Genomic DNA, 64,492 nt, shown 5'->3' with positions numbered 1-64,492 from the left:
GCTCTGCACACAAAAGCCCTTTCTAGATCTCTGGAGCTTCAGGCCAGTTCCTTCATCACAAAACCCCCTTCATTTTCCATCAAATCACTTGCACTTACTCTCCAAGGTGTATGACTGTCTGTGAGAAGAAAAAAGAACAGGAAAAATATCAAAAGAAATCTAAAAACTATAATTGCTTTATGGAAAAAATCTCACAGAATACAAAAATGAAGGCCAAATTTTATAGAAAGAGTCCCACAGAAATTATAATGCGAAGTCTAAAGAATTTTATCAAGAATTATTACTTGTTCTTTTCATCTACACCTGTACTCCTGCTGGAGATTTCTGCAGCAAGCCTGAAAAGTCCACTTATAAAGCAATACATTATAATTTGGACCTTACATAAAGATTTCCAGAGGAATCATTCCTTCTGCAAATCAGCAATTTAATATTTGAATGAGGGTTCACCTTGAGCATTCATTATTATTGTTCTAACTGAACAGTTTTATGAAAAATTTTTTTGCTACCTTGCAAATGCACTTCAGTGAATTACTGTAAGATAGGAAAAATAATTACCTTTGTATCTTTATATGGCTACCCATTAAAGTCACCTGCAATGGGAATGAACATTGTCATCTAAGTTCCCACAAATGTATTGATGCCTCATAGCAGGAAATTCAGAGTAGACTCGTATCTTTATTTGTATATTCATAGAATGCCAGCTGTGATGAAAATATTAGGGACATTAGTAATCAATTGCCACTCCCAATATACCAGTGGATGTAACAGCCTGCTATTCCTAGGTGGGAATTTAGTGGCCTGTTTTAGGTTGGCATAAACACATACAGCATCTAGCTGCTGAAAATAAGGACTTTGGTACCTCAGTGGTTCACAAGAGACTTGTCTCCCAGAGAAGGCAGACACACAAAATGTATCAGAGCCCAAGTTTAAAATATGATATAATTTTGTAAATTGTATTATCCAGACTTATCATGCATGTATCAGCTTTGAATTTAATCTCGGCATTAGCTGACTATTCCCCAGAGATGTACTTTGCCAAGAAGATGTACTTTCATTACTTTCCTATTTGATTTTTATAATACTAATCCTGAGGCAAGCTTGAAAATGCAGAACAGTGTTTAAATCCCCATCTGGTTTTGCAGAAAGTTTGTGGAGGTTGGAAAAGGGCTTAGGAAAGGATAATTTACAACAGATACATAGCTTTCAGATCAGATTTAGCAACATGACAAGCCTTAGGGAAACAGGACAGGCCTTGCTACTAAAATCCTTGAAGTTTTATTGCTGTCACCTTACAATGACCTTACAATTTGCATGAGATGCTGCCTCTTGCCATCAGCTGTTCAAGAGGGTGATGCCCTGCCCTCAGCAGTAACCTGGCACCAGAGGGGTGAGCAGGCTCCTACGATGTGCTGTGGCTCATGGGGAATATAAACCATTTCCATTTGCCTTTTTTTTTTTTTTTTTTCTTTTTCCCCCTAGCACCTGATAGATGAGTTGGCTTTTGTAATCTTCCGAATCCCGTGATCACTCATTTTACTGAACAGGTAACAACACAGGACTTGGGAATGCATGGGGGAAGAAAAGAGTGCTTCACCTTGTCTGCCATTTCCCTTTCAATCTGTCTGTTCACGCTCCGAAGTCTGACTACAGCAGAAAGAAGTGTGTGAGCCCTGGGGAGCAGGCTCAGCCAAATACCTTTGCTCGTGGAGGCTCAGAGGCAGTAGCTATCACAGACAAGACCTAATGCAAACCTAAATTCATAAAGTCAGAAAGTTTAGGTAAAAACAACATAAACTCTGGTTTCTTTTGCTCACTCCCCATCTCTTTGCAAGATGCTGTGCTCACCTTTAAGAGAAGTGTCTGCAGTGAGACATGACAGTGAGAGTATTGGAAAGGTGGTCTTTCTTCAGAATATTTTTTCAGAATAGACTGAAATGGCGTTTTTGCTTGCCTGGAGCATGCCTGTGATTGCCAAGTCACTGTAACACACTACTCCCAGAGCCTTGTTACTGAGAGGACAGGCTGATAGCCTTGGCACAAGAAATTGTGCCTTCAGCTGCAAATCCAGTCCAGCTCACAAAGAGACTTTGGCTCCATCCTGGAGAAGCAATGTTGCGTCCCTCCCCTGTGTGCTGTTACCAGAAGACCTGAAAGAGCACAAACAAGGGGAAATTTTCTACTTCTCAAAATCAGCAATTTCACCCCTGAAGAAGAGAGAGCTCACCTTTTACAAAGCTAAATTAAATAAAGTTAAATTAAATTATCGTTCCATTTGAACAGTTTTGTGAAACTGTGCGACTGGGACTGAAGGCACAGCTCTTTGCCAGGAGAAAGCTCCTGCTGATGAATCAGACCACTGGTGGGGCCAGAGCCCACAAACCCAGCTTTAGAGAGTGAGTGCCAGACACCAGGTTACTCTAAGTAGCCTGATGTCCACAATGCATAAATCCCAGCATTAAGTGAAAACTCTTCTGTGCTTCAAGAATGCATTATTATATTTAAAAGGTAGAGATAATTAGGTGGTGAATTGGAATTAGATAAAGAATACATTAACAGTGGTTAAAAAAATATAATGCAAGACTGGGTATGGTTCTGCAGAGGGAATACTTTCAGGTTTTTTTTTTTTTTACATCTCTAAGTCTCAACACTCTTTTGGGCAAACACTCCATCACACTAAAGTGAGGATTTATGTGGAGATAAAGCCTTAGGGGCAGATTCCTGCCTAGTGTGAACTTGCAGCTTTAGGACGGAGGATGGCTCTGTTTGCTTGAAGAGATGTCTTTCTGCTAATACTCTGAATTATAGCTCTTGGTGCTGACAATATACATGACTCCAGCAAGCTCTCCACATGAACTCCATGCCAACCTATCAACATCATTTCTTGTCTTGGACCAAGTCAAAGTTCTTCAACAAGTTTAGAGAACAACTGGCAAGCACTTCATCTCCTACAGAAACAGAGGGAAAAACAGCAACAGATCAAGTGATTAGTGGACAAACACCCAACTATTTCAGAATAAATAGAAAAAACAGCTAGACTGGAAAAGCAGTCTTTTTTGTTGTTTTAGAAGTCTTTCCAAAATGTGATTTTGATGAAGTTAAAGATGATCAGTTATACAAACCCATGCTGAAACACCAATACAAACATGTACCTGCAGAAACTGCAAAGGTTAAACACTCAGGATAATGATTTACTTTATTCATTCAGCCTCATCATTCCAAACTAAACATTCAAAAGTGGTCAACAGTTTTGCAAGAGGCTGTTTGTAAGGAAGGCACTGCCTGCAGATCAGTGCCAGCTCTGTAGCCCTGCAGCAGCCACATCCTCAGGACAGCTGCACACCAGTGACACAGAGTCCTGGAAGGGAATGGAATGGTCAAACTCACCTCAGGCACAATTTCATCCACACCAGGGGAGTTAGACTGGAATGTGAGTAGGCACAGTTAAACCCAAACACAGAATTGGAGCAGCTAATTTATGATGCTATTAATTCTCAACTAAATAGGATGCATGTAAAAATGTTTAAATGTATGCTGCATAAATACCCATGGGAAACAGACACAAAAGTACTCATGCTGTTTTTCTTTTTTCTTCATTGTATATTCAGAACCACAGTGCTCCTGCAGCTGATTATGGTCTCTCCCACAGATTGGAGAGTTCTAGGCCCATTTCAATCTATTTTCCTTGTCTTGACAAAAATAATTTCACTAAAAATGAGAGGTTCCTTGAAAAACACACGTAATAAATGGTGCAATCGTACTTCAAGGCAGAGGGGAAAACCTACAGGAGTGCTATTTACCTAAAAACAAACACCTCCTCAATTAAAACTGAAAGTACTTGTGTTTCAAAGGCTTATAAGAAGTAATTTAATAATAAGGCAATTTAGGAATATACAGAAGGGATAACAGCTTTATGTGGTTTTGGTGTGCTCTGTGCTTTATATAAACATTCACAAAGCATCCAAGCTTGATAAATGGGAGAAATATTAGAAAATAAAGATTGAAATACGCCTTTTCATTGTGCAGATTGCAATTCTATGCAAAAAGTTATGATTTCCATAAATAAGGAAAGAATGATGAAGTTGTTTGGGGAACATATTTTGTAAACCAATAAGTATATAAATAGTTGTATTAAAGTCTTTGCCAATCAAGTTGTCAAACTGAAATTTCTACAGTCAGAACTGGAGTTCTGTAATGACAGTATTTTTACAAGTTGGCAGGTATGGGATTCATCCAGAGCCTTCTGAAATCAGTGAACATTTTCATGGGCTTGAATAAGCACTTTAACAGGATATGCTCCATAATGCAAATGACACTGCATTCTCAACACCTGTCTCTGCAAAACTGCTCAAAGCTTTATAATAAAAATGGATTATTTTCAGCTTAGAATTTTTCAGCATATTAAAAATTTAAAGTCTCATTGAGGCTTCAAATGCATATTTTTCAATATAGTATTTTTCAAAGCTTTCTTTATTTCATTTACCCATATGAAAAAACCCCCAGCTAATAAGTAGAACAGAGTCATGAAATCCAGGTTGGGCTCAAATCTAAACATGATTTTGTGCAAAATAGTCTATTCTTCAGTGATGGAAAGTTTCAAAGTGCCATGGGCATGCGCTCCTCCAACACTTAAAATGCAAAGATTTTTCCACTAACAAAATCTGCATAAAACCCCTAAACTACTTCTGTTTTCAATTACCTGGAACTGTAGAGAGTTTTGCACAAGAAATGACCTGGAAAGCATTTATAATTTTTCACTGGCTGGTATGGCTCTTGCAAATACCCACTAAAAATATATATATATATACAAATCTCTCCATATGTTATAGAAGTGGACATTTTAGGATGTCTTAAATCTTGCTTGTTGACACAGAATTACTGTCCAGTGTGGGATGTGGGCTTGAGTATAAAAAGTAAGCAACAATTGGTGAGAAGGCCTCTTTCTCTCACACAAGAAAACAAACTGGCATGAGGAAATAAATCCCACACCTGATGTGAAGGGCAAATGAGTGTGGGATGCAGAGATTCCCCGCCTGATCCACTCAGTGGCTATTCAGCTCAAAGCCTGACCCAACAGCAGAGCTCCCCAGAGAGAAGGGAGTTACTCCAGAGAAAATAATTCTTTCACTGCTTCAGAGTCCAGGCTTTTTCAGAGGTTTATGAAGGCTCAAAGGCTAAATGTAGCCTGAAGATGTAGTGCTGATACAAGGATAAAACATGTAATTTTCAGAGTTCAATAATAAAAAAAAGAAGTTAGCAATAAGCTATGTAATAACTGGACAATTTTCCAGGATGGTTTTCACAGTATTCTCTGTATTTTCAGCCAACAAGGTATTGCTGGCTTGTTATTTTTGCACATTGCTCAGGAAAATTGCACACTGAGGCATGAAGAAGAATGGTAATTTAGTTATTAGACTTACCACATTTCCCAGAATATTTTCCCATTCTCAGCCCCTTTTGTCCATGGTTCACACCTGCCTTGTGAATAGGAGGGAGGGTTTCAGGCATGACTCCTGAGCACGATTAATATTTTTGTTTAGCTAACAAATTGTAAGATTTACAGGAAACAAAGATGGTTTTCAAATCACACAATTATAGAATGGTTTAGGTTGAAAAGGACTTTAAAAATCATCTAGTTCCAAACCCCTTGACAGGGGCAGGGACACCTTCCACTAGACCAGGTTACTCATCGCCCCATTTAGCCCAGGCTTGGACATCTCCAGGGATGGGGAGCCCACAACTTCTCTGGGCATCCTGTTCCAGTGTCTCATCATCTTCACAGTAAAGAATTTTTCCCCAATATCTAATCTAACTTTCTCTCCTTCAACTTAAGACCATTTCCTCTTGTCCTATCACCTCATACCTTAGTCAAAGGTCCCTCTTCAGCTCCCTTGAAGCCCCTTAGGTACTGTAAGGTGCTGTAAGGTCTTCCTGGCACCTTCTCTTCTCCAGACTGAACAGCCTCAACTCTCTCAGCCTGTCTTCACAGGAGAGGTGCTCCAGACTTGAGATCAGCTTAGTGGCCCTTCTCTGGACTTGCTCCAACAGGTCAACATCCTTCTTGTGTTTGGGCCCTACACCTGGACAAAGTACTCCAGATGAGATCCCAAGATAAATCAAAATAAAAGTGCAGTGGGGGCTATTTTTTTTTCCTGTGCTGAGGAAGTAGAAGGCCATGGTTCCCACTGAAGCAGAAATGAAGCTTTTATTCCACTTGAAGATGTTCAACAAGAGCAACCACAGAAGTTAAAAGCTCATGCAGCACTCATGGTGGTGGGAGAACCCTGTTCTCTGTGAGTGATTTAGTGTGCTCACCTGAAGGAGGAGAGGACCAGCCCCCCTCTGTTTGATTCAAGCCACAGATTTAGGAACTCAAGGGTTACAGACAACAAAAATTCATGTCCTGCCTTCAGAATGCCAATTCTCTCCCCCTTGTTGGTAAATGCTCTGACCACCTGAGTGTTGAATGGGACAGACAGAAAAGCATGACACCTTCCTCACTTTGTAAATCAAGTATTTCTCCCCACAAAGCTCATCAGTTGAAATTAGCCATTAAATGTTATCAGCAATTGTGGATCAAATGAAAACCTCCAGTAAGGTCTGAATGCACAAGAGATAATTACTGTAGGTTTGAATGACTGCAAGTAGGAAAAAGCCTGCAGCTGTATTTTATGGATGCCCTATTTATAAAATGTAATTTCTGATGTATATTGTATATATATCTGTATTTATCTTACTGCAAAAGTCAGGCACCTTTGCTACAAAAGTAAGTCAATGACTAAATAAGTGCTTACACTACTGGCTAGATGTAATGCTGAAGGTCAGCAGCAGTTACAAAGTAGAACACTGCCCTGGGGTTACCTCGGTGTTTGATTTCCTTCAGCCATAACCAGCCTCTTACGAGCACTCTGGGAACGCCACCAATAAATCCACTGAAACAAAATACAGAAAACCTGCCCTTGCATACATAAAAAGGAAAAAATCTTTTCTCTTTATATACAAGTTACCAACCTGTGGTTTGATATTTTCTGTGGTTCTGTCTTCACATTCTGCCTATGCTAAAATAGTGAGGGAGATGGGAAAGGCTGTTACCCAGTTTTACAAGTTATAATGGACATATAATTCCCAGCATGTTGAGATAACATGAGACTACTTTATTTAACTCCTTTGGACTGGTAATTTTCAATAATTGTGATGAAGCTCTGATCTTAACAATAAATTTCTACATTTTTTTATATCACTGCTTTCAGGTTTGATAAAAATGTGAAAAATTCTTTGCTATTACCAAAAAAAAGCTCTAAGATAGTGTTTGATGCAGATGTTTTGTCTTTTAATCCGCAATAATTGAGAAAAATGAAGTAATGATATCAATGCTGTACATTTCCAAAACTGTCCTGATTTAAAAAGAAAAGTCACCAACCAGCTGGTTGACAACTTGGTAGTTGTACCTGATCCATCCAAACCACAAGCATCTCCTGCTTCCTGTTTTTTTCCTTTGACTCTCAACCTGAAAAGAAACTGGGATTCAAACTGAGTGAAGTAACCACAGAGATACCTAGATGCACTAATTCTAATTAGAGAAGAATGCTAATGGCAGAAATTTAGCACTCCAGGGTTTTGCATTTAGGGTATTTGACAGGACAACTCAGTGGTCACATACTACAAACCATGAGCAAGTAAAACCTAAAAGTGGCAGATAGATTGTGGGGTTTTTAATAATTATTTTCTTCGAAATAAATTACTAGTATTTGACCTACTAATCCTATCAATCTGGTAACAAGCCTGCATTTCAAATTTATTTGCTCACCTCCACTTATCAATTTCTAGCAAAACCTGTTTGAAAAAGATTGAGAAATCGTGAATGGAATACAGAGCCAAGATACCCAGCGAGCTTCAGCTGTGTTTTAGCCTTCATTGACTGAGGGACACAAACAAGTGGCAATGACTTTAAAGTGAAAAACTGGGAAGCATTCAGAGCTGAAGGGAAGGACTGCAGCTGGCTTGCTGCCCTGCCAAACCCTGCTGCAGCCTCTCTGCTGGCTCAGCAACCAAGGTCTCCCACCACCATTGGTCAGGCTGGCTTAAAAATGGGTCCCTTTAGACAGACTTGAGATAGATACTGTTAAACTCTTCAGCTTTCTCCATATTGTTGAAAAGGCTGGGATTTCATATGGTCCAAGACAAGCCTTGGCTTCTTTCTCACCTCCTAAGTGGGGCTCACTTGCTCAATTCTGACATTCAAAGCAGGAGAAACCCATGACTAATAGAAGCTAAGTAAGCATGGGCTATGACAAAATCAGTAGGGAAAAAAGCAAACATTCCCAAGGTAATTCAAATAATAAGCTAGAGGCAACAAAAAGGAAGAGCAGATTGAGTTAGAATGACTGATCTGAAGCTTGTAGTATAATCCCTTAGGGATTTTTATCTCAGGATATCTTTAATATGTAGCATCTGTCTAGCTCCTTGAAAATGAGAGAACAGCACAGCAATTTTCTCCACTTCCCCCTGCCACCACCTTGAACCCATAGTTTTTAATCTCTCTTTCTTTTTATCATAAGACATGGAGACACAATTACAAGTTGCACCCTAGAGACAGAAGTCATTATCCTTTTGCAGCAGCTTTGTCTATGTATTCTTCCTTAATATTAGAATCACTTTGATTTATGAAAATGTGCTGCAAGTAGAGAATTGACATTGCATGTAGCTAGGATAAGGACAGACAAGCCAACTCAGTTCTAAAATGCCTGTTAAATTCCCTTAAGTTACCCCGTGTTTTAAAAAAATACAAAAGAAATCTAATACCTAGTGAAGAAAAAACCAAAAACCTAGAAAAAATGGTCACAAATAGCCAGCTGGATGATTTTCTAATCTAGGAAAATTCAAAGTGAAAGCTTCTATTTCCTTATCATTCTACAATTACCTATCTACTGAATTATGAATGACAGTAGATCTGGAACATGGTGAAAGGCAGCAGAACTATACAAAGAATGCAGATTGTTGGTATAAGTAATGACAGGAGAAATTAATCAAGGATTGGGTGTGCTTCATGCAAGTAGCAATTTCATCTTCCTAGTACACCTACAAGTATAAAAATGCTAACTGAATGTATGATTAAGCATAGCAGCTGTGCTTATGTTGTACAGAATTGATACGCCCTACTAATAAAGGCAGTAACAAATAAATGGAGAAGAAATTCAAGGGCAAAGGATAAACTGACAATACCTTTGCACCATGAAATATAAAAGCCTTGATGAGCCAAGGTGCCCTGAAGAGGGAAGAGAAGCATAGAAAGGTAATTTTTTCTTTTGAACAATGATGTGAAAAATGATGCAAGCAATTCCACCTTCAGATCCCCAGCTGCAGTGTACCCACTGCCAACAGTTACAAATGAACACCACACACAGCTACAGCTACCACATGGGGATGTAAGCAAAGAGATAAAAAAATTTCCAACACTATCACTTACACGTAAAAACTTACTCCTAATGCATCTCCTATGTTTTTGTTACATGCCTACAACAGTTTACACAAAAACAACCAGGGAGTGAGAAACAGAAGACACAGCTGTTGATATTGCCTCAAATTATAGGATGGTGTTTAATGTTTAAGATCCAGAATAGGAAAACAAAACAATTTCTAAACTCATTTCATTGAGATTTTAGTTCTGTACCCAAGAGTTCTTGGACAACATTTTATAGACTGTTGAAGAAATTGACTTCCCTTTTTGAAATAAGGAATTAATGGGTATTAAATTTGTCAGTGTAAGAAATACATTAAAACATCCCCTGCAAGGATGAGAAACCCATCACAAGTAGAAAATGGGCCAGCATGGGCTAGGAGATGATCAATAGGAAGAAAGCAAACATCCCCCTGGTAAATCAAACACAGCTTGGCTGTAATATCCCAGGAGATTTCAGTCCCTATCTGGCAACTAACAAAGCAATATAAACAATTATTAATTAGAATCATTTTCACATATTTGCAGTAACTTCCAGTACTGCAAGTACACAAGCTACTGGAAAGAGAGTATTCATCTTCCAGAATGATGTAACAGCTTAATGCATTTTGACCAATGTGCAGAAATATGCTATTGAATAGATTCTGGATCCTAAAGCAAAACCACCCAAACAAAATGCAATGAGCTTGTTTATATGCAACAGGAACAAATGTCTGTTATTACTTTAAAACTTTCAGTTTGAATGAATACTGACTGCTTTCAATGTTTGGGAAAGCTTTTCTTTCATGGGCAAAATTGCCAGAAAAGTTGGCATTTCAAAAGAAAAATTATGAAGAACACTTTATTGATATCAGTACAATTAGACAATGCAATAAGCACTACACAGAGGTGCATGTAGGAAAATATTATAGTTTACTCAAATTTTAGCTTTATCTAACACAGTTATTGAATTAAAGAAAATAATTTCAGTTCTTAAACTCTCTTAAGATATTCTACCCTAGAAAAATTACACCTCATCAGCTAAGGAAATAAAATTAGATTTTTCCAATTAAAAAGTACTTCCATCAAAATGTTAAGGAAGTAAATTTCTTCTGTTCGTCTACTGTGCTCACCTCTATTTTACACAGACCACATTTATCTGCTATGGGTGAATAATTTTTCTATTAATAAACGTTAAAGAATTAATATGCATTTAAAATCACAAAACATGTCTTGTCGGGATGTTCAAGTATCTGAGCAGGATACTTCTCCATCTTGGAATCCTGAAAGATTTGGTAAAAGCAGATGAGCAAGATGACAAAATTAAGTGCCTTCTTTGCTCAGTGTGGCACATTACCACTAATCAAGGCCAACTGTTAAAAGCCCCAAGCAGTACATGTGCTGCCACCACAGTCTTTGGAAACCAGGAATGTGGGGTTATATAAATTCACCAGAAGACAACCAAAACCAAGACCCACATGATTGAGTTTAAACCACATAGCTCTCAAAAGTGACTATGCTTTAGCTACTTTATATCCAGCTGGATTGGTTTTTCCAGAGGATAGAACACAGTTCTTGACTTGCACAGTACTGCTACTGATACAAAACAAATGGCAAAAGAAATTAATGTTCTAGCTGTCTGCTAGAGCAGAGATTAAATGTACACCGAGTAAATTTACCCATTGATGTTTGAATTACACAACATAGCTACAAATAGTTCTATTCTGGTAATGCCAGTGGAGGCTGGATTGTTGTTATCCACAGTATGGTAGCAGCCAGAGATCCTGATGTGAAGATAACTAACAGCTCTGTGAGAACAGATTCATCTCTCCTGGTTAATAAGAAATCATGTTACAGAGTGAAAGCAGCAAATAAACAAGAAGCCCTTAAATTAAACCTGAACATCATATATCTACAGACTCTAGGACGACTCTCATGGGAAGAAAAATACTGTAAAAGTCACTCACTACAAGTACCAAATCATTAAATTGATGCCAAAAAGAAAAATGGTAAATGAAGCCCTGCTGTAGTAGAACACAAAATACACAAGACATTCATTGATATATCCTTTTATTACGCATATAGGTATTACTTAACTCTAGTACTGCAGAAGAGTCCAGAACTGAACTTAGTTTGCCCAACTGATGTGAACTTCTCCCACCCTCCTAGAGTCTAATGAGCAACTGCTTCACCAGACCATCAGAAAAAAAAACCAACAAAATACAAATCTCTCCATCTTCCTTGACCTGTTGTGTTTTACATAAAGCCACTGGGGTTCAAAGAATTCAGTAAGAATTTAATTAACAATTTGAAAGGTGCAGATCACTGGGGGCCATTTTTGCTCATTAATTTAACAACAAACCCTACTTCACTAGTAAATAGAACATTTCTAACACAAGTGAAACAGCTGTGGCAGTCCAGGCCATCTCATTATTATTTTCTTATACACATGAATATTTAAAAGTGCAAGGAACTTCAACAACACATAGACCAGTACAGACCCTGAAAAAAAAGAAATAGACTGAAAAATTACTTGACCCAAACAAATTTATTGGAAGAAAACTAGGGGCTCTAGAAGAAAAAACACATTATTGTCTAACAGTCAGGACATGAAAGCAGAGGGTTTAAGGGGCCTTTCAGATATTTGCATTTTTTAAGAAGGAGCTCTGAAATAATATTAAAAACCACAGCTATGAAGATTAACAATGGGTATAACATTTGCTTCTGCAGCAGGTCATCCAGTACCAACACCAACTACCACTACAGAGAAGGAATCTCACCACTTTTGGCCAAAAAATCAAAAGGAAATACTGCATTTCAATTTCAAGCCCCAGTGTCAGCCGTCTGATCCTCAGCTGAATGAAACAGGACGAAGCAAACCAGGCTTTCTAACCTCTTTCTAAATAGCAGTCTTGAGGCTATTTCCTGGTCAGAGATCAGGTATAACCAGTCTGCTCTCTGAGGTTTTGGCAGTCTTTCATTGCTCCTAAAAACACATTCGGAACTTAATGGAAAGAGAGGACACTTTCAAAACCCAGCACTAGATCCAAGAAGCTGCTTCTCCTTTCTCCATATTTGTTAGCTAAAAGTCAATTTTAATTTGATGACTTTGCAAATCTGCAATTATTTGTGATATAAATTTTAAGACAGGACTTTTTTCTTCATCATGTGCATTCATAATATCTACTGTTACCTAAGAGGAAAGTCTAACCTCTAATTAAGTTGTTTCAATCTTCATCTTTGCTGCCATCTGTAGGTAACTTGAGCGGTACAAAGGTAACAGTTCTACCATCAGGACCTGTCCGTGAGAAAGCATGATGTTCTTGTTACCTGTCCCTCCCGATTTAATGTTAAAATTAGGCAGAAAACCATTAAAAGTAAAACATACAACAGCTTGAGGCTTTGTCTCTTCTTGCACCTCCAAATAATCTTGTAACTGAGGTAGTAAAAAAAAAAAAAAAAAGGAAATTAAGTTAGAATCACAGAATCAAAGGATGGTTTGGGTTGGAAGAGGCCTTTTAAAGATCACATAGTTCCATAGTTCCATAGATCCCCCAGCCATGGGCAGGGACGCCATTCACTAGGTCACATTCCTCAGGGCTCCATTCAGCCTGGCCTTGAATACTTCCAGGGATGGGGCATCCACAGCTTCTCTGGACAACCTGTTCTAGGGCCTCACCATCCTCTGAACAAAGAGCTTCTTTCTAACATCTCATCTAAACCCGTTCTCTTTCAGTTTCAAAACATTTCTCCTTGGCCTGCAGCTATCTGCCCATATAAAAAGTCCCTCTCCCTCCTTTCCATGAGCCCCCCTAAGGTACTGGCAGGGTGCAATTACACATCCCCAAAGGCTTCTCTTCCCTGCATGGCACAACCCCAGTTGTTGGATCCATGAAGAGGAGCTAAGCTATTTTACAGCATTATTACACCATGGGATGCACCAGAACACCTGTAATTTTGACAATAAATATGAAATGTAAGTCTTGGTGTTTGTTTGGCTGTTGAAAGTTAGTTTCTTTTCAGTGAGCCATGCAATGTTTTTAGCAGAACTATTATGGTAAAGAAAACTTCTCAAAAGAAAAAAAAAAAACCCAAAGAAGAGAGGTTGATCATAATTTTAAACCCATTATGACCAATTTTGGAAATCTAAAATTATGCAAGTGAGGTCAGCATTTGAAATATTTGATTTAATGACTGGACAATTTTGATACATAAAAATAGATACTTAGTAGTGAACAAGTTTATACAAACCAGATTCCTTTTGTACAGTACAAAACAATGATGGAGATAAAAAAAGATTTGCTGGGTTACAACAGGGCAAGACACAAGAACAACAAAACACCATTGAATAAATTTTTTTAAATTATCAGAGGCTTATTTCATAAATACAGTGTAATGCTTTCATTTAACAAATACAAAATTTACTATTTAATTTATCAACATCAGGAAATATATAAAATGTCTTTGAATGACAATCTGATTTAAAAACTGATGCAAATACAATAGCATTTTTAGAATTCTGAGGTAATATTACACATTATCTCAAAAAAAGCTTCAATAAATAAAACTAAACAGAAGGCAAAGTGCAATTCAGTGAAAAGGAGAAAAGATAAAGCTTTTATTTTAACAATAGTAGATAAATAGTTATTAAAAGCGGGTTTAAGCCTTAAAAAAATATTTTGGCTAATTTGCCATGTTTTCAGATAAACTGTATAGATATTTATTCATAAGCCATCCTTTCATGAATCCAATTCTACAAAGAGAGGAAAGGCAGTAGGTCTTTGTTTCTTACTTACATCCATATTCAGGTGTTAGAAATATAACATTGCTTGCAGCTATCTAGTTCATTCAGTGCAACAGTGACAGCTTAATTTATTTCTCAACATCTGAAATCCTGCAAGTTAAAATTTATTTTAAAATCTCCATTTGGGAGATACTATGTAAAAATACAAAATTTTTTAGTGCTGCTTTTAGCAGTCTTCGTGCTAACCTTGTATAGTTCCAGGCTAAAGCCAATGGAAATTTTATTACTGGTTTCAATGACAACACTATGAATACAGTGTAAAATATTCTAAAATATCCTAATATTTATCTCTGCCTTAATAGAACAGTAAAATCACCAGTAAATTTTTTAGGAGAAAAAAAAAAAAAAATAAATAAAATGTACACATCCCTACTGAAGAATATCCAGAACAGCTTTGAAAGTATGAATTATACAGGTTAAGTTGTTCATCATTTGTAAATCTGTTGATTGTATGTAAATAACACAGAGAAAGAAGACTAATATAGTATTTGAGTACAGACACTACAAGATAGTTATGCATCCAAGCCCCAGCAGAAGTCAATGGGGAAAGCTGACAAATTAGATGCCAAAGTGTCTCAAATGATCTGGGCCTTATTCAGCTGAAAGAAAAATCTACAGAACACACAGCAGTTGTTCATATTTAAAAATACTATACTGCATGCTGATAAATTCTTTCCATTTAATGAATAAAACCCAGACTTGCAATTATTCCAGTATTTTAGAACTATTTCTTCCCCACCTAATTTACTAACTCAGAGAAGACATACCAAGAATTCTTTTCATGGAGTTTGTGCAGTGAAAAACACAAAACATTTTTAAATGCTGGTTTCCAAGTTAATTAAAGTTGTAACATTCTTCAGAAATGTTATTATATTTACTTTTTTCACAGCTGATTTAAGACTTTCAATAAAGTTGCTGCAAAAAAAGGTAACACGATACACTATATCAGTTTTCCACCCGTAGTGGATATAGTTCTCTTCTAAAGCATTTCACCAGATGTGGAATTTAGTTTAAATATCTACTTTCGTTTTCTATAATGCTACAGTACATCTGGCTAGTTTGCTGTTAAGAATGAACATACAAATTCCTTAATACCTGTAGCTTGAACTTGAATCCCCTCAAGCTGAAAAAATACCTTTTAACACTCTTGTACAGTCAAGTGTAAAAGCTGAATATACAACATCTAAAACCTCTTATTTGTAAAAAATAACTTTTTAGCAGTAAATGGCACTATCAAAACCCTATTTCTTCACAGGCAGTTATTTACATACTTCTTAGACAGCTGGTTTCACCAAGAAGGAAAACCAAAATAATAAAACTACATACATTTTATAAAGACTAAAACTCCAATTTGCCTTTGTGGAAAAAACAATGGCTACATGCTGATGTTATATTTTTTCTATTATTAATGTTAATTGAAAACAATCTGCCACTGGGATTAACTAAAAGAGAAATATTCTGTATATTATCTCCCAGTGAGATATCTTGATGTAAAGGAATTATGATTAATGATAAAGTGCTATTAAGAAAGACCTAAAACTTGGGAATTGTCTTAGTTGGGTTTCATTTATCAAACAGACGAGCTCTTTGTACAAAGAAAGCTACTTTCTGTGACAAAGCAAGCAGCAAATGTATTGCCATCCAGGAAAAAAAAATACACTTCATATTTAATTAAAAAATGTATCTAAATGCGATAAAACTGGTGAAGTATCAAGAGACATAACAATGAAAAGCTTAAAGGCACAATCAGAAGAGAGTGAATGCTACATCAAAATGCTGTTCTTGGAGTATTTAATCTTATTCCAGACCAAACCCCTCTGCATTTGAAATTCCAATGATTAACTTCTGCTTCAGTTCCTTCTTGTTCTTGTAAGGAGGGAGACAAAGCTGGTTGAAGCAGGTATGGGCCACAGGTAACCTAAAATAATTTTAAAAATACCCAGCAAAACACACTTAAGAATAATGCAATAGAACCAGAACACTGCCAATTGCCTATACATTTTCAGTTAAACATTTCTTAAATAAGAAATCCTTTAAAAGGAATATTTATCCAATATTGGTTCAAGTTCTGTTGAATGCAAGTAACATCACTTCTGGTCATAAGTACCTCAGATGAATTTGTTTGCCTGCAACTCCCTCCTCCTTTTTTTTTTTTTTTTTTTTTTGTCAACTTGGAAACATCCCCTTCCAGATTTTGGAAACTCCAGGTACCACATGACTTCTCTAAACACAAAATCTGGGTATAGTCAGAATCGACAACATAGAAAATGAAGGTGGGTCCTGCAGTAGGTACAGACACATCTAGAAGAACCTCAGTTATGTGTCTGTGAGGATACAGAACTCAGGCTTCAGCCTGGTAAATGCTGGAAAAACGACATTTCACAAATTCTGGTCTGAGCTATACCAACACTTCCAAGTTTCTGTGGAGAGAGGGCTTGAATATATGTACTGCAGATATGGCTAAGGAATGCCTGACTGAAACACTGGAGACTTTGTTTCTCACTAGAACCGATTAACTTGATGAGCCACAGGTAATAAAAAGCTACAGGAACTTCCTGCCATTTAAATTCTCAAAAGTGACATGGAGGACACACTTGAGGATATAGACTTGTCCTCTAAGCTGATAGGAGGACAAGATGGGGGGGAGACAGAAGAAAGACAATGAGCTGAAGCTCAACCTGCCATTTGGAAAACACACTGAAAAATGTACTACATTTGGACACACATACTTTAAAAAAGCCCTCTAGGTCTCTTTTAATTTCATCCCTCAGCCTTTTGAATGGCACCAACTTGGCCATTGATCATTGGCCAACATGCTCAAAAGGGTCAGCAAAGATCTGTTAATTGGACTGGAGTCATGGCTTCAGAACCTGGAAAATTGAGAAGCTTTTATTAACTTGCCAATTCTTATTGCTATTACATTCCTTGATCCTATTGCGTCAGCAAAATGATGATGGTGTCTACATCTATCCCTGTGCAGGCAGTCTGACAGCAACAATTATCTTGCAAAACATGAACCTACCGCAGTTTAAATGCACACTATTTCAAAACACATTTTCTACATTTTTAAGAAAAAGAACAATTTACAGAAGAAATATAAAGACTGATTCAGTGTTGACTGATTTTTCTTAATTTCTCATCTGATCTTCATGTTCCTTTAATGTTACTGGAACCAATTATTTCCTCATTGAGAAAAGCAGTAGAAATGTCACAGTAATGAGATAAATTAAAACAACCTCAAAATTTATTATGGCTTTGCCTTTAGATTAGCTCTTCAGAGAAAACACAGCAAAATTCAGACTTTGAAAAACATAGTTCCATTTAAGTATTTTGATTACTCTAAATGTTTGAGAAATCCAGGCAAAGCCAGTAATTACTGCTTCACGGTGAGCTTCAGAGCAGCAAGTTTTTCTATACAGCTTTCAAATTCTTTAAACTGTCTTTCTCCAGTCTTAAGAATTAAAAAAAAATACTAACTGGGTTGCTATAAATAATGCTATCAATGTTAAAAAATTCAGAAAAATTCATGGTAGTTCAAGGTATATTTTCATTAGGTCAGCTGTCGTGTTAGGAATGATTAAATAAATAATTTATTTGAATTGAAAACATGTAAATAATCCCTATAAATAATTACCAGCCTAAAATGCAAACACTGAATGGAAAAACAATTTCCTTGGTTTTTAAATTTATGCAATCAATAAGTGAGTATAACATTTTCAAGGCAAACTAAAGGAGTCCATGCAGTTCCTTCACTGTACATTCATTTGCTCTTCTGTAAAAAGACATTCAAGAGCAACAAGGGCTCTCAGGAAAAAGAAAATAATGAAAAAAACCCTCAAAAATCGAAAACATTACTTACCAATTAGTGGATGTTTCACTCTTTGAAATCTTGAAATTCAGATCAGCCATTCCTCCCACAGGTACTCTATCACTTCCTGTAGCAAAATGTAGCAGCTTCTTTTGAAGGTCCAGGGAAAATCCAAGTACCACATCCCAGAAGTATCTATGCTCAGGGCAGATGGAGAAGAAAATGTTGCAAGATAAAACATTAAAAAAAAAATAGTAAGAAGATGATAACAAAACCACAAGTACTACATGATGAATATCACTTGCTGAGAGTTTAATTAATATATAGGATATCAGCAGGACCCCAGTATACAAGGTTAAATTCCCAAGGAATTGACAAGTACAATATTTTATTAATTTTGGAATGATGTCTTGCCAAATGATGCACCAACCCACTTATCTATACAAATGTAAATGCCTTCCACTCACTAATATAAATGTCCTTAGTGTCAAAGAGAACTGAGTAAAAAAATGTACTGATATTTCATATGCAGGATTTAGAGCTTTCCTTTTCAAACTTCAGTGTGGCCATAATCTTTTAAGGATGTTCAGTAAACACATACCATTAAGGATCTAATTCTTCCTGCTTATGACAATTTAGTAGTGTCTTTGTCTTATTTAGAAATAGATTTCTAGAACTTCAGTCATTCTCAGATTATCCTTGAAGACATTACTGCTAGAAGTGTAACATTCCGTAATGTTTTAAACTCAGAATAAAAACCCAGGCCTACCGTATAGTCAGATCAGTTTTTTGGTAGCCCTCATATTGGGTACTTCTTTGTAAAGCAGACATGTCCAGTTCAGGACTACCACAGACGAGAATTTCAACCTCCTCTGGACGAAGTAGCTGCCATAAATCAAGGACAAATTATTTAGTTTTTTAAAAAAAGATGAGAAATTATGCTACTAGATTAAGGTTAATTTTTAATTTTTTCATTACAGAAAAGTTAACAGCATATCATTCAATGTAATTCTCTAACTTGGATACATACTGATTATAGAAAAATTAATCCCTCAGCACTTTGAAGAATCTCTTACTGACATATATAGTAGAAAGTTAATTGCAGGATAACACAATATTTCAGCATATTTTGTTCTTCACTTCATCATTCTTACATTTATTACACTGACTTGCCTATCATGGGACCAGACCACAAAGAGGTCAGGAAGAAAATTAAGTTTGTACATATGGAAATCTGAGGGAGGGTCTTGATGACAATTTTGATTTCAGCTTCCATCTCATTTGCACTGACAAGTCCTGTGTAGGCAGCTGAGCAGCAGAGGCTGACAGAACTTGACTCTAAGTTGTACATACTGCTGTGCAAAGCAAATACTTATAACAATAAGTCATATTTAATACCCACTAAAATTACAGCTGCAGAACCCACTTATCCATTTATTACAACATCAAGTTGCATGGAAGTATGCCATTTCAATGGAGTCTCATTGTCCTTCCAGAACCTTCCCTGCAGTTGGGCACACCTCACTTTGCTACAAGGTGTCACAGTTCACCAATTTCACTGGAATTTAGAAAATCCCAAGTAAATTGAAACTTTCTCTTCTTTCTCAGGGATACTGTAAGATAAAAAAGTCATTCCAACAGCCAAACAGGACTGAAAATAGAAGGATGTTTAATCTCAACCTCACTGAGTGTTCTTCCTGCAAGAAGCAATAGATGTTTTCAGAGGAATCACTCAGGAGCACTCAGACACAGTTGTTCTGCAGTTCCTAAATGCAAGGAATACATAGAAACCTTGTAAACATTCACAGGAGAGCCTGTGAATACATAGTGATAAACCTGTTCTCTGGAGCTTTATTTGTCTCTTTTCAATGAAACACTACAGAGAACAGTCGATTACCTGATTAATTTCTTCTGCTTATGTTGGATTAATTAAATCTATTGATCAGTCAAGATTCTTTCCAAATCGTAAAATCATCCAGTGCAACTTAATTTAGACAAGTCATTGTCAAATACTTGAAAGAGAAGTGAAGAGTTATGTTTCACTTTATTCTTACCAATAATGCATATGAAGCACAGACACTATGAAATCCATAATAGAAAGCAGCAAATTGTTTGTAGATTGATTTATTGAGAAGAAAATCAACATAGAGCTGCACATATTCTAAAAATAAAAAATAAAAAATGTTACATTATAATAACTTTAATCACTTGTTCTGCCTTCTAAAATTGTAGTGAATATGAAAAATGAATGCATTTAATTTAGATACTATTAAATTGGTAGGCATACCAGAAAGAACTACAGCCATTTCATTTTCACACTTCGTTAATGAAAGCATAGGCTTATAGAAAGGAGAAAAAGGAGAGACTTTAATCTGCAAAGTATGTGTAGTTAATATACACTGAAGTACCTTTCCTGTTCCGATTTGTGACTGGAATTTTATCTCCATTTGGCTTTAAGTTGTAAGATTTTATAACACCAAATTCTTCCTGAAAAACCTACAGAAAAAGAGGAATCAAGGTCAGCACAGGAAAATAAATTAATATATTTAAAAATGACAAAGCTTATATTATGTCATGTACTGCCTCTCTCTCTTCAACACATGCTATAATTCTGAGGGTTGGGAAGTTTTTACAAGTTAAATATTACAATTTTCAACAAATTGCTCAGAAAATTAGCATTCAAAGAGCAAAAATCGACCCTGTCACATAGTGGCATGTCAAACTGACCTTCAGGCTCTGCAGCCATAGAGCTTTTCATACAAAATAACAGCATAGGAGCAGCAAATACAATTAAGAAGTTATTTGCTCTGCTGTGGTTCACCTAGGAACTAAGAAGTATCTTCAATATGAAATTTCATTAGCTAGTATGTGTGTTCTGAAACAGTAAGTAATTGAAAAAGACTTTCCTGACTGAAATAGCAGTTACAGCACACAGGTCAGGCAAAACTCTAAATTGTACAGGCTACTGCGGAAGTGAAATTTCCTGGACAAAATGCATAAAAGAACCAAGTAAGCTTTGACTATCTTCTGGGTTAGACAGAAAAGGGATTGTCTTGCAGCCAGATGAATTTCACAAGCCAGGTCACTGATTGCAAGGTGGCGGTGTCAAGGAAAGCAAAGAGCTGGAAATGCACCCACAGCTGGCCAAGTGACCCCGGCGGTGAGCACTGGGATGCGCCTACATTGTCAGGGAACAACAGCTCGGAGTCTGACCACGGAGCCAACCGCTGAACACCCAGCGGCTCCTGGAGCCAGCTCTGATCCCCGCGCAGTTATACTCCAAACAATCAGCAATCACACAGCAATGAGCCACTCCACAGCCACTCTAACATCGGGAAAAATCACTGAACGAGGTCGAGAACCACTTAGAGTTGTGCATTTAATGACCTGAAAGGTTGAGTAAAAATCCTCTTCAACATTGCCTTCATAGGATAGAAGTTCACTTAGTCCGTGTGCCAATTCCTACAATATGAGTAAATGCTCTTTAGTAAATATACAAAACTAAGTGATGCACTTTGCAAGGATATGATAGAAGCATTGTTTTATACAGAAAGTATCTTGGAAAAAGCTGTATTTTTAAAATGCATGCTGTGCTAGAAAACAGATTTTCTGTTTTCATCAGAAGGAGACTTTGTCAGCCTGTGCTGAAAAAAAAGCTGTTTTCAAACAGTTCATAACTCAAGCATTAAATATAAATAAATCAGGTTTTATATCAGTAATTTTGCCTCTTAGAAAATGTCATACTTACAGGCATAATCTGAAACAGGTCATCTAATGTGACGCCACAGATGCCTACAAGTGTGTTATGATCACAGGGAACAATGGGAGGACTCAATAATTTCTTGTAACAGCAAGGTGGGAAACGAATATCCAAGGTGATGCTGTTATATACAGCAAGTCCCATAAGCTACATTATGTCAAAAGTTAAGGGAAAATCTGAGACATACTTGTTATTATTGTTGTACTTTGGAAAAAATATTTTAAGATTCATGATCAAAACCCAGAAGGAATGTAAATTATTTCTTTGCTTCTAGACTGAATTTTAAATGCAGTTTTTCATTACAATTAAGCAGTGGTTGACATGGTCAAATGATGAACATTGACAGAATGCTTGAGAATCTTCATAATATTCTATACAAGCATTTCTACAAAAATGCTCTTAAGTATTGTTATGAAAAAGAGAAAGATAAGTAAGTATCTTCTAGTGAAAGATCAATAAAGCAATGTTTCTTTTAAACAAATCTAAAAGCATGAAGACAAACCTGCACTGGTACTACATCCCATCCATTTAAGTGCACCCCATGAAACAAATTTGAAACTATCCCAATTCAGCTTCTCACAAGAATAGAACAGATCTGTTAGAAAATACTTAGAACCATCATCTGATCTAATTACAATCAGTAAATGGACACTATTACCTCATCTCAGTGGAGTTATAAGCATGTACTATCATAAATCGTTTGTCTGAGATCTTCATTTATGAGCACAACAGAAAACCTACAAAATAAACTTGTGCTCAAAATAGCATGTGACTTCCATTTTGTAATAAAAAAGGCAAAAAGCCACATATTGCTCAATGGGGACTTAAATGAAGTATTAATGGACACAGGCACATTGATGTTTACTGAAAGAAACTCAGAGGCTTAGCTACATAAAAAAATTACAACTTATGCACAAAAAAGTTGCATGTTTAATATTGGCTTAGCCTTTTCTGGATGCAAAATATACCACGTACCCACGCACCACCATTTTCTTCCTATTTTTAGTTCACTTGCTTAAATAATATTCAAAAAAAATACATTTAAAATGTAACACAGGTGTACACACAACCTCTGAAGGAGCTTGAGGCAGTGCCTCATTTCATCCCCACACCAGCTCGTTCAGAACATTCTAGCGGACATAAAAGGATACGGCTCCAACCAGTCGGAATTCCGAGTAGTTGTCGCATTTAAAGCTGCTGAACCAATGGCACTGCGAGTCCTTGTGGTAGGTGAACATGCCTGCAGAACGGCAATGTGGCCCTTAAAAAACCTGAGCTGCAGAAGAATTTGTACAAAGCCTCATCTTTCTTACCCATGCACCCTTGGGGGTGCTCCTGGGGGTGCCCACATCCCCGTGCTTGTTCTCAGGACCCCGTTCCCACCCACGGCAGGAGCCTGCAGACAGGTGCTTGGGAAGGAGCACCAAGGGCACTGCCAAGCCTGAAGCAGGCTCAAGCCCACCAGCCCTGCTTGCTGTTAGTGCAACACGCTCTTCAGGGCCCCCAGTTGTGGATATTTTGCACAGTCCTTATGCAATCTTTTTCTTCACTGCACTCCAGCATCAGTACTGCCATAAACATTAACTGTCCAACCAAAACTTTTCCTATTGCATTGTAAACTCTATTTCCTCCTTTCTTTCTAGGTCAACAGCAGATGACAAACCCTAAAAATGCTGGCATGAATCCCATGCTACAAATAACATAAGCTTTACCTTCTTAGAATAAAAAACTGTAAATGGTTTATGTTATACACACACACTACCAGGAAATGGGTATATTTCATTTTTCTGTCAAAAAATTATACCAGAAAACTTAAAAAAGCCCCAAACCACATGTACCCTAAAAAAGTCACTCATGGGTCTAAATGATAAGCTAGATCCTACTGAAATCATGAGTATAGATGAGTTTGACTGCTATTTGTGTCAGATACAGATTCTGTTCTTTAAAACAGAACATTCTGTTTTAAAGAGTGACAGAAAGTAAAAACCTACATAATGAAAGCAGATAACAGCTCTAAAATGCCTGGGAAGTATTGCTCAGAGAGGCAAGACACACTCCACATAAGCACGCTTTAATGCAAAAGTAAACTGCATGAAATGTAATGGCCTTTTTGAACTTCTTGGGATTGAATAGGCCAAGTTCATTATTGTTGCCATGGTCTGTACAAACCAAAGCACTGATTAGTGCTAAGCACATCTTATATAAAATAGCTCACTATATCTCTGCTTGAAGATAAAGTTAGTGAAAAATAATATTTAAATGAGGAAAAAAAAATCAAAAAATCAAAGTCCTTTTGAAAAAAAAAAAAGAAAAAAAAAAAAAAAATGAATATCCAACTTGTCTCAGGGACATCCAGTTCTTATGATAAATTACAGGAAAAAGCTGCCTTCACGTTTTACCCCCACTCTCCTGAACAATTTATCTTTTGAACTCCAGCTCAAAAAGGTGCTCATCACAAAAGTTTTAGACATTGCCAGAAGCAACAGAACAGCTGCATGTAAGGCAGAGTAAGGATCACAAGTGAAAAGATCATAAGGATGTTGGAACAAAATAAGTTTTGAATGCCATTTGTTAATTGTCCACACCACGATAAAGAAAGCATTGCAAAACACACAGGCAGGCAGACAGTTAATTAAGAGTTTTTAAATACCAGGAGTTAAACCTGAAGAATCAGTAAACCTGGAAAGGATAATAACAGTGATATTCTCCCTTCCAAGCTTCTGACATGTTATTTGCATCTTAAACATTAAAGACAGCAGAGGATACAGTCCCTTTCCAGGGGACAAGAATATTTCTGAACTCCTCCCACACTTGGCTGATAGTCGTAACAATGAAATAATTTGCACTTTAAAGTAAGGAAGCCTGCCAGAGATAGTGAAAAAATAAATTACTCTGAATGTTTCCAAACTCATCAGTTACCAAGCTCTGCTGACAGCATTTTTACTAACAGAACTGTCAAACTTACAGAATGCTTTCTGCAAGATAAATTGTTTCCTATTATGGTTGCTATCACCAATGTCATGTCTTCACACAGACCCCTTTCTACTAGAAAAAGGGCTGCAGGCAAATAACAATCTCAGCAGATATGATGACATGCTTACAACTCAAAATTCTGTACCTTTAGAAGTAGTCCTATAAACAAGAAATGACCACGATTTTAAGGGACATGAACACTTTCAGGCAAAGACAGGCAAGCTCAATGACTGTCAGGTGTTATGCTCAAGTCCCTGGAATTCAATTTAAAAGTCATCCTGGCAATGCTTTAATGCACTAAGTCATCAGTAATGTATCCATGCCCAGAGGAAAGCTCATTGTGGTGAGCTCAGAGTGGTGAATAAAACTTACCCAGACCCATCTACATCACTATAAAACAAGTGGATGGAATCGCTTGCTTATGACTGCTCATTCATGTCTTACAATCTCCTATTTAATCAAAAAGTCTTTCTTTTCCTCTTGGCCAAGAAATGTCCTTACAGGCTCACTGGTCCTGGTAGCAGCAGAGGCAGCTTTTTCATTCAGGCTCACCCCAGCCTATGCTGTCTCTGCTCCTGACTGGACCTTTCTTTTCTGAGATCACCCCAGACCCCTTTAAGAATACCACACAGATACCACAAACAGAACATATGATGACAAAGATTCAAGTAAAAACTAACCTCTACCTATCCTAGTCACAGAAATAGTACTAGAATGTGCAAGCACACTCAGTGCAACCAATTATCAATCCCAAAGAAAAATCCCATTGATACATGGGAGACCAGTTCTGGCAGTTTGCCAGGACTGAGCCCAGTAACAGCATCCAACTACAGCTACTGCCAAAACACAGAAAAACTCCCTTCCTTAACTAGCAATATGAAGACAGCTGTAGGCAGAAGAGAAGATGCAGCATGTGGAGAAATAGGGCAGGATGGTAAATGATAAACCAATACATTTGGCCTTATCTCCACTTGAATATTTGTTAAATCATTGTGCTGTTTTAGGCTGAGATAATTTCCTTCACAGCTAATAGCTAAGCTATTAGCAAGGCTATGTTTTGGATTTGTGCTGAAAACAGTGCTTATAATGCAAAGACTTTTCCATTATTGGTGAGCAGTGCTTACAGAGTCTGAACAAATTCTCATATTTCACTGAAGAATTATAAGGACTCACCATAATCTGGGTGAAAAATCTGTCGAATCAGAAGAAGAAACCATTCTTTTGTCAGGCCACCCATATCAAGACCAGCTTCCCCTACAAATGTGACTTTTAACTTCTTTTTCAGATCTGCCTTCTTCCTTGCTAGCTATTGTGAAATAGGTAAGGCAGAAGAAAAAGGAGATTTAACATATTACCACTACCACTATCCACAGAGAACACACTTCAGCCTCTACTCTACTGTTCTTGCATTGCTTAAACCATTATTTTGCATAATTTTCGACTAATAGGTCAAAACTATATTAAAACAATGACTGAATTACATAAGCAAGGTAATCATGACTACTTGAAACCATCACCTGCTTTGCACATGGTGTCACTCTGGGCTTGAAAAGCAGTTAGGTGGTGCACAAATAGACTTAATAAGCAATTAGATACAATGAATTGAGTTTGTCTGGAATATTTCAGACCCATATAATTTTTTACCTTCTACAGAAGATAGGCTACCAGGAGGAAATGACAAATTAAAAAAGTACTCAGACATAATTTGGAAATATTTGGAAGTAAGGAAGTAAGCTAACACTTTCAATATTTGACACCATTTGATTTTGTGTAGGATGCCTGCCAGCAAGTATCACCTGCTTTTTACAACTGTTTTTTAGACAATGGTAAAAAGCTCTTTTCATTGCTTTGTCCTAAGAGACAGCGTTTCATGCAGGTACACAAAAATCTTGCAAAGAATTAGATTACAGCCTATTACAATTAACAGTCTTTCGGACTGAGTCTCTATACAAGCTTTCTTTAAGCCATTAATTACTGCCCAGCTCCAGAGAAAGTGTTCAAACCAATCAAGAATATGCATGTGCTAAAATAACCTCCATGTTGTTAGTTGCTCAAGTAAGTTCCTATTACATAGATTTTATAACTACAGGTATTTGTCTTATTTGAAACAATCTATTTATTAGCTGAAGTGCTTTTCCTTTGCAAATTATTTAAATTTGAAATACAGGTAAGACGTCTTCCCTCTCCACCTGCTGTTCCCCATAAGTTTGAGAATATGAATATATAATACATTCTTACTCATCTCTGAGATGGGTAGAAGAAAACACTGGAAATAAATAGGAGAATATTTTGACTATAAAAACTTTTGAATTTTCTCTTGGTCATTTTATTGTGGTAAAAAAACTACAATGCCTGAGAGAAAGTAATATTACCAATAATATTTCTTTTGTCTTAGGAGAAAAGGCCAAAAATAGACACATTTTAATATAGGAAAATAAAGTTTAAACTTACATTTTATCACATGAGTAATCAGAATTTGTTTGATGGTTTTTTCACTACCTGGACTTATTTTTCAGTATCATCAGGCTGTTCTCAATGTTGAGAAAGAGAGGGAACTAAATTTCATTAAATAATGTTAATTAGCAAGGTTCAGTGGATATTGAAGAATTGCCTACTTTAATGGACACATCTGTTTCATTTCTAAAAAAGGAAAAATTACATTGAAGAATGTGAGGAATTAGTTATAAGAATTTAAGAAAGCCCAAAATTATTCTTACAGGATAGAGAAGGAGAAGAACAATTTTCCAAGAATTAGAACAGAACAACCTCATTAGTGATTAGTCACATAATATTCATGCTGTTATCATGGACTCAAGTCCTACAGAAACTGATAATTGTGCATTGTGTTTTTAACACAAAAATTACTAATACAAATACAGACCATGTGCAAGCATGTATGTTTGTTATGGGCTTAGCTATGGAGCAGTATGAGCACAGAAAATGAATTTCAGAATGTCAAATCCAATCTGTTCTGCAGCATTGCAATTTTGACAGTAAATAAATTATCTTTATTTAGTATTATGTAGTTATATTTCCAATCTCTTACTGCAGAAGTTTTTAATATGACCTATCAAATTGAAATCTAACAATAGCTACTCTACAGCAACACACAATTTCATTATATTTTTTTGTTACCTCATCAAGTGAATCACTAACAAGGTGTGTCCTCCTCACTTTCACATTTAGGAATAACATATTCATGTCAGGCTTCTGTCTGCGAGAGACTTTATCCACAAGGCTTTGCTATTTGAATGAAAAAGAAACATCATACATGCAGTATCTTCATTTTAAAAAAGGTATCACACTTGTTAACTGTAAAAATTCCTCAGTATCATGTATTAAAGACATTTCCCTAACACCGTAACTGCTTCAGTGTCTTCTAGGAGATGGAGAGAAATTTCTTTCCTACTGCAGATACCACTCACACTACATTTGAAATAACTCCTTGGGAGGTTTAACAAGAAGGTGGCACTTCCCAAATTGTTCAAAACATACCAGTAAGATTCTGGAAACTGGCTTATGCTTTAATTAGCTATTCACAAGGTATATCCAGCAAGACAGGAACAGATGGGATAGGTGGTGATGGTGCTGCCGCACAGAGGAAAAAATTATCAAATGTAGAAAACTACCACTGAGGGAAGCAGACAATGCCTCTTTCCAAACACAAGAGGCTGCCCAGAAGCAGCACCTCTTCCATCACCTGAAAGGATACTGTTGAATCTTAGTCTTTCACAACAACACACCTCCACAGAATAAAACACAAAACAGTCCAAAATTCTCATGGAATTTTTCTTCCTTAATGATCATGTTAATTTAACATGCTAACCAGCAATGTTATGCAGGTTTCTCAAAAAGTTAGTCAAGTACCATAACTTTCTCTAAAACACTGCCATCTATAAGGATCCTGAAACTAAGTACACAAAAAGAAAAAAAAACAGAAACTGAGAGAACCCAGTATGGACGTTTGTAGACTATTCATAACAAAATGGTTTAGTTCTTTTTCAGGGCAATCAGAAATACCAGAAGTCGTAACAAGAGGTCATGTGTAATATCAATCTAACAAATACCCATAAAATACCAATGAATGAGACAAACATTTATCATTGAGGGACTTACCCGTGCAATACTTATCATTTGTTGTTCTGAATCCCTTTGAATAATAACTTTTTTTGCTGCTATAGAAATAATAAACGGGTATTGACAGAAAGAAAACCTAACAAGAGAAAAGAAGATTAAGCATTTTCTTTCTAGCATACTATTTTCATTTTAAGAATACAGGAGTGAATTATCATTCAGTAACTAATTCCTCCACTGACAATAATTTGCAAATAGCTGTTTTTTTCACTTTGTACATATACTTGATACTTGATTCAGAACAAACTGTTATTTGCAAAAACTGCTAGAAACTGAAATTAATACTACTTATCTTTTGTCATTTGGGTTTTTTGTGGTTTGTTTTGTTTAGTTAGTTTTTTTCCTTCTCAAGTAGAATATCAGGTATCAGACAGAAGGGTAGCCTGAAATACCTGATTCAGTGGAGCAAAATATGGTCTCCAAGTTTTCTCCAACTGCTGCTGAAGGCAAGGACAATGCCTATGAATGTATTGGAGGCTAAAATATGTCTGTAGTAAGACATAGTCAGAAGTCTATGCCAATAATGAATAAACTTACTTTATTATCATCCGTAATTTACACGTTTTCTTTAGTTTGTAAAGGCAGAATGAGATTTATTCCAATCAATCTCACATCCATGCAGTAGCAAGTAAGTGGTAGCGATAGTATGTTTTTCTAATAAAATAATAAAATATTTAACATGGATCTATATACACATAAATGGTATGCACACCATATAGACACTACATATCCGCTACATTTAACAGAGATATATATAGCATAGATACAATGCTTTGAAGTATTACTCAACATGAAACAACCAGTTATTCCTCTTACCTGTGAGAATTCCCATAGCATTGCCAGTTATGATATTCTTCCATAAGATCAATATGATCAAGCGTAGAATTATAGAAATCCGTATAAGAAATAATAGGAGGGCTAATCAGACTATTTGCAGCATCTACAAAGAAAACACAAAAGTCTTTTAAAATAATGCCTAGATTAAGCACATCTCATTTCTTGGCATCATGAGCACCAGTGATCTGAAAAACTTTAAGCCAAGTCTAAAGTAATACAAAAAATTAATAACTTAGCTAGAGATCTTAGCTCAGTCCTTGCTACAGAACTATAGCTAGAATATAACACTACACGACATCACGTTAATTGCTGTAGAAAACACTAAATCCCTAGTTCAGCCCATTTACGATAAGGAAACCTCAGTTTGACTCTGGTTTCCTTACTGACATACGCTAAATTAAGATTTCACAGATAAACAGTGCTATGTTCTGCTGCAATTGATTAAAAAGCAGTTTGATAAAGTGTTTAAGAAATACATATAATTTCAAGCAGCTACGGCTACAAAATCTACTTTTTTTCTATTATACCACCTAGACCTGCACAAAAATTAAGTAATTGACCAAAGGAAGAAAGCCAATTCACATTTAAGCTATCTCATTATATAATGACATTCATAAAATGTCAAACAGCTAATAAGTTTTCTCTGTTTGCACTTCAGCATAATTTAATTTTGGTCAGTCAGACACAAAGTAGTGTTTTTTGACTGACTAAATAGCTCTTTTTTCCAGAATTAAGGAACAAGCAACTCTTTCATAGATGACTATAAACACATCTTGGGGTTAGATACAGGTGTACTAATGTGCCTAACTCTGAACAGGCAGGAATGTGCAGAACACTTTTAAGTAGAAGTTTTAAAACTTCTGCTTAAGTGAAGTATTGAAAAGTATGACAGTGAAACATCTTAATTCCAATTTTAATTTTCATTTGGTGGTTTTACATCCTAAAAACGAGAAAGTGCTCTAATCATCATTTGGCAGCAATTGAGAAGGTTCACATCTGCAGTAGTCAAATTTGCTGTGCTCTGTTGAACTGAGCAGGTATTTACTTTTTTTAAGGTGTAGTTTTGGATGCAAGAGGCACATGCATTGCCTACTTTCCTTTAGAGGCTAAATAGTTCTGTGGGGGTAGGTGAGTTACAGAAGAAATTCTGTTTAAGACAGTTTCTCCTATAAATCTAAGGGAAACCTTAACCGTTGGTTACTTTTGTGGATTTCTGTTTGAACAATCTCCAGTTGTTATCACAGGAAAACTCTGCATAGCAATTATCCTCGACTGGAAAACAAGTAGGAAGACTTACCAAAAAAAGACTCTCGTTTACTACATTTTAGCATTTTATTGTAGTTTGTACTGTGCCACCATTGTTATTACTCTCCCCCAGAAAAGGAGCAGTAAAAACTATCCTCTCCCAATATGTGTGTGTATCTATAAAACAAACCCTATATACACACAAAATATACATATTAAAACATATATATGCCTACACAGTTCAAGAAAAATACCTACTAAATAAAGCCAGGACTTTTGTTGCTGATGGAATCCACCAGGTACATTTCACCATTGGTGGAAACTCTTCAGGTTTTGCAGGAAACAGCCGTAAAGAAATAAACTGCAGTAACCTGTCCACCACCTGCTTGAACCTCTTCTGTGAAATCCTAAAACAAACATGCTGCACTTACTCTCATGTGATCACTCTCTACACTAGAGTTTGTTATCAAATATCAATGCTTTTCAAAAAAACCGCTTCATTAAATTTTTAAAATTCTATTTTAATTGTTTAAATTATTTTTAAATACTTCTGTCCTGTACATAAAAACAAAAATCCAAATGTAATGTTTGAAGCATGCTTTTAAATATTGACACATGGTAATTCTCTTCAGTGAACCCCTAACTATGCTGTTTAAGTCTGTGGAAGAATAAAAATAGAGCAACAGCATCATTATCTGTTCTTGACTTTTAGTAAACAAAACAAAAATCATTATCTATTTCACTCCACACTCTGAACACTGAGAAATTCTGATTTATTTTGAGATACATGATTCTTTTAAACAAAAAGTGGCATATGCTTCAGATACTTGTGCCATGTGCACATTTTAAATTACATGCTACACCACTTCCATAATAGCACAACACACATATATGTATATGCATGTTAAAATACCCTTTTCTAAACAAGAGCTCTCCTATTTTAATGGTTTCATTTTGAATGCATGCTTTAAGACTAAAAGCATTGATGTGTCTACTGCATCCTTAACCAAAAGTGGAAACCTCATTTGTAAACGCAGTACCAATGAAGTAATATTTTACCACAATTTTAAGCAAATCTGGACATAGAGAAGGGGAGGGAAATTGAATTACCATCCTTGCAGAGAAGAAAATCCTTAATTAAGATTTGCTAGGAGATTTTGAAATTGCAAATTTGGCCAAACTTTGTTTTTACCTCAAACTAAACTTCTTGCTCAGTCAGGGCATGGAAGGCAATATGCATACCAGCTTAGGAGCTGCGCTTTGGGCAGTTAACCCCATATGACTTTTTAGTGAGGTGCTATTAGAATTATTTCAATCAATTACAAATCTAATGCCCTAACCACACCCTCTCACCACCTCTGTTACACTAGAAAGCCAGGACTCTAGTTCCTTTTTGGTTTCTGTACATTACAGCAACATTACAGTATCTTTTGAGAGTTATGCAAGATAAAACTTTATTTAAACAAAGATCATAAAGATGTTGGTTTTAATAATACCATGTAAACATATAACGAAAAATTTACACATTAGTTATTTCGCATGTGTTATCAAAAAATAACTCTGATAAGTCATTTTTGTAATTAAGGCTTTTTTTGCATAAATATAATAATTTTTATGCATTAAACACATTTTGCATCTATAAATCAGTATCACTTAGTGGACTATGTCCACATGTATTTGAAAGCAACAAAAGCAATCTCTTTAGTCAATTAAATTAACTTTCATGTAATTTATAAAACAGTCAACATCAATGGAAATACAGTAACAATTGTAATCCTAGAAATGGAATTTGTAATGTGGGGTTTTGGTTTTTTTTTTACTTTTTAGACCAGTGCACTAGGAAATGATGGTCAGCTTCTGTTAAGGCTGCTATCTGTCTTAGCAAGTGAGCATAGATGACATAAGTAGAAGTGTTACTAAATTGAGGATTCTGAAAAAGATTAAAAAAAGGTGTTAGGTTAATAAACTGCACAAAGGGAAAAAAGTCATTAGGATTTTTTCTTATGTTTGTTGTTGCCAGTACAATAACACAGGAAAGTAGTTCACAAAATAGCTGTGACAGTGGTAAAACTATTGGAAAAAACAACTCACAACTTCTAGCCAAATAAAAAATACAAAACTGCTGTATTGTAAAAGTATGATTTTTTTTTTCCCCAAAAGAAAGCCCACAGGCAGTATTCAATATTCTGGATTATTCTTTACATTCTAACACAAACTACTCTCCTCTAAGTGATGTGTTTTTCTATCAGTAATACAAATTCCTATAGCTCCTGTCTATCCCATATCCATCCAAACTGACTTTCCCTCTATTCCATGTGTTCACACATTCCCTTGTTTCAGCAGGAGACATTCTTTTAAATTCACAGCTAGTATATACCACCCCAGAGAAGAAAACTATTGTCTCAATAAATTAAATTGCCATTTGAAATTCTCAAATCAGAAACTGCTCCTTGTGCGCAGAGGTGTTAGGTACACTACCAAAACATAAAGGGGAAATCTGCAACAAATGCAAGCTAATTATAGCAGCAGAGGTAAGAGGTGACCACAGACAGAAATCAGACATTGTAACCAGATAGACTGGAGAAAGTCAGCCAGACTGACTGGATAAAATGCAACACTTGGAGAGTTACAGCACATATACTAAAACTTTCAGAGTCACAGTATCCTAATAAAGCAAATCCGGGAATAAGGACAGCATATGAACAAATAAGTACGTAGAATGTTTATTCTTTCAACCCAGAAAATAAAAGGAAACAATAATTTGTCTATTAGTGCATAGTTTTAATCTATGCAAGCTTTCCCCATCAACTGTCTTCCATTAAGCTCCCATTCCCATCATGCATTACACTTTTTCCATATTTTAATACATTCTTACAACAGGAAATTGGATGTGAAGTATCTCAGCTATACAAACTATCTTGTTTGCACAGTATACTGGTTTATAGATTATAAGTTAAGCAGACACTTACTGAGATTAAAAACCTGTATTTTTCTTACCTGCAAAAGTATACAATATGCTCTAAGATCATCTTTTGTTCGTGGCCTATGAACAAATGAAATAATAAAGAGAACCATATGGATCCATGATTTAAAAACATTAAGAGTCATGAAATAATGGATGATTTTATTTTGCTTTGCAAATATGTATAGAATACCATATTTAAGAATCTTCACTGCTCTCAAAAACGGAAAACAACATTTACAATTTCTGGTAATTCTCTAAAGGCAGCAGGCTATTTATTATCTGTCTTTTTAAAACATGACAGAAGGCCAACAAAAGGTCAGAACTGAAGAGTCAGAGGTGTTTCAAAGAGGGAATTATGCATTATTTTCTATCTCAAGTGACACCATAAAGGAGTTGATTTGCTTTTTGATATTTCCTGCAAGAAGTCTCCATACACTTCTACCACTGCAGCCTCTGCACTTCTTCGCTTTTACCAAGGCTTTTACATAACCACGAATACAGGCAGCAACAGCACAAAAAGCAGTGTAAGTTGGAGAACGGGGTAGCCAAGACCTGGGTCACATGTGAGTTACAACCAGCCACTGTCTCTTGCTATACCTTTTTATGAATTACACTATGCATTTTCACTTCTATTACTTCATGCTAAGATGTTGTCATCTCCAAAAACCTTCCTGCTTTTGGGCTATCCCCTTCTGCATCCTGCATTGCTCTTTCTGTGGTGCTGTCACACACCAACAGTATTATGAAGCAAACTGTGGATCAGGGAATTGTCCAAGTGGCTGTTGAGGGGTGGACAATGAGAGTAAGTTTTACCCTAGTTAAATTCCTTAATTCATCTCACAATTAAAATGTCCAAAGTTGCCCTGGCAACAAGTAAGCTGAGATTTGGTGATGGAATGCATGGCTAGGTATGGATCTGCCTCTCAGAGGTTTAATACCAGCTTACAGAGTTAAAGATGCATTTCAGCAGATTTGCTAAACATAATTAAGTTCTTATGTATCAAATAAGTTGCATCACATTTTCCTTCTTTGCCTAAAACAATAAAGATAAAACATATAGCAGATTTAAGTGCTGGCACAGCACGGATGCAAACATTTATTATAATTACCCTGTCCATTCTTGCAGGAGACCATTAATTATTCCTTTTAGGACTGACTTCTGAACATCTTGAGGCTATGAAAAAAGGAGAGGAAAAATCATATTTGAAGTAATTATACATATTCAATATAAGATATTGTACAAACAAGCAAGTTTGCTTTGCTTGCATTTCAAGACAGCTAAGAAATCTTCTGTGTTACGATGCTGAGCTCCTAAATATCTTCCTGACAGACGTAATAGCTGAGTGTGGGGCTGTGCCAAATGGTGCCTTTCAACACTTAAACCCTGTAAATATAGTTTCTAAACTACTCCTGTCCTTTATATACAGGACCTACTTTTTTTACTATCCCCATCCTCACATTTACTTTATTTCCCACCATGCAGTCCCATCACAGCAATGTAATATCTCCAAGATATGCAGTCTTTAAGAACTACCACAATATAAACTATGCTTTACTAGTAGGAAAAATTTCCTCTGCTTTTACTAGAGAAGCTGTCATGATTCTATGACAATTCTCGTGGGATCATTTAAAGTATGTTTTGAGAGATTCTTCAGAAATCATGCCTATCTGGGAAAAACTTGGTATAAATGGTATAAAACATGATTTTTTTTTTTTTACTTACAGTATTTAATAAGGCATCATAGACAACATTCACAAATTTTGCATCGATTCCAGAGTCCTCAATGGTATTAAATGGAGAATTGGTATCTTTCTGTAATTTAGATAATACATGAAGCATTTTGAATATTTTAGAGCTATCTTTGAAAATGTAAGTTAACAGCAAGCTTAGGAAATCATGCTCAGATATAAATATTTTCTTATCAAAACCCAGGAATATAAGTTTCCTTAATTAGTATGCTAAAGACAGAGCAAAGCAATAGTAATCCTACACATATTCATGTTGTCATTCTATTTTAAAAATGTAAGAAGTTTTCAAATAATCAATTGCATTGAACTTTCATCTTTGTTGTTGATCAGTTATCAGACAAAGGCAAAACTTTAAACATTCAATATTTGCTAAATAACGAAAGGTCACAGGTTATTTGATCCAGGCTCAGACCCTATTATCCATATTAAATATCATATGCACATTTTGCTCTATAATAGGCAGGTAATAATAATTTAGCATGAACTCAGAAACACAAATACAACTGTTCCCTAGGAAATCCATGTCATCATAGCACACAAACAGCTATACCATAGTCCGTACCACACTTTTTTTTAGGGATAGGGAATTTCTGTTTCCAGATTTGCCTAGGCCACCGCATTAGCTTGGAGGTTTTAAAATTGTAACTAGTGTAGAAAGTACCTACACAGTCACTGTGTCATACACACAAACTACATACTGGAATTTTAAAGCTCCACAAACTTGAAATATAATTGCTTAAACTGGAATCAATAAATCAATGCAACAACAGATTGTCAACAAAAGGCAGGTGAGATCATGACAAAATGATCTTAGTGGCCTTGAATACCTGGCTGAAAGCCTTTAACAGATATTTTTGGAAATATTTTGAAGATACACAAAGCACTGCAATTACTAAACAGTATTAGGAATTATTTTATACCTTAAATGCAGCATTTATCTCCAAGAAAGAATCAAAAGTTGTCGAATAAAAATTATGTACAGCTTTCCAATCTCCCGATGCCTTCGACTTTTCCATATCATCCCTAGAGAAAATATATTCAAATAATGGTAATAGTTTGATTGTTCCAGCCACTTAGACTTTAAAATGCACTGTAACTTTAAGCTTTTCTCACTAAGCACACTTAGAAGACAAGCATAATATCCCTATCTTTCTAACCTCTCCTTGTCATTTAAAGATCATGGCATTATAAGAGAACAAAAGCATAGTTTGTGTTTGATACACCTGAGCAATGACTTTTATTCAAAATGTTAATTCACAATGTCACAGTTCAGTGTGTTAGGACAAATAATTAGCAGAATAGAACAGAAGCTGCAGCTACACTGACATGATAAAGTTTCTCAGTTCAATTTAAGTATAAGGGCTCCTAAACTACTCAAATTCCCTAGAATTTCTTCAAAATTTTATTTATTTTAAAAGTTTTCACAAAGAACTTAATCTCAGGCACATGAAAAGGTGGTCACTGATGACAGTCAATGTGGCTTTACTAAGGGTAAATTGTACCTGACAAATTTAGTGGCCTTCTACAGTAGGGTTACAGTGCTGTTGAATGATGGAAGAATGATAACATCTACCTGGACTTGGGCAAGGCTGGAAGCTGCTTCCTCTTGCTTTGCTGCAGGCTGTGCAAGAAATCCTCAGCATGGGGAAATCCAAACGCAGCTCAGCACAAGGAGCAGCTGCCAGATCCAACTGAGAAGGACCTATCCCTGCCTGGAGGAGGGCAACTGTGGGAGAGGGGAAATGGAGAGGTGGTAGGGGCTCACAGCTGGGGATTCAAATGGACAGGACAAGGGCTAATGGCTTTAACCTGCAGGAGGGTTGATTTAGATGAGATATAAGGAAGGAGTTTTTTTTAAGAACAGTGCCACAGGTTGTCTAGAGGCAAGAGTCAATAGATACAAAAATCTGAATATGGAAAAAAATGAGCTCTTTGGATCACCTGAATACCAGCAAAGGATCACCTCTTTGCAAATTTTTCTTTATACCTCTTTTTCTTTCCCACCAAATACACACTGAATAATCAAAAAGAGTTCCTTTTGCTCCCTGGAAGCACAACATTTCAAAAGGGGAAGAGATATAACAGTACAACCAAAACCTCTAAGACTGCAAGGGATTTGCCAGCCACAATAAGCCATAGATATTCTTATCCAAAACCAAACATTCACTGCATTTCTAATTCTGAAGCATATGTTTTGCCATTTTTTGTGTGGAAGAACATTTCAAGGTAGAAAACATGTTTTGATAGTTTTCACAGTAACAGAGTTATCAGTCCCACCGTCATACCCAGACTAACTCCTTGCCAGTCTTACTGAAACTGTTTCCTCATTAGAGATCAACAAAATTAAACGTATGAATTAGGTCAAAATGAAAAGAACTCCAAAGAAAGGAAGGAAGAACCCTTCTAGGAACACCAGTATAACTTACTGAAAATCTTTCACAGTTTTGGTTCGAATTGGAAGGGAAGGTTCAGGAGGAAATGGTGCTTTCAGTTCTTGGGGTAACATATCCATAGACATGCGCTGCTTTTGCCGTACATCGAGGCAAAGAGGTGGTAAGTCTCTCCCTTAAAAGAAAGGTAAAGAAGAGTAAATACAATGCATCCAACACAAGTAAATTGGGGTACTAGGAAAAAAAGGAAACTCTAAGTGTTTGATTCCAATTCTTTTAAAAAGTACTTTTCTTACCATGCGCACATGCAGATATGATGGAAAATTTGGCTAACTAATAAAAATAGCAGTGTTGCCCATTATTGTATTTCCAATATAAATGGTAAATATTTAATATGCAAACTGCAACACTGGTGCTCCTTACAGCTAAGAAAAATCTCACGCACAACCATACCAAAGTCCAACTATCATACAAGGACAAAAATTCATTTTTCTACACTGTGATACAGAATTTTAGCTAGAGATGACTGTGGATCATCTGCAGCTTCCATAAAGAATCTCTCCAAAAAAACAAATGGGAAAGGCTGGGGTTTTTTTTTTTTTTTTTTGGTCTTACAGAGAATTAGTGGTGAAACAGAAGCATCTTTGAACACTTCTCAATAAATCTGGCGGCCTACTCTAGTACAACTGGCAGTGCTTTGCCAAGGTCTTTCTATTCTAGTCCTTCCTTTCGATTTGATCTGAGAATATTTGATCAGATTAGTGTGGCAAGACTTGGCAACAGTGCAGCTACTGTGAGAGGAGAGATAAGGCTGCCTCTGTGTCCAACACAGCTCCAAAACACACCCATTACCGGCCAAAGCTGAGCCCAGCAGTGACACTAGTAGCAACCCTGTGACAATATATTTAGGAAAGGGTCAAAAAACTGCGCAGCAGCTGAGAGAGAGGAGGGATTAAAAAAAAAAGGAAGGAAAGAAAAGGAAAGAAACTACCCTACAGACAGCCACGTGAGTGGAAAAGAAGAAGGAGGAGGTGCTCCAGGGTCTGCAGCAGAGTCCCCCTGCAGCCACTGGAGAGCCCATGCCTGATCAGGCTGCTGGAAGAATTGGAGAGAAGTTGAGGATAAGGGAAGATGTAGTAATCAGGGAAGGAGAAGGTGTTTTGAGTTTTGTTTCTGTTTTGTTTAACTGGCAATAGATTAATATCCTCCAGCCTGTTCTGCCAATAAAAATAATTGGAAAGTGTACTCCCAGTCCTAAGCCATGAGCTTTTTCAGCTTATTTTCTCCCCGTGTCCTGTTGAGGGGGAGAAGCCACAGAGCAGGTTGGTGGGTATCTGGCAGTCAGCCAAGGTAAGCCCACCCAAAACATGAAAAAAATATTTCCATGGCATTTCCAACACTCATATTGACAGTGTCTTCACAAACATCCTCAAACTCTTTTACAGACTGATTTATGCTGCTCATTTTCAAAAGAATTTACATGAATTGTGACATATGTTTGTGATAAAAGACACTGCGTAAAATAAAAGTGTCCTCAAATGTCACACATATTTAATGAAAATCCTCTACAAATTGTCTAAGACCCCTCTAAGCCTTTTTGAAGATTTGGGTTTTTTTAATTAACTAAACATCAAAGTGGTATCACTATACTGCTGCCTACTCCATTTATCACAGCAGGGAAACAGATGCTAAAAAAGTGCCATGAATCCAAAAGCAGATTTTTTTTCACCCATGCTCATGACAGAGACACTGTCATGACTTCACTCAGCCACCATTCATGAAATAACAGATCAGAACTGCCATCAATCCACTGAGGATGGTATCGATCACTGATTATGGAATCTTGTCCATTCTCACAGCTAGAATTTTAACTATTTTAAGATAGGAGTAGTAATTAAAAAAAATAAAGCAGACACACAGACAATAAATCAATCCAAGTCAAGGTACCAAACAATCCAACCATACAAATGTTCTGGTATTGAACATCATTCTCTGAAAGCAGAATGGACTGATTTTAAAGTATCTAAGAATTTGTCTTAATTTTATACTCTGAAAATAACAAGATCTTGGATTTTACTCTCATTCTGTCTTCTCAGTTTTAAATGGATTAAACACTGAGATGTAGCTAGCCAAACACACTGAAATGAGGAAAATATTCTTTCTACATGCGTAGAAGAGACATCTGCCTGCAGAGGCTGCTTCTCAATTCAGTAAATTGAGTAAATTTTCAAATTGAGGCTGCAGGTGCTAAGCTGATAACTTGCACCCTGTCAGCAATGCAATTTTCTTTCAAATATATGCAGTTTAATTTACATATACTAAAATTCATTTTTAATAGTATCTTCAGCACATATGGTCAACTTCAGTATGTTTGTCATTATTCAAGTTTATTTGTACATAGAGTTATTTGCTCTTCTGCCAGTAAAGAATACTAATTAAGATTACTAATGAAACTCATTTGAGTTTCATTGAGTAGAAATGGGAAACTTTATGTATTGAGTTGATAAACAGCAATAACACAATATTACAAGACAAGAAAAAACAGTAATTTCTGGCTTCTTGCCCAGCTACTTCAAGTAAAAAGATTCAGCAACGCATGACTGCTTAAAGAATGATCAGAAACTTTGGTGAAGAAAATCTCATTGATGCAAAGTAGAATTGGATAGTCCAGGGAAGTTCAGGCTAACTAAATACTGCAATTATTTTCATGGTGACCAACACAGCTTCTGGCTGATGAAGATTTTCACAGAAGATAAAGCAAACAAAACTTACTGTACTTGTAACATTAGCAAATAACTAGAACAATCTATTTAGTATATTAATTTCATTCCAGATCATTGTTAAATTAGAAGACTCATTATATGTGGCAGCTATGTAGCACAAAAACATCTCCCTGTTTTTCATGCTGGATTTACCAGCATTAGCTTTTTTACACCCTTGTTTTCAATGAAATTAATGTTCTTTGAACCTGAAGTATTACGAGTATATGCACCTATATATATACACACAGAGCTACACGTGTTCAGAGACATCACATGTATAGATAAACCCAAACACCAACCAAGCATTATTCTTGAATGCCAGATTAGCAAAACCAGCATTTTTAACTGATAAATTTGTTTAAATGGCTGACTTCTCCATAAAATACACATACTGCCTCAAAATATTTTGAATTCACCTTTGACTGTTACTAAAAATAGTCTGGTTTTATATAGGCAGGTTACTCTGACCCTGAAACTACCACAGCATCTGCCCAATTTTACTTCAACGTATCTTTGACTATAATAAATATTGCCACACTTTAGTGCAGCAAATATTAACAACTAAGTACTTTGGAGGCAGTAATTACAACTGGGACAGCACTATTTGCAGCAAAATTGAGGGCACTTCAAGAGAGTGGTATTTAGAGTTTATCATTCTTGCCAGATACCAAAAAAAAAAGGAGCGTGGGTCAGGGAAGAAGCAGATTTTTGGTATGTTATGCCATGGTGGGAGAATTCTTTACTGGCCATCTCCAGACACTCCAGTGGTTTCCTTTGTGTAGTACAAAGCAGTTTGAACTAAGCAAAAAAATCCTGCTTGAGGTATCATTCAAACTTTTTGTGTTTCGATGATTGCCCTTGGTTTGGAAGTAGAAAGCGCCTCTTTACCCCGTAAAAAAACTGCTTAAAAAAAAGTCTTGCACTGACTTTCAATTTTGTAGTATAGACGATAGGACTAATAAAAGATTAGTTTTAGTAATAATCTAATGCTGCAAGTTATAAATCAGCTTTCTGCACAACTTTGAAATTGACAATACTTGTCAACAGTTCTGTTTCAAAGTCACACTACTGAGATTTCTCACTGCAGTCTCTTTCTTACCTCTAATTCACTGAGTGCTATAAAGACTTAGTGAACCACAGCACCATAAGCCTGAAGGTCTTGCTCAGAGACAAGATAATACAAACCTGACAAATGTCTGTAGAGTCTTTTATGAGAAGTTCCCAATTGCAGAAATTCCTAACCCAAAAGCCTAATAAAAATTCCAGGTCTAACCACAACATCATCTTATCTAGGCTTCATGATTCTAGTCTACCACACTGAATACAGAGCTACTACACTTTTTATCTTTCCATCAAGTATTGTTACCTCATCACAGCACAACAACCTTCCTTCTCACTTATAAAGCTCTCCAGAACCAATTTTTGCCTGTGCATTTTATTTTTTGCCAACACTGGCCTTCATCTTCATTGAAAAACACCACCTCTTAGCAACTGTCTCTCTTAAAAGCTTTATGCTTGCCTCATTCCCACCGTCCTTCATATGGCAAAAAACCAATTTTCTCTAAAGTTCTGACAATTTCTAGAGACACTGCCTGATTGCAGCTAGACAAAGAATATCTGCAGATAGACTGCTGAATCAGTACCTTTCCTGTAAAACTTCAGATGGTTATTTCATCCCCCAGGTCTATTTGCTTTTTCTTATCCAACTTGTCTCTATGACACAATCTCTACTGAGGACGGGCTATCATATATCACTGCCTGTACAATGGACAACACAGCGCAATTTAATGAAATCTAGATTTCTAGATTTCCTGGCACTACAACAAGACAAATACTGGCAGAAAATTGAGCATCTTCTTAACTAAGCAACACAGGTCTTTTTTTCTCTTACCATTTTTGATGTTGGGTATAACAAGTTGCGTAGGCGAATTTCTGTTTCCGATGCCTTCTTTCTTTTGGTTGATAGTTGTGATGAAATTGCTGAAAGTGGAAAACTGATTTTTGGTTCCTTCCTCCAACCCCTGTAATTAAGATGACAGTATGCTCTAAAGGGCTAATACATTACTACTAGAGTAATCTTCCTAGTGGGGTATTACACAGAATTCTTAAATTATCTTTTATCTTGAAATCAGACTGGCAATAAACGAATAAGACAAAAATAATAATTCTCAAGTTTGTTTCAAATTGATTCAAGAGAGGGACCATAAAATTCCTTTCCATTACATTAAAAAAACTCAAGTATTCATTTGCAGACATGAAGATATCCTTGGATTACTGTGAGGAAAACACAATACAATTAGGATGCTGTCAATGATATTCTACCTTTCTGTATCTTAATATCTACTTTTATACTTCTCATTACATCCAGCTCAGTTTAAACAGAGAAAGTGTCACATATTTCTTTTTCCAAATAACCCTAATACATTCAATTAATTTAGACAAATTTCCCAAGACTTGAAATGTGGGGCCAAATATTCTAACCTGCTAAAAAATTTCAATACTGACTATCTGGGTAAAACTCCCTAATGATTCCAAATGGTCAGCATCTGCTGCCACTGAAGGAAGGCTGCCCATTGGTTAACAAAGTGCTAAAAATGACTCCCTGCTTGAGCACCTGCTCATGCTGTCACCAAGGAGCCTGCACAAGTCTCTGCTAGGAAGTGTTGAGTGATAATGTGTTTTAACAGCAAACAGAAGGGAAATCACACATCAGACTTCCAAGGGATTGTGCCAATTAGTCTGTTTGGGTAATCAGCACTGGGTGCTACTAGATACAGTTATTTACTTCAGAATTTGCAAAGCACAGGTGGGGTTAAGAGGCTAGCCCAAGATGACAGAAGTCTCATGATGAATATTTTAATTCTCATCTCAGTTTCACATCATCAATTGATATCAGGAGAAGGCAGATCAACTCAAAAACATATATACACACTTCCTGCACATCACATGATTTTCAACCTCACAGTAACCTAAAGACTCATTTTCCTGATATGTGGCATCTGTGCTCTCAGTTAGAAATATGTTCCCACACAAATTGAAACTTTGATTCTGCAAATGAGAATATGTGTTCTAGAATAATTAATGTAATATCCTATCAAAATTTTTGAACCAGTACATTTCCCTCTCCTCTTAACAGAAATACATTTGGACAAAGACATGCAGTCAGAGTTCTAAGAAAAGCACTTCACTTCCACCACAACATCATGAAAATCCACCAGAAGGGTAATAACACAGCCCATAAGCCTACCACACCACAGTGTACACAAGCTGGTACACTGCCAGGAATTTTAAATTACTGTGGCACATACAGCTATTTTTGCGTGGCTTGTAACTCACTAAATTGCAAATTCAAACAATCATCAGGACTTCCGGCTTTAAAAATATCCAATTACAATTTCTAAAATTGGTACTTTTACCAAATTTTAATTTCTAGTTCCAAATCCCTTATATGCAACAAACATTCCAAAATAAAATGTAATTACCGGTGTAATTTTCAGGTTAACATTTCCTTTTAGCCTATAATCTTTGAAATATCATTAAGATGATTCTTAAAAATCACCTGGTACATGACTGGAGAAAAATCAGACCCTGGACAAACACCAGTGACTGAAAAAGAACTTTTAAACAAATCTAGATCTGAGGTTAATCTGCTCTGTCACAAAATGTGGGCTCCAGGCAGAAAAGCTGTGAAGCACAGACTAGCCTAATTATGATTTATAGGGAATAGATAGCACAGATAATTGAAAAAAATAGTTTTTATTAAATAAATTATTATGACAGCCTTTTTGACTGACTTAGTTTCCCAGGTTTTACTCCAGCCATGTCCCTGAAATACTATAGACGAACAATTTTTAAAAAACTTTCTCCTCACTGCCACCTCCTTTTGCAGTGATCATAGAGAACAAAAACTGCATGCCCTCTTTAACGCCATCATCCTGTTTCAAGTACAGTTCCAACAATATTAGACAAACATATGGACAAAGACTTTATTGGGAGGCCCTGGAAGGAAACTCCATGCTGATTAATGAGCAACTCTGTTAACGCCAATGGAGTAATCTAAGGCAAATGCACAGCACCGTGTCATACTTTAAAATTTGGTAGGAGATTACTGAGCTTTTAGAGTCTAAGACTCTACAAGCACACTGCCATCAGAAAACTGAACAGCCACCATACCCCTCCCACCCACCAAAAGGAATGAGTATGCTTAGACGGAGTAAGTGGATCAAAGTAATCTTTAGTCCTGTTTTAAGATCATATTAATAACCCACAACTCTACTGGCTCCTTAGTGGAAGTTTTCCAAAGCATTAAGCCTTCCATAAGACTGGAGAGGTACTAAAGCATTAGGCTTTATAAAACTCTATTTTTCATTATTGAAGTTACATGAAATGGTGAAAACAAGTCAAAATGTTTGCAAAGAACACATACAGACTTCTTGCTCAGAAGAGACAAAAGATCATCTAGAAAAGTTTCTTGAAAATCCTGTGTCAGCCCTAATATTGCTTATGCAAGACCCTTGTGTATATGGCAAGCAAAGACTAGTGAAAATGAAAAGGTTTTCTTCCCTGTGCAGAAGACATGGAGGATACTCAGATTTCCAAAAGGCATCTGACAGTTCAACAGGCTGCACAAGAAGCAGGATTTTCCCTTCCATTCATAGCTTGAGAGGTGTAACTTTGTACTGTTTTTCCTTTACAGAATTCTCTAACTGTTCCTGTTTATTAGGGAGCAAATTACTTAGTTTTCCACAAGTTTCTTTCCAGAATCTGAATGCTGACACCCAAACTATCACCCCTTTGGTAACAGTCTATGACATCTCTCCACAAAACTCTCTCCCCCCCATCCTGTAACATACAACTGAACCCCACAGAAAGCTCTTTGGTAAATTCAAACCCCGCCCTGCACTTGGCACGAAACCACACCCAGCCAGGTCTGAGCTCCTCTCTAGCAGGTCCACTTAGACAACTTCTGCCTGTGGGCGAGACTTCAGAAGTATCCGACCGGTGTCCAGCTACAAAGAAGTTTTCCTGACTCTTTAAAGTAGTTGGAATTCTACGTGGCCTTCCAGGGACAGACATTTTTCATTACCTGAGCTAAGCCTGACACATTTTAGGCCAGCGCTGGTATCTTTATTCTAAGGGACAGGCATTTGGCATTCAAAGTCTAAAGTGGAAATATTCAAAGGTAAAAATAACTTCTGGGCACTCGTCCATTACAGACTTCTCCCACCAAATTGGTATTTGAATCACAAGAATAAACATAATCTTGCGCCATCTGACACATTTACAAAGCTGAAAGTTTTTCAGAAGAGTTTAGGCAAAACATAAAATTGGCAGAATTGCTCCAGAGAGTTTGCAGTTTGCATACAATTACTTAGTTTAACATCGCAATTATTTCCTGACAGTCATAAATATTATAGGCACAATCTTTTAAATTCAAATTATGAATTTAAATAAATGACAATTTAAATTATAATTTCTAGTAAGTCAGATGCTTATCAGAACTGCTGAACTAAAATCTCCTTCGTTTATTACTACAGGATTAGTAACCTTTTTCTTCTGTTGTTGGACTGAATTAACTTACCACAAGTTCTAATGTTAAGCTATATAAAATATCTAACTCAGGCCAGGAAAATTTTATGTTCTGTAAAATTGTATGGTCAGCAGAAAGAAAAGCACAACTCTGGTATAATTAAAAACCTGAATAAGGGTTTCTGAAATGAAGTTATTCTGACAAATATCCTTTCCCCATTTTTCTCCCTGCATTATTCATTCACCATTTCATCAAAACGTTCTGTGATCCTCGCTTCAACACAAAAAAACCGGAAAATATTTTTAAAGAAAAAGTTAAAAATACAGAAGTACTTCCCAGCTACCTCTCTTGCCATTAAGCGTGTTAGAGCTGAAACCCTCCACCCCCGAGAACCCTTAATGAACATTCACAATGCTGCAAACCCTCAGTCATGACTAACCCGACAGAGCACGCCGTTGTAAAATGTTAACTTATAAGCGGATGGAGAATTTATAGCTTCATTATGTCATTGCTTACAGATGCACTTGTTATTTTTAAGAAACTTGAATGAAACCCTCTCAACGGAAAGGAACATGAAAGAAAACGAAGACGATGCTTCCCCTTTTCCCTTTCTCCTCCCAAATAAAGCGGCAAACACAGCAAACGAACACGGAGCGACACAGGCGGGCCCGCGGGCGGCTGCCCGGGCGCTGACGGGTCCTACCCCGGCAGCCGCGGTGGACGCCGACGGGATTGGCGGCAATTTCTCTCCCTCCTTTTCCTTTTCTTTTTCCTTCTCCCCTTCTTCCTCTTCTTCCCCCTCCTCGCCGCCCTCCTCGGCCGACGGGGCCGCGGCGCTGCCCTGGCTCAGCTCCGCGCCCGGCGGATGCCCCTCGCCGGGGCCGGGGGGCAGCTCGGCGGCAGCCGGCGGGCTCTGCAGCGACATGGTCCCGCTCCCGGCCGCCTCTCTGCTCGGAGCAGCCTCTCAGCGCCGTCGGCACCCGCGACCCCGCGCCCTCCTCTTCTCCTCCCTCCGAGGAGCCCCCGCGGGCAGCCTCAGCTCCGCCGCTCCGCTCGGCCGCCGCGGTACTGCAGCAGCCGTGCCTCTCCCGGGCGCCCAGACACCCCCGCACGGCGGGGCGGAGCGCAGCGCAACGCAGCCCGGCCGCCCCCGCCGCGGCCCCGGCGAGCTGGGGGAGCGCGGGACGCGGCGCAGCGGAGACGCCGCCGGAGCCGCTGCCCGGGAGAGCCCTCGGCCGCCGCGCCACCTACAGACCGCGGACAGCGGGAGCCGCCGCCGCCGCCATGCTGCTCATGGGCGGCTCGTGGAAACGCGCCCGGCGGCCGGGGCGCGGCGCGGGGGGAGCGGAGGACACGGCGGCGGAAACTCCGCGGCGCAGGAACCGGCGCGGGGCTGCGGCTGGCCCCGCGCAGCCGCCCTGGCAAGGGGTGCCGGGCCGGGTGTGGGGCACTGACGGGACCAGGGAGTGGTGACGAGGAAATTGACGAGTAATAAACAAATATAAACATATATATAAAATACTCTCTCTCTCTCTCTCTCTCTATATATATATATACACAGCTGGGTGAAGGGCCCTAGGAGCGGATGCCGCTAGGCACGGCCGTGCCTCCGTCACGCCGGGTGATGCCGGGTGCTCCTCGGCCGGCACAGGCCGTGCTGGCAGTGTCACCTCTCACACCGCTCTCTGGCCGTGCTGGCAGTGACACCTCTCACACCGCCCTGAGGCCGTGCTGGCAGTGACACCTCTCACACCGCTCTGAGGCCGTGCTGGCAGTGGCACCTCTCACACCGCTCTGAGGCCGTGCTGGCAGTGGCACCTCTCACACCGCCCTGAGGCCGTGCTGCCAGTGACACCTCTCACACGGTTCTGTGGCCGTGCTGCCAGTGACACCTCTCACACGGTTCTGAGGCCGTGCTGCCAGTGACACCTCTCACACGGTTCTGTGGCCGTGCTGCCAGTGACACCTCTCACACGGTTCTGTGGCCGTGCTGCCAGTGGCACCTCTCACACGGTTCTGTGGCCGTGCTGCCAGTGACACCTCTCACACGGTTCTGTGGCCGTGCTGCCAGTGGCACCTCTCACACGGTTCTTTGGCCGTGCTGCCAGTGGCACCTCTCACACGGTTCTGTGGCCGTGCTGCCAGTGGCACCTCTCACACGGTTCTTTGGCCGTGCTGCCAGTGACACCTCTCACACCGCTCTATGGCTGTGCTGGCAGTGGCACCTCTCACACCGCTCTGAGGCCGTGCTGCCAGTGACACCTCTCACACGGTTCTGTGGCCGTGCTGCCAGTGACACCTCTCACACGGTTCTGTGGCCGTGCTGCCAGTGGCACCTCTCACACGGTTCTGTGGCCGTGCTGCCAGTGACACCTCTCACACCGTTCTGTGGCCGTGCTGCCAGTGACACCTCTCACACGGTTCTGTGGCCGTGCTGCCAGTGACACCTCTCACACGGTTCTGTGGCCGTGCTGCCAGTGACACCTCTCACACCGCTCTGAGGCCGTGCTGGCAGTGGCACCTCTCACACCGCTCTCCGGCCGTGCTGCCAGTGACACCTCTCACACCACGCTGTAGCCCCATGGCACGGTCCTTGCCGCTTCGGGTCATGCTCCAACGGGAAAATACAGAAATAGTCGAATCATTAAGGTTGAAAAAGACCTTCGAGATGATCAAGTCCAACCTTCGACCAAATAACACAGTGCCCACTATACCATATCGTGAAGTCAAAACCTTATTGTGAAGGACTGCACCGCATCACGAGGAATGAATGCGTAATGAATGTGTGAGCGTGGTCCTGTCTCTGATGGCAAAGCCAGAGCGGTGCCAGGGGTGTGCACTATGGCCCCTCCGTTTAGGCAGGTCTCGCTCGGCAGCTTGAGGCGGTACCCGCTGGCAGAGCCTCAGTGCAGCTCCCTGGCTGCGCTGGAGCTTTGCTGTGTGTGAAGAAAAACCACCTTCAGAAGAGGTGCTCTGTTAAACTGGTTGCAATACAACATCTAGACCAGATGTAAGACATATTGGCTGTGGGGTAACGACCTGCCACTTGGCTTGGTTTTTGCAGCTCAAGGAGCCCTGCTGTGTAGAGGGGGACAATTTTCTGTTCCCCAACCTGTATCCAGTTTAAGCTCTTCAAACCACTAGCTGCCAGACAAAACAAGTTTCCTTCAGACCACTCTAATTTTGTGTCTGAAGAAGAGTTTTTCTCCCAGCTTCAGGAACAGAGTGTGAATAGCATTACACACCACCTGAAACAAATCTTTAAAATTGTTTTTCAGGTGGAGGAAAACCATGTGATGGTTTTTATGAGCATTGGCACTACACAAGTAGCTCCTGCAGGAGCCGTGGGAAAGATTTCTGTAAGAGTCATAATAGCAATGGCACAGTAGGTACTGCACTGTTAATCTAACACATTGAAAAAGGCTTTTCCTTTCTGAAGGAACAGGCAGACCTGGAGGTTTTTTAGGTTTCATTAAGAAATGGCTTTGTCTCCTTACCAAGTTAAATATGAGATCCGGTTTTCCAAGAAGTTCACTCTCCTTGCTGTTCTTACTTCCCAGTGGCTCTCAGCAGTTTGCATGAATAAGCGGCCTGTTGCACTTAAACAAAGCCCCCCAAACACTCACTCATCTTTTTCCTTTCCATGCCAAGAAATAACATAATGATAGTAATTTCAACAGCTTCAGTACAAGCAGCTTTACACCCAGTGGCAGTCCCCAGCTAGAAATAATTGGCACAACTGTTTTGTGGAGCTGTGCCAGTTTGAAACATGGAAGGATTGCTCCCTTGAGCCTGCAAAAAGAGATGAAAAAAAGAAAAAAATAAATTTAGAAAGGCAAGTATAGAAACAAATACATATTTTTTTCAGTTCCATTGAGCTATAAAGGCCTGATTTTTGACAATGTCAAAAACACTGAAATAGTTTTCTACCATGGTTATCTCACAAAAAAAGCTAATGCAACATCAAAGACATCAACTTCTATTGTCCATGCTGTCCTGTGCTATTTGAAGCTGAAGTGGACTAATGAACTAAATTAATTTAGGTGAATGTTTTGACTCTTGACAATTATGAAAATAGGCGCAAAAAACCCCTCTTCGTATTTTTATAAGAGAGCAAAATGACCATATACTGAACAAGCAAACACATTTTCTTACTTCTAGCTAATGTAGTATACATCTAGTGCTCAGGTGTTGCTAGAGGACACAAAGAGAAATGATACTTACACTCAAGTTGTCTAGAACAAAAGAAGGCTAACTTTATTCAGATGACCTCGCTTATATAGATTCTGGACATTGACCAGGGATTGGAGAACAAGGTTACCGCCTCTCCATCTCACTGGCCAGGCTAGAAGTCCATCAACTGTCCCTCATCAGGGTGGAATGCGAAAAAGAACTACTTGTTTATGTTACAAGCTTGAGAAGACTCCACTACAAAAATGTAAACATCAGAGAAGGCTAACAGAATATGGCAACACCCAGGGTTTGAAATGAAAAGTATTTCAATATCATTCATATATCCACAAGGCAGTCAAAGATATAACCACAGCTGGGAAAGACATGTCTAAATTGGATTTCAGTTTTCTAGCATGGATGGATGCTAGCTGGGAGCAGCAGCGGTGCATGTAATGAGGTGATGCATGTAGACCCTGCAGTAATTTGTTGCCAAAGTGATGAACTGGTGGGCAATGGAGCAGTCAGAAAACAGGATAAAGACATTCCAGCAGTAAGATTTGTGGGATATATTGCATGCACAAGTTTCAAAACTAAACAGAAGTATGTATGTGCCATTCTACAGGCTTCATGAATTTGTTGGCCAGATGGCCTGGCAGCCTTGACAAAGGGCCAAATACATACAACACCAGTATTTCAATGGACGCTTCCCTTAATTTTTTACATCTCTTGTAAGCTGCCTAAAAATCTCAAATCATGGGATGCCAGCTACTTCACTGATTTTTTTGGTGAAAGGGGCATAGGTAAAGTTCAACTGAAAACTGTTGCTCATGCCCAAGTACACGTTGCCAAGGTCCACAGTTCTTGCTGTTCCTGGGGGAGTTTGCAGTCTCACTCGACCCCATGCTGGCACACCATGCTGCTGGCTCAGATAAACATATGCACACTGCAGTATCACCCCTGAATAACTGTGGGGGACACAAGGCAGCATGTGACCCTGAACAGATTTTCTTGTACTTATGGAAGAACCGTCCTGCCTTAGCAGGAGGTTGACCCTTTCTACTGGAATAAGACCCTCTTGACACCTTATTTTAAAATGCTTTGCAGATATATCTCTTTTATCCAAAGAGTTAGAATTGTCAGGAAGGGGGAAAAGTCACTGGCACATCTCTGTGCAATGACGTGGCCAGGCACAGACCGCCTCTAGGAATGACAGATGGAACCAAACGAAATGCTAACATTTGGTCACAAATGATTACTAAATGCTTACAAGTAATAGATACACTCACAGAGACTGGCATTTGGGAGTGACACACAAATGTAAAAAAAAAAAAGGACTAAATTCCCTGCCTAGTATTATCATGACAAATTGGATCTTACATTTTTCTCTGCAGTCAGAAGAATCACCCCTGGTTTAATTCAATAACATTAGGGGATAGGTTTGGGTTTTTACGGGATTTTCCCTGATCCTCAAATGGTTTACTAGTGTTTGCAATCAAATGGTGTCAAACATCTCTGGTGCAAACTGGTATTTCAGGAATCAAAATGACACATATCCTTCAGAAAAGGTAGGCTGAATTTTCCCATTCAGTTGCTGATGTACTCCTATCACACATATGTCTTAGGTACTGTGTCTATCTTATGGAATAGTACTGTTTCCTTCTCTTTATACCTTTTGAAGACCTCATACACTTCCCAGTACAAAATATTTGGGCCATTTGAGAGATGTATGCTTTGTGAGATGACCCTGAGTGGGCACAAGGGGAAGCACAGGATGGCTGAAACATCAAAAGAGGAAGCAAAGGCTGGAGACAACCCATTTCCTCTCTATGAGAGTAGGAGAGAAAGTAATGGTTGGGAGTTTTCCAACACAACAGGTTTTCAGCAAAACATTCTGTTTCAACAGAAAGATCTGATTCATTGAAATAGAAATGTTTTACAAAGAAGCATCTTTCTCAACGACCTTTTAGGAGAACTCAGGCAAGATGCCACTGAAATCCACCTGTTACTCTGCCGACTCAGTTGGAGGGCTCACCATGCTTGCCATGTGAATCACAAAAATTAGAGACACTGTAACTTCTGGACTCCCTGGCCCGCTAACTCCCAAGCTGTGGTACCCTCCTGCACCACCTGCCCACATTATCCTGTAGAGAAGATGGAAGTTCATGTCTGCTCACAAGTCATGACTCTTCTGAGACTGCACAACCTCAGAGCTTGTAAGGGATGACAAGTCTTGTCCAACCTCCCATTTTTGCAGTCACCTGTTTCCCTTGAAGTTGGACTAACGTATAAATTTTAACAATTTTACCCGGAAGAGTCCAAAGGATTGTGAATCCATCTAGCATTGCTAACAAGCTAGTCCATTTATATTTGTTATTCTTGCTGCAAATTTGAAAATATGTCAGCCTTGAGCTTGGCTTACTGTTTTAGTTCCTGTATCATATGCCTTCATTTGCAAGAGAGAAAAGCTCCTTTTATTCCAGAAGCACATATGCAAGGTGCACTCAAACCCTCCTAAGCTAAGTCTGTATTATTTCCCTTATGATTAACATTAGATGAATCTATTGTTCTTGCTTACTGATTATCCTTCAGCACTTGAAAAGTCTCATTTGAAAAATAAAATGATAAACATTTATACAAAAATGGTGCAAAAGAACTTGGATAATAATCTGAAGCACTTACATGCAAATTGGGTTGTCTTGGCAGACTATTATATCTTTCTCTTTGGCAAATTGTAAACGTTTGCTTGAAGGTGCATCACCAGATGGGATGCATCCAACTTGGGCAATCCTAGTACAGAGAAGGAAGATGTAATCAGAGGTTCTGTCTTATTGGCATAATTGCATTTTCACTTTGGGCTCCTTGTCATCACTGACTGGTGCAGTATAACAGCTCTTCCAGCCAAATGAAAAAGGCTTGTGGACTCTGGTGTCTAAGCTATAGATTATCTTCTAGGTTAGTGATTACCTAATTCTTATCTGCCTAAATAAGGTGAATATTATATTACCTCTTGCCATGGAGCAGGGCCTTTTTGTTGAAAGAAATTGTTAGCCTCTCTTTTAGAAATGCAATGGCTTTTTCAGAGGGACCTTATCTGTGATAATGCAGTTTATGCAAACATTGGAAGAAAGATACGGTAAGAGAAAAACTTACCAAGTGAAGAGCATTCATTTAGTGACCTCTCAGCTTTACTAAGGTTTCCATTTCTTCTCTCCAGAAAGATGGTGTTGGTTATTCAATTGAAATCTCAGTTAATTTCACTTGTACAGAATGTAGCAGTAGCATGGTCTTCCCCAAGGTAGAGCAAGGGACAGATGTTAAGATAGGCATCTTAACATCTGGGAGATAGGCCACTGCTTTTGTCATGTCTGACCTGGAATGTATTTTTAAGTGAGATACAGGCATATACTAGGCACAGAATTTTATCCAATTTCTATTCAAACTGGAAATAAGAAACAAATATGCCATGCTAAAGCAGGTTCAAGTGAGGTGGTAGTAATAATATTTAATTCAGAAAGTAGCTTCTGTGCCTTTGTCATGTGAGCTATAAAATCGTAAACCACTGTTAGAATTAGCATTTGTTTAGCATGGCTTTGCAAATCTCCGCTTACTTAGCGGGTAACAAACTAGTCTGAGTTCTTTAAAAAAAAGCCTTCTTGAACTGAAGTGGCAGCGAGAGATGCAATTTAAATAATTTCCATGTGCTCATTCTCCTAGTCTAGGGGGAGCTGGAGGAGCAGAGGGCGCAGGGGAGCGAACGGAGGGTGCCGGCGGAGGCGGCCGTAGCCGGGGCTGCAGCTCCCTCCAGCGCCGGCTCGGCGGCTTTTCCAGGCAAGGGGCCTCGCTGAGAAAGCATCGCGGTCGGGGTTCCTGGTGTTTGGAAATTAATTACTCGCAGGCATGTCTGACAGGGTGGAAGTACCTAGATTTCGAGCTTTAAAGGCAATAAATATGGGATAAGATAATGTATACAATGATTTGCATGAGTATCCTTGAAACTGTTAGGGCAAATGGCATAGACAATATTAACCCCATAGGTTGGTTTGGGCAGTATTGAGCTCTGGACGCTTGCAGACTGTCAAGACTTTCACATTTTTAATGCAGCCTGTGGTATTTCCTTTGTGATGTCTAAATAGGATGGGTAGAGTGCCTGCTTCTTCCAGTATCTTGGTTAGCTAACTCTAATTGCCTTTCCTATTAATGACTAATTTCTACAAATAGAAGAGGTGTCTGAATTTGTGGAGGTCTTGACTCTCCCAAGGAAGAAAGGCCTCTGGCACACATATGATGGTAGCCAGAATCAGAGATCTGGGGCAGATGCTGCCTTACCACTGAATGGTGCTGTCCTTGCTGATGAATCTGCAACCTTCCTTCCACACTTCTCAGGCTGGTCTGTAAGATAAATCACTTCTTCTTTTCATCTGTGGCTACTACCCTAGGGGAATCTAAAGTGGAAGGGTGAGGCTCTGCAACTGTTAATGGTGCTGCTCCTGCAGCAGAGGAGGACAGCTGTGTCAAAATCTGGTTCCTCCTGTGCAGCAGGAGTCTGGTTTGGATCCAGCTACAGAACTGTAGCACAGGCACTGATGTGCCCCAGCTCAGCACCTGGCCAAGCAGGGCCTGCTGTGCTGTGCCAGCCTGGCTTTCCCAGGCTCAGCCTTCCCTCTTCCAGGGCTGCTTCACTTTCCCATCTTCCCTGCTCAGGGCAAGTTGTTTGAGAAAGCCATTTTTTTCTAAAAGTGCAAAGGGGCTCTCTCCCCTGTCTCCTGTAAAGACCATCAGTTTCAAACCCAACTCTCTATTCAAATATAAATAAGAGATAATAAACAGCTGTACCAGTTCCATGTATAAATTACAATACTTGTTGAAAATCCGCTGGAGCAGGGGAAGGACTCTCCTCTCCGAGAAGCAGCAGAAACAATGTGTGATGAACTGACCGTAACTCCCATCCCCTGACTCCCCTGCTCCACTGCTGAGGAGGGGGTGGAGCTGGGAAGGAAGGAGGGGTGAGGGAGGCTGGTTTGAAGGTCTTATTTTAGTTCTCATTATCCTGCTGTGATTCTGTTAGTAATGAATTCAGTTATTATCTCTGATTTGCATCTGTTTTGCCCATGATGGCATTTGGTGAGTGATCTCTCTCTGTCCTTATCCTCAACCCATGGACCCTCTGTTATATTTTTTCTCCCCTATCCAGCTGTGGAGGGGAGTGATAGAAGCTTTGGTGGCATCCAGCCAGGTTCAACCAATACACATGGTCTCCCACATTTTCAGCTGATATTGCAGAATTTGCTGATTAGTTGATTTGCAGAATTGAGTATAAAGGTGCCTGATTTGCTGGAGAGCATTGCAGGACTACAGGCTCCTTTCCAAGACAGTGATGCCAAATTATAATGTCATTTGTATTTATCTAAGTAGTTCTATTTATAATAACCTTTCAGGTGACCCAATTGTACACTTGGTAAAGCATGTCTAAAGAAGATTAATTTCTATCTTTCAGAGTATGAAGCAGTGTACTATATAAATACTGCAGCTTAGCTACTCTCTATTTTGAATGTCAGTTAGGATCAGGTAGTGTTTATATGCTTCTGAGATTTAGCAGTTTTTATTCAGGATTTCTCAAATTTGCATCAAGGTGAAACTTGGCATGTAAGCTGTCAGCACAGATGCTAGTTTTATTCCAAAAATAGAGGAAGTTGAAGCTTTTAAAGGTGTCAAGTGGCTTATTTATGCAGTGGTTGCATATCCTTTAGTTTTCTGTCTCTTTCAACTATACAGAAGCTTAGTCTGTAACCTTCTTCTGGCATTAATCCATTCTCCAGCATTGCAGTCCTGAGCAGTGAGGACTAAGAAGGTAAGTGATCACATTAGAGTGATCCAAGGATGGCGTGCCCTGGAAACAGGTGTAAATAATGGTAATTTTTTGGTGAAACAGAACTACCCTCATGGAGTCACCATAAACAAAAGTAGTTGAGAAAACATCTGAAACGCTACCCAAAATGCTAACATATTGCTAGATAGCACAGTGAAAGGACAGGCAAGGTCCCCAGCACCGTGAAGATTTCCTAACACTCCCATTTAGACAAGGAAGGACCTTCTTTCAGGGATCACTGGAACCTCCTCCTCCAGGAATCGTTGCAGGGTACAGCTCTACCTCCACCATGGTATTTATTGAGTCTAAGGCATAATGACTCAGAAAACTTGTAGCAATATGGATCACTTATGTTCAGTGATCTACAGCACACTTTGAGAGGTAACAAACTGCTTCTCTTAGAATAAATCAACCCAATTATATATAACCACAAGTGGACCCCTTTGCTCTATTTTGTGCAGCCAATGAAATGCCCTCTGCCATAACTGAAGCTCTGGTAGACTAGGAAACAAAACTAGGAGATTGTAAAGCACAGGAGCTTCCTTGCAGTATGTCCTGCCAACAGCTGCAGGAGAGGGCAGGTCAATGTAAACATGACGTACACCCTGTCCTCCTTCCTTTCTAAGAACCCTGGAAGACAGGATGAGGAACGTAAAGCCAGGGAGGGCCTGCCTAGTCGGAGATCTGTCTGCAACTCAAATTTCCATTTGTAACAAGTGGAGGCAATATTTGCAATCATGTTGATAAATAAATAAACAAGATGTAGGTTTTTGTTAATTTTGTCCATTTTAGGAATACTTACAGGTTGCAAGGACTGTGATCAGGTTTCAACTGAACTTAGTAATCTAACACAACCTTCAAATTCATAGCTGTATTTTTTTCCAGTGAGCAATTTACTCTTTGTAGAAGCACTTGTGCCAGTACAAGTTAGTGTGCATGACTTCTTTATTCTACTCTTCTTGGGGAGGCATCCCCCATCTGTTTAAAAGACAAAGAGAAGTTGTCACAATGGTTGCAGAAAGATATTTTTAATTTTAGACCCTTTCATTCTACTGAATCAAACTAGATCCAAATAAGAATAAAGACCAGTCACAAGATTATAAACTTGAAGCATTTGTTCATATGTAATATATATTCAGTGCGCAATAATTTTATATTCTCTGAGGAATGGTAGAATTTCAACAATCACTGGCTAAACCCCTTTTTGGAGGTCTTCAGCAGTAATTTCTCTTCTAAAATCTACTCTATAAAATATTCAGCTATATCAAAATAGTAGATGTGACCATATCAAGATCTAATTAGTGGCCAAGATTTGCACACCTACCGTACTCATGATATGCAAATATTTTAGCCTTTCCTGTCAGATTGAAGCAATGTGAAAAGCCTGAGCTAGTTGATTTGGGCTTTAGACAGCTGTGGATGAGAACTAATTTCTGGTCAGGATTTGAAATCGTGCCAGCGGGAGCTTACTTTTAAACAGATGCTCCAGAATTCTATTAGGAAGGTCACATATCTCCTGTCATCATTTGATGGGTACCTGGTCAGAAGTCCCTTCCCTTCCTGCTACAGTTGTTCCTGTGAAATAGCAAACAGGTTTTCTAGTCACTGGGTGCTCTGTGAATCATTTCTCTAAAAGGCTATTTACAGAAATGTCAGGGTTCATTTTCTTAACTCTAAAAACATGGAGATTAAACTGAATATTGTTTGTTAAAAATCCTATAACTCCCAGTGTGATACAGTTCTGAATTTTTTTAATAATTTCAAAATGTTAAAATAATTTTACAGATAAAAAAAAAATAAAAAGCCCCAAACCCACAAGGGAGTCTTCTTTATCAATCCTTTGGTTTTGAAAATAAATATATAAAAATTTAGAGATTGTATTTTGCCCTAGTAAGCATAAAAATGAGACAGCCCAGAAATATACAGGCAGAAGACTGCATGGAATGTGCCTCGTCTAGATGCTGTTTGTGTCTCTTAAGCCTCCATGAACACCAGGTCTCATTGCAAGATTTCCCCTCAGGAAACATCATGGTTTATGCCAGAGATTTCTGTCTCCCAAGACTTTCATCTGTACCTGACTTCAAGCAAGACAAATATAAGGTGGGTATATTTTTGGCAGGTTGCTCATGCTATTGATAGTCAGCAGTGCCTGTAGTTTCACGAATGCTTTCAGTGCTGGTGTGTTCAGTTCTGTTTTTGCAAGAAAGAAAGTATCTGTCCACCCTCTCCAACCCTACATCTACCTGCTGTCATCCTACCTTCCAATGTGTTTGCAGGAGCATGTTGTGTGGTCATGTGGAGCTCTGGTTGTGCTTAAGCCAGGGAAAAACTCAGAAAGGTTGGTACGTCATCCTTGAAAAGATGGTGAGGGCCAGAAGCGGGGTCTGGGCTCAGCAGTGGCTCAGTGCAGTACCTGAAGGTCAGGCACCAGCTCCTAGGCTGGAACTCACCACACTGATGTAGGTGCTGTGCAGGAAAGACTGCATTGAAAGATTGACTAAATCAGTCCCTGGGAGAGACTCAAACAGGGCACCCTTGGGATTCAGAGCCTAAGTCCGTTTCTGGTGCCTGTCTGCCTACACATGCACAGAAGGGGAATGTGCACGTAGCTTATATTTTGCAAGAACTGCCCAAAAAAGATGCAGTGAATATTTTTTGCTTGTGGTGTGATTTGACACATGACATGCCACAGCAACCTTCCAGGGCACAGAATGTGATCCCACTAGGTATCTGATATAATTAAGGATGTATGACTTAAGTACCAGCTCATGGCTGCAGCCTGAAGTGATACCATTGGATTGAGATACAACATTGTGGTTTTGCTTTCCATCTAGGGAATTGTAATATGTGCTAAAAATACTGTTTGGCATGTGGAAATACAGAGCGTTATCTCATGCAGAGTGGGACATGGGATATCAATCCCAGTAGAAGTCACCACAGAAGAGGAGTGGACATTTTGAGGAAGCCTTGTGTTGCCAGCAAGATAAGCTGGGGCTGGGTTGATATTCTTTATCCCTCTTTCCACCCTGTCCCTTGCAGGATGAGGAATGATCTGTTTAGAAGTGAGTCATAGCTAAATAAAACACGCATAGGTAATCATTTGCACCATATTAGGCATCCATTTTCCATCACACATTGTATCTATGTAGCTACTGGAGACGTTGTTTTCTTCCCTGTGTTTTTTCATGGGAAGATGTATTTATTTTTAAGCTGTATTTAAAGTCACTTATCTCTACGGAAACACGGAGGGGATACTTGACAGGAAAGGATCTCAACCTCTCTCCAAAGCCACTCTGTGCCCAGGCTCTACTATCCCAACTCTGGGTGGCACACCATGACTGTGGTTTAAGAGAGCTTCCTGGAGAGAAGACTTGTTCTGACACTCTTTTTAGAAAAGGTATCCAAGATCTTTGTCTGAAATTATGGTTACAGATAGCAGCATCTGCTGAATTATTTAAATTGATACCTTCGGGTTCTATAATCATAGAATCAGAAAGGGGGGGAGCAGAGAAATGTATACATTAAGTTACTTGTGAAGGGCAATAAGGTAATAAACAAAATGTTCTGGATAAATAACAAATTAACCAAAGTGATTGAATTTCAGCCTTAGAGCTGTAGAGACATGTCCTGCTCATTCTACCCATGTGAGTAGTTTCATTAACAACAATCTGCTTCTTAGTAAACTGCCAGTTATAATAAAAACAAATAACTTGTTCTTTTGTTTCTCTGCTGCTATGCATTTTAATAATTCCAGAGGTACTCATCAAAACTGGTGCTTTTATACTCACATGTTGTAAAACACTCTTGCATTACTGTTAAACCACTCCATCTCCCTTTTCTGTCTGAACATCAATATAGTCACTGAAGAGGCAGAGGAAAATAAAAAGCTTGAGAACAGGTGCAAGAGCAGGATGATGCAACTGTCTGCTCCCTCTGCCCACAGGAGCAATGTGGCACCTCAGGGCTGTGAGCTTGGATCCAGAAAGTGGCACTGAGAGAGTTCCATGCCAAAATGTTGACAACATCTGATATGTGCAAGAGGGCACAGAACTGCGTGTCCAGCGGAACATAACACCATGCAAACACCACTGAGGTTAGATTTGCACACAGTAATCATTTGTTTGCTATAAAAACAGATGTGCCTTATAATTGCATCTAAAAGATGCACTCCTGAAATTAACAATCCAAAACCTAAATGAAGATAAAGGTTTCATCACCTTTATAATTAATTTTAAAAAAGTTGTTCTCCATTTTCTTGTGCTGTAAGTACCAATTTTAATTAAGTACTGAGTGACATCTATGTTAGGGGCTTTGAAATATTTTTTACTTTTTTGCATTTTTATGTTTATAATGACTGCATGCTATGAGGAAAAAGGGGTGACAGAGCACCACGTTTGCTTTAAAAGCATTGTTTGTTCTTTCATATTTTTCATGGAGTACTTAAGACTATTCAGGAGAATCATGATGTTTAATATGCACAGATATAATACTTAGTCTGCAAAAACAAGTTGGCAGACATTTGCATGGAGCTGTTGGTAACATCTCTTTCCTGAGCAATGGTAAATTTAGGAATCTGTTGGCAGATTTTTATTCTGCCCATGAGAAGCAACAGCCCAAAAGGCTCACTTTGTGCCCATTCTTCTCAGGAGTTTTACTGAGAGGGCAACTGGCTCAGCACTGCAACAACTCTGGAGGGAGAGATTTCACTCTATTGCCCCTGTGAATGGGGAAAACTGAGGTAAAATAATATGAATTTGGATTTTTGTCCACACTTCCAAGAGCTACACTTCAGAAGCTAGTGGAGTTCTGTACAGACATTATTTGTCCCTGTTTCTGAAGCCCCTGAATCTCTCATGCTCACTGTTGTTCAGAAGTGGAACAGAAAGACCCAAAGACAGCTGGAAATCTATGTATGGTACAACAGATCAACGAGTGCTAATAGACGGAAATAGGGAAATAACTCTGTTATGGGCTGCTCAGCCTTTTGAAGAATTGGCATACAGGGAAGGTGAGAGAGGGTAAGAACATACTCTTTTCTAGGAAAAAAATTTGTTTCCAAATAGAAGGACTATTCAGTGTCTTTTTCCAGTCTATCTGAAGATTCATCTTAACATGATGGATATCTAGTGAGTTTGAAGCATTTCCTTTTACACTTTGAGCATTTTTGATGAATGATTTTGGAACCCTGTTGGATGGCTACAAAGTTGTGATCCCTGGGTTAAGGAGATCTTAACCTTAGAGATCTGTTCTATGGTCAAAACTGCTCCCACCAGAGTTACCCAGCATTGCAGGATGTTCTGCAGACAGAACTCCAGCACCTCTGGCTCTTGTGTAGATTTTTCAAGAGAATAAAACGGAGACCAGGATTCTGCCAGTGTCCACAGGTGGCAAACACATTTCAAGCAGAAAAAAAAATCACTTGACTCTATATTGCACCAAGGATAACACAGTCCTAACCCAAACAAGTAAGAATTATTAATGGTAACAGACAGCTGGAAACACAGGTCAAGGACAGATGTCCCTGCCTCAGTAGTTTTCCATTTGCTCATGATGCAAAGTGACCACCTGACTGCTCTCCTGGCTTCTCGTAGTGGGCAAAGCACTAACTTTGTGATGAACTTGGCATTCATGTGAGCTCAACTCACATGGTAAGTCAGACTCCAGACTCCCAGTCTGTGGGTGAAACTCCTCTGATAGCATTCCCTTTAAAGCTTAGCTCTTTTTTCTCTGCTGCATAGGGGCTTGGGCCCATTTAATCAAAGGCATCCTGCTTAAAACTGGTTGGCACAGTGGAGTTTCTGCCTAAAGATGATTGAAAAAAGAGAGAACTGAGTGATAGGAAGTGAAGCTAAACTCTAAGTGGTGTGAACCTTGCTTTCCTTTTCAAAGTAGAACTAAATGTATGTGATTTAATTTAAAATGAAATATATATATAAAATGTTTCATTTTATTAAGAAGTAATGCTGAAAATCTTTTTGCTACCAAGCAGATGTGGATGACATTGGTTGGCAGCACAGTAGTACAATGGGAATTTTTTAAAACACTACCACAGTACATGCTTTTGTTTTATTGAGATCTTGCTACTATAATGCCAGCCAAATGAGAAGAATTTCTCATGTTTTAGAGCGTAATAAATCTTCCACAAAGTGTAAACCAAGACCTTGGGCAGTTTTTCTGGTTGATACTGCTCTAGATCCCACATTACAAATTGCTTAAACAGGAGAAAGGGCTTAGGTACACATTTCAAACATTTCCTTCCTAGTTTTGGTTAGCATCATGCAACTACATGAGTGAAATAGCAAGGGATTCATCAATAATAGTGGTAAACTACAGCTCAGGCTTTGAGTTAGAAAAGAAAACAAAACAAAACCAAAACAACTTTTCCTTCCCCAGTCCCCCTCCTTATTCCCATCTAACACTTCAACAGACTTTGTGAGAAGTCTTGGAATAATTTCTCTTTTCAATGCTTCTAATTTAAATGACTTACTAGAAATGAATATTTCATGACATTACGGGACTCTCCAAAGATTCTCTTTAGTGCTAATTATTTCAACAGGACCTATACAAAAGGCAAAGGCCACTTTTCTCTTTTGTCTGCATTGAAGCTATAAAACTATCTTCATCTGACAGTTAAAACTCTCATTTTTGTATTTCCTCATTTTTACTTTTTAGTGTCTCCCACAGAAAGTGACACAGTTTGAAGTGTCGTGGGGTTAACCCTGCAGGCAGCCAATTATGTCCTCATTAGTAAAAAAGATGCAAGACTGCTAACACTTAATCCTTAGTTTTCTTTCTCTTCAAGCCAAACCCACCTTCAATTTCCATTGTGGAAATTCTCACAGGAGTACCCCTAAACAAAGTACTGTTTAATCCTCCAGGACAGTTTGACATAGTATCCATTGCCTGAGCAAGGAAGCAAGGTCTACTACATGTTTGGAACTAAGAAAATTTCCACTTTGGAGTAAATAGTTTCCACTAGACCTCACTTCCCTTGTAGGAAAAAAACCAAAAAAACCCCAAAAACCCCAAAACTAACAAAACCAGAATAAATCAACCTTCCATCTGCATTCTGTTCATGTTCTGATGGGCACAAACAAAATAAGATAACCTCCAAACCCACAAACATGTCATTTGATGAAATGGAAAGACATGCAGTACGAAGCTGGAAATCTTTTCAACATGCTTTAGCCAGGATCAGGACAACTCTGTGAACAACCTGTTGCCTGGGATGTCAGCATTTCAGATGTGCTTTCAGAAGCTCTTACCACAGTTTTTTCATGCAGCATCCACACTGAGGAAAACAACCTGCAAGTCCAGGCTCTTCACCCTTTGAAATTCCCTCCTGCTCCTTTACTCATACTCAACCTTCAGCAGCCCATCTCTCATAAGATGCATTTTGCAATGAGAGTCTTCCTCTGTTCTGGTTTCTGCCTGACTCTTGAAGTCTGGCTGAGCATCCAGGTGACCCTCACGCTGGGAACTCAAATAACAAAAGCCACTGGGAATGGACTACAAGAGATCAGCATGGGGACTCACGGTGGCTTCTGTGTGCCTCTCGCTGGTGAAATCCCCCAGGTGAGGGCACTGAGAGCTGCTCTGTGATGCCAGAACAGCATAAAGCAGTGCCACCAAAGAGAGTGAATGCTTTGAGCATGTGGCAATAATATTTCTCCAGCCTACTCTGTGTCATTGAGCAGCCCAAAGGTGGGGAAACACCTCAGAGGAGGAGAGAAGCAAAGTCTCAGACTTCCACTTCTCATCCTCCAACTTCTGAACTGAATGACCTAGAAAATTTGACTTTCTAAAATTGGTATTCACAAGTGTGGCACTTCACAGCTCTAAATACTCTGGGCAGCTCTTCCCTCAATACTTCCATATGGCCTTTTGTCACCCACACTAAGTTTTCTGATGGAGAAAGAGAAAAGCATGCCCTTGCCCATTCCCACAGCCAGTCTCCTGAGTACTCAGTACCCTTGTTCACAGTAATCAGATACATGAATCTAACAATGCAATTCCAGTTTTATGAAGTGCAGATCGCTGTAGACATGAAGTTATCATCACAA

General features: G+C 38.6%; 1 protein-coding gene across 2 annotated transcripts; it reads right to left on the bottom strand.

Moving 5' to 3' along the window:
- Nucleotides 1-13,669: 13,669 nt before the first annotated feature.
- On the bottom strand, nt 13,670-47,330 carry HECTD2 (HECT domain E3 ubiquitin protein ligase 2). 2 transcript variants are annotated; one of them, XM_040071062.2, is made up of 21 exons: nt 47,094-47,330; nt 42,752-42,881; nt 38,135-38,273; nt 36,629-36,731; nt 35,683-35,772; nt 35,069-35,133; nt 33,992-34,037; nt 32,815-32,924; nt 31,253-31,401; nt 29,729-29,852; nt 28,895-28,991; nt 27,914-28,021; nt 25,952-26,084; nt 22,957-23,045; nt 21,794-21,952; nt 21,433-21,507; nt 20,454-20,541; nt 20,100-20,206; nt 18,815-18,930; nt 18,097-18,240; nt 13,670-16,155 (listed from the first exon to the last, which is right to left on the bottom strand). In XM_040071062.2, the coding sequence occupies exons 1-21, from the start codon at nt 47,313-47,315 to the stop codon at nt 16,035-16,037; spliced, it is 2,415 nt and encodes an 804-aa protein (XP_039926996.1). In that variant the 5' UTR covers nt 47,316-47,330; the 3' UTR covers nt 13,670-16,034. The 2 variants fall into 2 exon arrangements, with proteins under 2 accessions (XP_039926996.1, XP_039926997.1); XM_040071063.2 differs by lacking the exon at nt 47,094-47,330 and adding an exon at nt 43,183-43,288.
- Nucleotides 47,331-64,492: the final 17,162 nt, after the last annotated feature.

This window comes from Hirundo rustica, chromosome 8 (assembly GCF_015227805.2).
Source record: "Hirundo rustica isolate bHirRus1 chromosome 8, bHirRus1.pri.v3, whole genome shotgun sequence".
NCBI classification, from domain to species: Eukaryota; Metazoa; Chordata; class Aves; order Passeriformes; family Hirundinidae; genus Hirundo; species Hirundo rustica.
This window is presented reverse-complemented; position numbering and strand designations above follow the sequence as displayed.

Bases quoted from the DNA above. Each gene is read 5' to 3' on its own strand.
- HECTD2 (XM_040071062.2), bottom strand. From the start codon at position 47,315: ATGTCGCTGCAGAGCCCGCCGGCTGCCGCCGAGCTGCCCCCCGGCCCC. The intron at 31,402-32,814 runs GTAAAAAAAAAA...TGTTTGTTTTAG, and splicing joins CTAGTGCACTGGTCTAAAAA to GATTTCACAGAAGAGGTTCA. The intron at 23,046-25,951 runs GTGAGTCCTTAT...GCCGTTCTGCAG, and splicing joins GATTTTTCACCCAGATTATG to GCATGTTCACCTACCACAAG.